The 72,089-nt window shown below is 43.4% G+C and overlaps 1 protein-coding gene across 2 annotated transcripts; it reads left to right on the forward strand.

The window, feature by feature from the left end:
- Positions 1-6,307: 6,307 nt before the first annotated feature.
- PDPN (podoplanin) lies at positions 6,308-40,751 on the forward strand. Of its 2 annotated transcripts, none has more exons than XM_055419244.2 (6): positions 6,308-6,655; positions 30,260-30,378; positions 31,992-32,124; positions 37,417-37,455; positions 38,001-38,112; positions 38,909-40,751. In XM_055419244.2, exons 1-6 carry the CDS (start codon positions 6,589-6,591, stop codon positions 38,913-38,915), a joined length of 477 nt encoding a protein of 158 aa, XP_055275219.2. In that variant the 5' UTR covers positions 6,308-6,588; the 3' UTR covers positions 38,916-40,751. The 2 variants fall into 2 exon arrangements, with proteins under 2 accessions (XP_055275219.2, XP_055275218.2); XM_055419243.2 differs by lacking the exon at positions 6,308-6,655 and adding an exon at positions 24,502-24,639.
- The last annotated feature ends 31,338 nt before the right edge of the window (positions 40,752-72,089 follow it).

Genomic DNA, 72,089 nt, shown 5'->3' on the forward strand with positions numbered 1-72,089 from the left:
CTATGAGATAAGTACCCTGTCATCTTCAAGAAGCACCAGGAAAGACAAAAAGAGGCTGAATCAGAGTTCTGAGATCTGAAGACGAGTGCAATATGAGGTTCTGTATTAGATCCTGAAAAAAAAAAATCCATAAAGGACATTATTGGTACAATTGTCAGCATTTGAATATGGACTGTGGATTAGACCTTAGTGCTATTTCAATATTAAATTTTATGATTTTGCTAATCCTATTGTGTTTACAAAAAAGAATGTCTTTGTCCTTAGGAAATTCACTCCCAAACATTTAGGGCTACAGGACTTGATAATGAAGCCAATATGCAAATATTTGTAAATACAGAGATAACTGATGGTGTAAATGGAGTAAAAGACAAATTCATGAATCTAGGTCAAGTGTATATGGGAGTTCTTGAACTGTTCCTGCTTTACTGTAAATTTGAAATTATGTCAAAAGTAAAAGTTGCAAACAAACATACAAGGAAATCTGAGCATATGATGATTTTTCTATATTCCTGTTTTCCATATTTCTTTTATGAATGTATGTTATCATAATACAAATAAATACATCACACCATTTAAAAAATTTGTGAGTGATGCTGACACTTTGAAGTGTAACTGAACAATTTTCCAGGTCTTGTATCAAAAAACATCAAGATGTATGGTTAAAAATTCATAGGTAAAATTTTTATTTAATTTTTTCACGATCAGTGCGCTTATTCATTATGTCATCAAATCGCAACATGATTTTTTTTCCAATTACAGTCAGACTTCATCTTATTTCTCTTTATGATGTATTTGTTATGTTCTACTGAAATAGTTTGGGTGTCATTAGGGGGTCTCCAAGGAGTTCTGATAAATAGTCCTTCATGTTTCAGTACAGAGCAGAACTCAGCGAGAGACAAAAGTGATAGATAAGAAGTGATTTGTTAGAATAGGACACTTATTAGATTTACCTGTGGGTGGGTGAGGGTTGCCACACCCCAAGAACTTATTGAACTACAGTTCTATAATCAATGGAAAAGTTGGGAGGGGGGGAAGAACTTCTTTGTCTTCCTTGAGTAGATATCATGCTTCCGTATTAGGTCCTCCTCCAGGTTGAGCAGGGGCGTCTTTTTGTCCCTACGTGGTCAAGTTAGGCCCACAAATTATTGTTTTTTATGTGTGCAGAGAGCATGTCCTAGGGATAATTAACTTGATGACACCAATGGGAAGATTGTAAGCCTTATTCTCTACTATTGTTTTATTGTTTGGGGGGTGGGTATAGTGCAAAGAACATGTCTTATGAGCCAAACAGCATGCTTGGGGTTCACTAACTCACTGAGCTCACTAGGCAGGATGTAGGTCTCAGGCCACCATTGTTTTATTGTTTGGGGGCATGTCTCGTGCTTCTGTTGCATGGTAATTTAGTTGCTAAGCAAGGTAGCTTGATTCTACTGTTAAGCAAGCCAATTTGGCTGTGATGCAAGTGATTTGTTCTGCTTTATGAGGCAAGCAACGGCTTCCCAGGTGAACTTGCTTGCCAGTGCAGAGATGTAAGAGACACGGATTAGATCCCTGGGTCTGGAAGATTCCCTGGAGGAAGGCTTAGCAACCTACTTCCAGTATTCTTGACTGGAGAATCCCATGGAAGAGGAGCCTGGCGGGCTACAGTCCACAGGGTCGCAAAGAGTTGGACTGACGTGACCGAGCACACACGCATGCACAAGTCAAGCAAGCCCACTTTGTTTCAGAATGTTCCCATTACTTTCTTGAGTGATCATTAATCTTATTGTAGTCTCCCAAAGCCTCTAAAATTCCATCTCTATCTACAATTCCCTCATGGGGTTTCTAAGCTAACTATCTCAGTCATGTCCAACTCTTTGTGACCCCATGGACTGTAGCCTGCCTGGCTCCTCTGTTAATGGGATTTCCCAGGCAAGAATACTGGAGTGGGTTGCAATTTCCTACTCCAGGGCATCTTCCTTACCCAGGGATTGAACTTGTGTCTCCTGAATCTCTGAACTGGCAGGAGGATTCTTTACTACTGAGCCACCTAGGTAGCCCTACTTCCCATTAAAAATATACTTATTTAACTCTATGACGAAAAAAGAGTTGGTACCTGGTTTTTCAAAAAAGTTTTAGGGAGTCAAGCAAAATTGTGTTTTGCCCATTGAAACAGGGCATGTGACAATTTGACTCTGACAGTAGGAGGGGCACTCAGCATTGAGGCGACTCCTGGAGAGAAACGGGGTACTCTGGCAAACAGAGGTAACCCAGTTGGTCAGAAAGTCAAACCAGTTCCGCAGTAGTGGATGGCAGGAACCAGCCACCTGTTGGGGTCTCGATGTGGAACACTGGTTCCTGAGTAGAACTGGGAGATAATCAGGTTTTCTAGAAGGGACCCTGGGCTCAGGGAGCCAGAAAAGGATCCAAGAGACTCAGGAAGCAGACTCAAAGTGAGGATTGGACTAGCAGGGGATGAGTTCATGCTGATTTCCTGTTCATCTAGGTTTCCTTAGGCCAAAAGGAACCAGTTCCATAGAGTCTATGTCAACGGACATCCCTGGGGACTTCCCCAGTATTACAGCGGTTGGAACTTCACCTTCCAATGCGGGGGGTACAAGGTCTATTTCTGGATGGGGAGCTAGGATCACATGTGCCTCATAGCCAAAAAGCCAAAACATGGAACAGAAGCAATGTTGTGGCACATTCAGTAAAGACTTTGAAAATGGTGCACATATAAAAAAAGAACCTCTGCCCTGGAGGCTAGGCCTGGCTGAGGGTTCAGGGGCATAGGTGGTCACTGGAAGACATGAGGGGCTGAGAACCAGGTTAGGCCTGGCAGAAAGACCAACAACAACCAACTGCAACCACAGCAATCAACCGCAACAGGAGCAGTTCTACTCTGAACTGTGCATAGAACCCTCCGAAGTGGGAATAGCACACTATTTCAAAGAAGCAGAAACTGAGGCTTAGGTTGACTGAGGCCACCGTGGAGCTGAATTGTGATTCCTAAACACTGAGGCTCTTTCTAGCAAAGTGGGTTCCTTCAGCCCCAGCACAACTCCCCACCCCCCACCCCACCCCCACCATCCCTACTCTCAGCTTCATCCCACACTCCTGCTAGATACATTTTGAACCCAACTCACTCACCTAAGCCCAGCATTTATCCCTGAGTCACAGAGGTGCCTTTAATATCATTTATATCTCACCTCTGGAGCCATATGTGTTGAGAAGCAAGAGAAGAGGCTGAGAAGTCTTCCCAAGGAAGCTATGCCTGCTGCCCTGAGACTGTGCAGAGGCCTCAGGGAACACAGGGCACAGCAGTGATCCTAACACTCATTCTCCAGCAACCCTCAGGGAGGAGGGTCCCAGGCTGAGGGCTCTGACTCTGCTCCTTCTGCATCTTGGGTCCCCACCTGAGGCTGCGGGAGAGGCTCCCACTCCTTAGAAGTGACTTACAGACCTCTCTTTCCAGATCCTTAAGCAAGAGAGCACACTACCCAACAGGTTCAGGTCCTGCAACAGAAGGATGGTGGCTCCACCAGTCATTCCAGGAGACCGGGACAATCTGTGTGGTCTCTAAATCAGTGGATCTCCAAGTGGGGCCTGAGAACTTATTAGAAAGGCAAATTCTCAGGGAGAACCCCAAACTGTGTGTCAGAAACTCTTAGAGCGGGGGTCTGGCTCTCAGGGTCTTAATTTTTTTCCCCCCAGCATCTTAATCTTAACCAGGCAAATCTGATGCACACTGGCTTTGGAAGCCCCTTGGGAAACCATACTACTTTGAAAATCTGTTTCCTTGGATGTAAAATGGGTATTATCAGTGTTCTTAGTGCAAAGGATATCTTGAGGTTAAAAGAGATAATTCCTAAGGTCCCAGAGTTTCTGGTTAAAAGTCACTGTTATCTCGCCAGTTACCACTCTAAGAGCTCAATTTGTTTCACAAGAATGTAGGAATCTGGGGCTTTCCTGGTGGCTCAGTGGTAAAGAATCTGCCTGCCAACGCAGGAGACACGGATTTGATCCCTGATCCAGGAAGATCCAGGCAGGCTGGTTAAAAATTGATTCAAAAAGAACGTCAAGGCTGTATATTGTCACTCTGCTTATTTAGCTTCTATGCAGAGTACATCATGTGAAATGCCAGGCTGGATGAAGCACAAGCTGGAATCAAGATTGCTGGGAGAACTATTAGTAACCTCAGATATGCAGATGACACCACACTATGGCAGAAAGCAAAGAAGAACTAAAGAGCCTCTTGATTAAAGTGAAAGAAGAGAGTGAAAAAGCTGGCTTAAAACAACATTCAAAAAACTAAGATCATGGCATACAGTCCCATCATTTGATGGCAAATAAATGGGGAAACAATGGAAACAGTGACAGATTTTATTTTGGGGGGGCTCCAAAAATCACTGCAGATGGTGACTACAGCCATGAAATTAAAAACGCTTGCTCCTTGGAAGAAAAGCTATGACTAACCTAGACAGCATATTAAAAAGCAGAGATATTACTTTGCCGACAAAGGTTCATCCAGTAAAAGCTATGGTTTTTACAGTAGTCATGTATGGATGTGAGTTGGCCTATAAACAAAGCTGAGCCCTGAAGAATTGATGCTTTTGCACTGTGGTGTTGGAGAAGACGCTTGAGTCCCTTAGACTGTAAGGAGATCAAATCAGTCAATCCTAAAGGAAATCAGTCCTGAATATGAATATTCATTGGAAGGACTGATGCTGAAGCTGAAACTCCAATACTTTGGCCACCTGATTCAAAGAGCCAACTCACTGGAAAAAACCCTGATGCTGGGAAAGAGTGAAGGCAGAAGGGGAGGACAGAGGATGAGATGGTTGGATGGCATCACCCACTCGACGGCCATGCGTTTGAGCAAGCTCCAAGAGGGGGTGATGGACAGAGAAGCCTGGAGTGCTGCAGTCCATGGGGTCACAGGGTTGGACAGGACTGAGTGACTGAACTGAAATGAATGCAATCACACCAATAAAAGGCACGAACATGATGGGGAAGTTAGTTCAGATTACCCTATCTACAGTTTTCTCTTTGTTTCCAACCCCTGCACTCTCCAGGGTCTCTTCCTCTCCTTATTTCAGGTGTCAGCGCCTATCTGAGAGCCCCAGGATAAGACTTCACCTGGGAGATTGTTAGAAATCCAGAATTTCCCCAGGAAGCTTTACAACATTCTAACAGTGATTGACTGGGTCACAGGTGTTTGAGGAGGGCTGCCTGGGGCTCCTTTTACTAAACATTCTTGGGGTTTCTGCCTCAGGAATTCCCTACGGGTCTGATTACAATCTCCCAGTATGATTCTTATGACAAAGTAAATTTGGAATCAAGGGGTTCCCCTTCTCCTAAGGATCTGAAAAAAAACAATTTTCACCCCAGGATGGAGCTTTGGGGCATTCATCTTCTGGCTCTTTTCGTTGAATGGAATTTATGGCATCTGGGAGTGGACCACCTTTCCAACGCCTCCCCTTAAGAGAAAAATAAAGATTTAATTCCAAGAGTTCGAAAGGAAATAAAACAAATTCTCTTCTTCTTGTTAACATCCAGTACCTGAGATCAGAACCAGTAAAATGAGGATTAGGGGATCAAGGTCCGGGATTAAAAGGGACGAGATCCAGCTGGAAGTGTCCACAGGTTGGTGACCTGATGGGTCCCTTTGACACCCTTGGGCTGTGGCGCTCCACCGACTGACTGCGCGGGTCTGTCCTGGGCCTCAGCCCCGCAGCGCTGTAACCAAAGTAGGGAGAGGTTGGATCGCGAGCTCTGCATTTTCCCCACAACTGCCGAATCCCACGAGCCTGCCAAGCTCCCAGCCAGCTCTCTAGGTATGCACCCCCTACGCCAGCCAGAGCCCGCCCGCTCCCAGCCCCCAGACAAGGGCGCAATTTACTAGTGGGAACCGCCTCTGGCCCACCCACAGGAGGACGGCCGCTTTTTTTTTTTTTTTAATGCCATCAAATTCAATATTTACAAGAACAATCCCATTCTTGGTGCTAAAATGACTGGCCACACAAGAAACAGTTTACTTCTTATAAGAAGAAAAACCCAAGCTCGTGCCTTACTCTTAAAAAGAGAGAGATAGAATAATAAATACAGTTTAAAAATTACCCCCCCCCCAAAATCGCTTATTGCATGCTCCCCCTTTCCCTCTTGTTGGGGAACAAATAGAAGCCAACTTTGCGGGGACCCATCGGCGGGTCCTAGCAGCCCCCGCAGCTGTGGCCTTGTAACTTTAAACCTGGCCTGAGGTCATCGTTTTCGCGCTGGCCAAACCCAGGCAGGGGGCGGTCCTAGCGAACCCGAGACTGGGACCACCTTAGCGCGCGGGCTCTCCCCGCCCTCGCCCTCGTCGGGAGAGATAAATGCTGACTCCGATCCGAAAGTTCCCAACTGCAAAGTTTGCTCCTCCGGCAGCTTTTGCGAGCGAAGGAACTTGGGGACCCCTCCCGCGCCGGGACTTCTGCTCCCCGTTTTCCAGGCCCTACTCTCGCGCTCCATCAAGGGAAGGCCCCTGGCTACGGAGCTTTTTCATCTTTCCCCCAGTCCAGAAACTAGCTGCTCGGCCCCCCACCCCAAAGAACAAGTCAGCTAAGAAAAATGTGGAAGGTGCCAGTTCTGTTCTTCATTTTGGGAAGCGCATCGTTCTGGGTCCTGGCAGAAGGAGGTAAGGCCAGCGGGCGGAGCTCCTCGAGCAGCTAGCTGGTGGGGACGAGCGAGCCGGGACTTGCGGGTTGCCGGGGCCTGGAATGTGAGGTTGCCAGGGGGAGCAGTGTGCGCGCAGGAGTCTGGAGGCCCCGGGAGAAGGAGAGACGGAGGCTTAGCCGGTGCCAGGTACCAGGCAAAGAGCTGAGCGGGGTGCCAGGGAAAGACCCCGAATCCACAGGTAGCAGGTGGGGAGCAGGGTCCCTCGGGGGCGACCCACCTTCTGCCAACGCTTGCTGGCTCCCGAGAGACAGATAGAAGGCTAGCAGCCGGGCGCCTTCCACTGGCGGCGCTGGGATTTTCTGCAGGGCTGTGTATTGGAGGCATGCTCATGGCCTCAGAAGTACTGGCCCCACAGAATTGTGAGGGTCGGGGATGAGGGTGGGATATCCCTGTGCAGCGACGGCCTCCCTCTGGGGACTGCCAGTCTGTAAGACAGCACGTTGGACACACTCAGGACCCCATCAGTGGGGATTCGTTATCCTCTGTGAAGAGGATAGTGTGTGGGGGTAAGGACTGAACCGGAGGGTCCCGAGTGCATGAGGGAGTGGCCCATTATTAACACTGATGTTTAAGTTCCTTTGGGGCCACGTGTGGAACTTGGCCACAGTGTCAGTGACCACGTGTTGGTGACTCCTTAGACCTTCACTTCTCTAGATCTGAGAATGCGGACACTGCTTGCCCATCGCTCGCATAATCTCCTCCTCCTTCTTCCCTCTTCTACCTCTCCTCCTTTTGCCCCTTGCTGCTGTGTTGGTAGCCTCCAGTCACATTGGTCAGTGTTGTCTTTTTCCTGGGTCTTTATTTTGATGTTTCCACAGCAGAATATAAGCTCCTGTGGACACAGCTGTGTCTTCACCTTGATCCCCAGGGCCAAACAATATCCGGCCCTTAGTAGTTGCTCACTGAATATTGGTTGAAGGCATTGCAAGCTAAGTAGGGAGTTGAAGGTGGAGGAAATGAAACTCTTTTACATTTTCCAAATTGAGGGTGGAGGTAGGCCTGGAGCCAGAGGAATCCTGCTTGAAGGGAGGGGCATGAAGGAGGCCTCCACACAAAGACAATAATACCCAGCTCCAGGCCAGTGAAGTGATTGACGGTGTGTTTCCCTGTGCCGCGCAGTCTGCTTCGTGGAGATTGAGGTTCTCTCTGTGCTGTGCGTGCGTGTGTGCTCAGTTGTATCCAACTGTTTTGTCAGCCCATGGACTGTAGCCCAGCAGGCTCCTCTGTCCATGGGATTTCCCAGGCAAGAATATTGGAGCAGGTTGCCATTTCCTCCTCAGGGATCTTCCGGACTCAGGGATTGAACTCGCATCTCCTGTATCTCCTGCATTGGCAGGCAGATTCTTTACCCCTGTGCCATCTAGGTGGGAAGCCCTCTTTTTGCTGGGTGGTAAGCTATTCATGGTGGTCCTGTCTTTGGAGCTTCTCTCTCCAGAGCGACATGCATGGCTCTGCATTTCAGTTACATATCCTTTTTGGCCAGACTGTGCAAATGACACCATTTTGTGTTCAGCAGGGCAAGATGTGGGAGGGCCCCCCAAATTGAGCCTCATCCCAGCTCTGCTCAGGAAAGAGGGCCACTGGGTGGCATCCTCTCCCCTCCCCCAGCCTCCCCCCCTCCCCTGCAACCCCCTTGCCCGGGGGAAGAGTTTAGCTGTAATTATCTTTAAGCCAATTCTGAATATCAAAGGTACTCTAAAAATAAGTAATAATAAAAAGAAATAGTCGTGGCTGAAAAACCAGCCACTTCTAGTAATAGCAACTCGATTGGGAAAGACTGAAGCACCCTGGCCCCGTCCCCAGGGGCTGTGTGTCAATGCAGAGTTACTGGGTTGCTGGCAGAGTTGAGGCCCAGGAGGGGTTTTGTCTGAGGATAATGAGTGAGGCAACTTGAATATGGATGAATAACTTCTTTGAGCTGTAGCCATTGTGGGCTCTTGTTGGGGAGCTGAGCTAGGGGTAATTATGGTGATGAATTTTATTATCCTTCTCTTAGGAGTCTACTCCCTCCTGGGCTTTCCTCTTCTAAAGTTAAAATCTGGTTCAGTTGTACAATCTGGTCCTCTGGGTTGAGATGTCCTCTGGGTCTCTTGAGATGTTAGTGGATTTAAAGGAGCTCAGTGGTCCACACATCTGGTATTTTCCTCCACTGACAGGCCCCATCTTCACTCTGAACTTTCATCCAAGACATGTACACAGACCACTCCATGAGATCGTTTATTTCGTGAAATTCTGCAGGCTGCTCCTTGCTGAAAACCCACATGTGCTTTTTCCCAGACCAGTCCACCCAGGATTAATCATGCGATGAACAAATTTCCCTGTGCTTTCCCCAAAACTCTTGCCAGTTTCGGAGGCTTGGAAATCTTCACGAGTTGCTAAGAGTTTTGTTGCACTTAAGGTATCTCAGGTCTGTTAGAGCCTTCTCGAGGGAGGCTCTGATGATACTAGCATGTGAGATCCAAAATAGCATTTAATATGGAAAAGCACATTTCTCAAAAGTATCCTAATGTGAGAAGGCTAAACTGGGACATGGCAAGAGGGAGGAACCCAGGCTGATCAGAGGTACGCGGCGGCCTGCTCCCCCTTCCTCTGGCCTCTGAAGTGAGTAACCAGTGAGTAAGTCTATACCGAGAATTACAAGGACCCCAAACCTTGGCATGAAGGTGGATGGTGTACCGAGTGGGAGGAATACCACCTCTCTCCCATGCCCATACCCCACCAACATGCCAGGAATGTCATGGTTCCCTCATTAAATCATCATGCATCCTTAAATTATACATTATTATCTTCAGAATATGCCAGAAGTGGAATTCCAAAAACAAGCCTAACTCCAAACCTCAAGCTTTTTTTTTTTTTTCACTTTCATTACACATTGGGGGAAAAAAAAGGTTGAACTTAAAAAAAAAAAAAAAGGTTAAAATTAAAGGTTAACCTTGCTTTAAACTCCTTAAACATGAAAAAAAAATTTTTTTAAGGTATATAAAGTTCTTTACATTTAATACTTATCATAATATTCCTTTTAGAATGAAGATGTCACAGTACATTAAAACAGGATTTGTTCATGCATTCCCCAAATAGAAACTCAGTATCTCCTGATATGCTGGATACGAAATTCTAAGCACTTTTGAGGAAGGCACACCTAACATAAAGCATTGCACTTCAGTCCTTACCAGCAAAACGATGAACGTGTGCTTTAAATTCCATTGGCTTATCTGAATATTTGTCATATTTCTGGCTTCCAAGAACAGGCGTGCCAGGTTACAGCTTGTGGAAATATTATGGGGGAGGATGTTAAGAGAGGAGAGACTCATATAGCTGGCAGTACCCTTGTGAGACTTGAAGAAGTTAAATCAACTCCTGTAAGGCTCTCCATGGACACTCCCACTCCTTGGGTATTCCAAAGAAATACTCAGAGTGTTTTCTTGGAAAAGAATCACATGAGTGGGGTCATCGGGTGGGCTACAGAGATAAATCTTGGGATTCCCACAGGGGTGAGCAAGAGAGATAAAACACCTTTTAAAAAAATTAAATATTTATTTTTTGGCTGCACTGGGTCCGTTGCTGGACCCTAATTGCTGGACTAGGCTTTTCTCTAGTTGAGGCGAGCCGAGGACTGCTCTCTAGCTACGGTGCACAGGCTTCTCATGGCAGAGGCTTCTCTTGTTGCGGAGCACGGGCTGTAGGTGAGCAGGCTTCAGTAGTTGAACACGTGGGCTCAGTAGTTGCCCCTGTGCTCAAATGTTGTGGTGCACGGGCTTAGTTGCTCTGCGGCATGTGGGACCGTCCCAGATCAGGGATCGAACCTATGTCTCTTGCTTTAGCAAGCTGATTTATTACCACTGAGCCACCAGGAAAGCCCTAAAAGCACCTTTTGATTGGAGTTCGGAATCCTTTCCCTACTGATTTCTTAAAACCTTGGGGGAAAGGGAAGTGATGGGGCATTTTATCTGAGGGTTATGAGATGGAGCCAGGTTAGGGAGCAACTGGAATTCTGCCACCTTCATCCAAGGCAGGAAACCGAGGTGACTGTTTTCCTTCCCTCGAGACTCACCCCAGCACCCACCAGTCCGCCTGCTCCTCGCGACCAGTCCAGGGCAAGAGTTCCCTGGAGCTTTGATGGGTGGGGATGGATGGGTTTACTCGATTTTTCACCTGGCTCAAGTGCCTTTGCCTCAGGAACTGCTCGGAGGAGATGGGTTTAACTCTGAGGGAAATTTGTAGATCTGGCCACCTCATATACCTGCTTGTCTGAAGAGCTACACACTGAAATTGTCAGGGCAACACTATATTTTATATGGGGGTGGGGAAGCCCACAAAACACAGAAACAACAAATTTAGCAATAGGATAATCACCTTTCTGGAGGGTTACCTCTGTTCAGAGGGTCAGGGTTCCAGGCAGTAAAGAGAAAATGTGGCTGAGCCCCGGGGGAATGGGGATAATTGTCACTGTTACATTTGCAGCAGATAGGGAAGGGCCTCTAGAAGATGTGTCAACATTACTGATGAGAGCATTTCCGTAATTCATCACACTGTCTTCATCTGGGTGTTGAAACATGACTTACTTAAGCAAAATTGTGATCCAATGAATGGTATCCTGCCTGGAGGAGTTTTTCTGCCCAGAATCTAGACAGGGAGGGGAAAGGAGTAAGGACTAGATGATGTGAAACTTGTCCTGCCTGAGGAATGCATTTGGTTAAATATTTACTGAGTCACTTCTTTGTGAGTCAGGCAAGGTAACCGGTATCCTTGCTAATGGCTACTGTAAGTTGTCCTGTCTGGTGGCTGAAGGGCTTCTGGTCTCAGTCCAAGTGCCCCGAGACTGTTCTGTCACAGTCTGGAAATGTATTCCCTCCACGTGCCCCTAATCTTTGTTCTGTGTGTACCGGACAGCATTTCAGGTATTTCACTCTTGAGAAGGGCATGCCTGGGATAACAAATGTGGATAGAGACCACTGAAGAACTATTTCCCTTTCTAGATAAGCTGCTTGAATTCCTGGACTCTTAAGAGCATGGCTAGGGAGAAAGGGTTTCATCTGATCTAGATCACCCTATAATAAGATTAGATTTCTGAATCTGTATAACTAAAGGAACTAGATTCTGGACGTGTGGTGTTCACAGCATTAACAATATATTAGCGTTGAAATGTGAAAGTGTTAGTTGCTCAGTAATGTCTGGCTCTTTGTGACCCCATGGACTGGAGCCCACTATGCTCCTCTGTCCATGGGATTTCCCAGGCAAAAATACTGGAATGGGTAGCCATTCCCTTCTCCTGGGGAATCTTTCCAACCCAGAGATCAAACTCAGAGATCAAATCCTGCTTTGCAGGCCGTTTCTTTACCATCTGAGCCATCAGGGAAGCCCAGTAACTGGATGTTATTATTGTTCAGTTGCCCAGTTGTGTCTGACTCTTTGTGACCCCACGGACTGTGGCACACCAGGCCTCCCTGTCCCTCAACATCTCCGGAGTTTGCCCAAGTCCATATTCATTGCATTGATGATACCATCCAGCCATCTCATCCTCTGATACCCTTTTCTCCTTCTGCCCTCGATCTTTCCCAGCATCAGGGACTTTTCCAGTGAGTCAGCTGTTTACACCAAATGACCAAAGTACTGAAGCTTCAGCTTCAGCATCAGTCCTTCCAGTGAGTATTCAGGGCTGATCTCCCTCAAGATTGACTGGTTTGATGTCCTTGCTGTCCAAGGGATTATCAGGAGTCTTCTCCAGCACACAGTTCAAAGACACCAGTTCTTTGGTCTGCCTTCTTTACCAACCAGTTCTCACAACCCTATGTGACCACTGGGAAGACTATAGCCTGACTGTACGGATCTCTGTTGGCAGAGTAGCGTCTCTGCTTTTCAACACACCATCTAGGTTTGTCATCGCTTTCCTGCCCAAAAGTAACCGTCTTCTGATTTCACGGCTGCAGTCACCATCTGCGGTGATTTTGGAGCCCAAGAAAAGGAAATCTGTCACTACTTCCACCTTTTCCCCACTTCTATTTGGTATGCAATAATGGGGCCAGATGCCATGATCTGGGGTTTTGTTTTGTTTTTAATATATTTAGTCTTAAACCTGCTTTTCATTCTCCTCCTTCACCCTCATCAAGAAACTCTTTAGTTCCTCCTCACTTTGTGCCATTTGGAGAAGGAAATGGCAACCCACTCCAGTGTTCTTGCCTGGAGAATCCCAGGGACGGGGGAGCCTGGTGGGCTTCCGTCTATGGGGTCACACAGAGTCGGACACGACTGACACGACTTAGCAGCAGCAGCACTTTGTGCCATTAGAGCGGTATTATCTGCATATCTGAGGTTGTTGATGTTTCTCCCTCCTCTCTTAATTCCAGCTTGTAACGCATCCAGCCTGGCATTTCTCATGATGTGTTCAACGTATAGGTTAAACAAACAGGGTGACAACAGACAGCCCTGTAGTACTTCTTTCTCAATCTTGAACCAATCAGTTGTTCCATATAGGGTTCTAACTATATGGAACTATATAGTAACAGTTTGTGTGTGTGTGTGTGTGTGTCCTGTGCTCAGTTGTGTCCCACTCTTTGGGACCCCGTGGACTGCCAGGCTCCTCTGTTCATGGAATTCTCCAGGCAAGAATATTGATGTAGGTTGCCATTTCCTCTTCTAGGGGTTCTTATGACCCAGGGATCAAACCCACTTCTCTTGGGTCTCACACTTGGCAGGCAGATTCTTTATCACTGCCTCACCTAGGAAGTGAGTGCTTAGTGTCAAGCACTTTGCAAGCCCTGCTTCATTTAATCCATCCAACGTAACTTGAAGATAGGAACTATTTGTATTTTATAGATAGGTAAAGAGGCTCCCTTGGACTGCAAGGAGATCCAACCAGTCCATCCTAAAGGAGATCAGTCCTGGGTGTTCACTGGAAGGACTGATGCTGAAGCTGAAACTCCAATACTTTGGCCACCTCATGTGAAGAATTGACTCATTGGAAAAGACCCTGATGCTGGGAGTGATTGGGGGCAGGAGGAGAAGGGGACGACAGACGATGAGATGGCTGGATGGCATCACCGGCTCGATGGACAGGAGTTTGGGTAAACTCCGGGAGCTGGTCATGGACAGGGAGGCCTGGTGTGCTGTGATTCATGGGGTCACAAAGAGTCGGACAGACTGAGCGACTGAACTGAACTGAAAGAGGCTCAGAGAGGTTCAGTAACTTATACACAGACACAGAGCTAATAAATAACAGTGGTGAGATTTGACTCCAGGTAGCCCAACCCCAGAACCCACATCACTAAACATTCAGCACAACAGCCAGCAGGCTGCCAAGGACTCTCGGAGTTGTCAGCCAGTTGAATTTCTTCAAGCAACTTTTACAGCAATAACATCACAGTTATTTGTTAGATACGTAATTCAGATTGAAGAACTAGACTGATATTGGGGTACCTAGTGAAAGGACATAATCCCTGTCCCCTTATTAAGATAGAGCGCATATCTTAATAAGAACTTTAAGAGTTATAAAGGAGTCATACATGGGATTGCAGTTCACACAGAGAGACAAGGCAGATGTATGTGGCGTATACAGATAAGAACAGAAAAGGTGGTGTAAAATGGCATGTCCTGTGTGACACACAGCTTTACCAGATGCGGGTTTGGAGATGAGATTCTTCTGGGCCTTGGGAACTGGAAAAACCCTTTGGGGGAGGATGGGACTTGATATTGGCTGTGAAAAGTGGTGGGGTTGATTGGACAGGGTGGTAGGGAAGGACATTCTAGGCAGGAAGGAGTGCTCAAGCAAATGCACAGAAATTAGAACAATCTGGAGTTTGTGTGGGAAAAGGTATGGGCATCCAGGGCTGGGAAAAGGTATGGGCATCCAGGGCTGGGAAAAGCCATGGAGGCTGGCTGGAGTCAAGGGTGTGGAGTTGGGGAGTTGCAGGAAATCTGTTGAGAGAAGGCTGAATCCAAGGTGAGTGTGAGCTAAACCTTTTTCTGCAGGTAATAGTCAAACAGGAGCAGAGTGGGCCATGAATAGTGGCTGTCGAGGGAAAATGTAATGATAAGGGCACCACATGGGATTGAATCTAGTTTATGGGGGACTAGTCGGGGGGAAAGGGAGAATCAGGAGGTAAAGAGACGAAGTGTAATGACAACACACAGGAGAATGAGTTCAGATTTGGGGGAATAAGAGCCAGCAAGACTTAAAGCACATTATTTCCAGGTTTCCTTTTTTTTTTGGCTGTGCTGGGTCTCCCTTGCTGCATGGAGGCTTTCTCTAATTGTGTTGATCGGGGGCAACTCTTCATTGCAGTGCGCGGGCTTCTCATTGTGTTGACTACTCTTGTTGCAGAGCATGGACTAAACACAGGCTTAGTTGCTCCACAACATGTGGGATCTTCCTGGACCAGGGATCAAACCCATATCTCCCACACTGGTAGGGGATTCTTATTCTCTGCCACCAAGGATCCTCCAGGTTTCTTATTATTCTTTCCTCATTTCCTGATTTCTTACTCACACCTTACAATATTCATCACTGTATTAAAATTTTTATTGATGTGTAATTCTCACATTGTAAAATTAACCCCTTTAGAATAGACAGTCCAATAGGTTTTAGTATATTCAGAGTTGTACAGCCATCACCACTGTCAGTTTTAGAATATTTTTATGACCCTTTCCTCCAAAACCCCAACCCATTAGCAGTTGTTCCCATGTCCCCCCCATCTCCCCCAGCAACCACTAATCTGCTTTCTGTCTTTATGAGTTTGCTTATTTTAGATATTTCATATAAATGTCATCATATAGTATGTGGTGCTTTGTGTCTGGTTTCTTTTACTTAGCATGGTGTTTTCAAGGTTCATGCATTTGTAGCATAAGTCTGAATTTAATTCCTTTTTATAGCTGAATAATACTCCACAGTGTGGCTAATACTGCATTTTGCTTATCCATTCATCCACAGATAGACATTTGGGTTGTTTCCACTTTGGGGTTATTAGGAATAATGCTGCTATAAACATTCATGTGCAAGTCTTTGTATGGATATATGTTTTCATTTTTCTCAAGGATAAACCTAGGAATAGAATTGCTGGGTCATATGGTAGCTCAGGGACTTCCCTGGTAGTTCAGATGGCTGGTAGCTCAACTGGTAAAGAATCCACCTGCAATGCAGGAGACCCCGGTTTGATTCCTGGGTCAGAAAGATTCCCTGGAGAACAGATAGGCTACCCACTCCAGTATTCTTGGCTGGAGAATTCCATGGACAGAGGAGCCTGACTGGCTACAGTCCATGGGGACACAAAGAGTAGGACATGACTGAGCAACTTTCACTTTTACATGGTAACTCTGGACTTTCCAGGTGGCTCAGTGGTAAAAGAATCCTGCAATTCAGGAAACATGGGTTCGATCCCTGGATCTGGAAGATCCCCTGGAGGAGGATAGGCTACCCACTCCAGTATTCTTGCCTGGAAAATCCCATGGTCAGAGGAACCTGACAGGCTATAGTCCAAAGGGTTGCAAAGAGCCAGACATGACTGAGTGACTGCACACACACACACACACACACACACACACACACACTCTGTAGCTCTTTGTTTAACTTTTTGTTGTTTAGTTGATCAGTCACGTCCGACTCTTTGCAACCCCATGGACTGCAGCATCCCAGGCTCCTCTGTCCTTGACCATCTCCTAGAGTTTGCTCGAACTCGTGTCCATTGAGTCAGTGATGCCATCCAACCATCTCATCCTCTGTTGTCCTCTTCTGCCTTCAATTTTTCCCAGCATCAGGGTCTTTTCTAATGAGTCGGTTCTTCACATCAGGTGGCCAAAATATTGGAGCTTCAGTTTCAGTCCTTCTAATGAATATTCAGGCCTGATTTCCTTTAGGATTGACTGGTTTGATCTCCTTGCTGGCCAAGGGACTCCCAAGAGTCTTCTTCAGCACCACAATTCTAAGGCATCAATTCTTCAGTTATCACTGAGTTGGCTTTTCAATCTCTTGATAGCATCCACTGAAGCACAAATTTTAAAAACTGATGAAGTCCAATTTATCTATTTTTTCTTTTGTTGCCTCTACTGTTGGTGTTTTATCTAGGAAGCCATTGCCTAATCCAAGGTCACAAAGATTTACTCTTATATATTCTTCCAACAGTTGTATAGTTTTAGCTCTTACATTGAGGTCTTTGATTCATTTGAAATTAATTTTAATGAATTAATCGTGGTGTGAAATACAGGTCCAACTCCATTCTTTTGCATGAAGAAGGCCAGTTGTCCCAATACCATTTGGTTGAAAAGATGATTCCACTGAATTATCTTGACATCTTTGTCAGCATGATTGCCCATAACACATGTACCCCGATGTTCATTGCAGAATGATTTACAATAGCCAGGACATGGAAGCAACCTAGATGTCCATCGACAGATGAATGGATAAAGAAGTTGTAGTATATAGATATGATGGAATATTACTCAGCCAAAAAAGGAATGAATTTGAGTCAGTTCTAGTGAGGTGGATGAATCTAGATCGTATTATTCAGAGTGAAATAAGTCAGAGAAAAACAAATATCATGTATTAATGCATATGTATGAAATCTAGAAAAGTGGTACTGATGAACCTAATTGCTGGGCAGGAATGGAGACGCAGACAGAGAGAACAGACTTGTAGGCCCGATGGGAGAAAGAGAGGATGGGACAAATTGAGCGAGTAGCAGTGAATCATGTAAATGCCGCATGTAAAATAGATAGCTGGTGGGAAGTAGCATGGGGGGCTTAACCCAGTGCTCTTTGACAACCCAGAGGGTTGGGATGGGGGTTGCTGGGAGGGAGGATCAAGAAGGTCAGGACATATCTGTACTTAGGACTGATTCACATTGTCCTACGGCAGAAGCCAACACAACATTGTAAAGCAGTTATCCTCCAATTAAAAATAAATTTAAAAAATCGCTTTCCCAGAAACGTGTGGGTTTATTTCTGGACTCTCAGTTCTAGTCTGTTGGCTGCGACATCTGTCTTTATGCCAGTTCCACAAGGTGCCGACTACAGTAGCAGGACTCACTCTTTGTAGTAAGTTTTGAAATTAAGAAGTGTTAGTCTTCCTCTTTATATTCTTTTCCAAATTGCTCTGGCTGTTCTTATCACTGTACTTTAATTGTACTATATCTCTCTCGCTCCTTAGAGAAGAGAGGAGGACCCATCTTATTCAGCACTTAAAAGAACACATGGTTGGTAAAAACATTTGGCAGGAGGAAGAGGGAAGAAACCCAGCCTTTTGGCAGGAATGACAAGAAGGCAGGTGATTAGAGGGATGAAAGATAAGAAACCAATTGGATGAGAAAGAACAGTTAAGTTAAGCACTCTCTTATAGACACAGTGAGTTTGAGGTAATAGTAAGACATCTAGTCTGATGTAACTGATGGGTTCCTGGGGAGAAACTCAGCTAAAACAGCACAGAAATAATAAGCCCCACTTTGCTGCCTGAATTCCCCATTCATTGGAACAAGGGGAGAAAGATGGCAAAGAGGGTCAGAAGAGATCCCCTCTAACTAAGAATATTATTTTTAAAAAATTTTACTGACGCACACTTCAAACTCCCAAACCAGGCTTCAGACCAAGGCCAAGGGCAGTCAGTGGAAACACAGCTACATCCTGTACGTTCCTGGAGGGCCTCATCCTCCTGGGCTCACAGCTGAGCTGTCTGCAAGCTGTATGGGTGGATGGTGAGGTCAGAGCCAAAGGGGCTTCTCTTTTCACTCTTGCGAAATCAGGGCCTGCTCAGCTGACGGCCCTGCATGAATCAGAAGCTCGGTTTCCGAGCAGATGGTGAGGGTTTCCCAACACAGTTGAGATGCTGTGTTCCAGGCCAGCACTTCTAAAGCCGGCCTTAGTCATTTGATTATTCAAGTATTAATAACTAAGCAGTTCTCCCTAAGAGGTGGCCTCCTGGCCAGGTTCCAGAAAAGTTATACAAGAGTGTTGATTCCAGTCTGCAGCACTATGGACTCATTTCCTCTTTTACTGAGAGCATTCTGCTTTTGGTCAAGAGAGAGACCTCCCCTCAGGTTGAGTAATCTTAATTGAGGTTGTAACCAGCAACCTCGAGTTTTAACATTTGAAGGGAGGTCCTGAGCCCTGTTTGCAGTTGGAGTGAGTGAGTAAGTTGATTCATTCTCCTCAGTCCTAAAAAGTGTAAATACTCTTTCATTCATTCAGCTATCAGAGAATGCTAGCAGGGAGAAAGTCTTGAATGCAGAGTTATCAAGACCCTGGTGCTAAGAAAGATTGAAGGCAAAAGGAGAAGAGGGCAGCAGAGGAGGAGATGGTTGGACAGCATCACCAACTCAATGGACGTGTTTGAGCAAACTCCGGGAGATGGTGAAGGACAAAGGAGTCTGGCGTGCTGTAGACTGTGGATAAAATAAAAATAGCTAGTGGGAAGTTGCTGTATAACACAGGGAGCTCATGAGTTGAGTTTACATGAATTAAGCTTGCAAAGAGTTAGACATGATTTAACGACTGAACAACAATAGCAACACCAGTTTAGAGGAGGGTACTTTCTCCTGACACCTTCGCGGGGGGTGGAGGGGGAGTGGTCTCTGAGGAAAGAGATGTCTCCCTGGGCCATGAAGAGTAGGTAGGGTCTGGATGGGCAGTGATGGAGTTGAGTGGGGGAGGAAAATGAGTGGGAGCTGTGGAAAAGTGACCAATACACATGAGGGCTGTGTTACACAGTGGTTAGAGCCGGGGATTTCTCTGGAGTCTGACAGATCCTGATGTGTAACCCCTGCATCACCCCTTGCTGACTATGTGGGTGGTTTACTCTGAGCCCCACCGTCATCATTTACAAAATAGGGATGATGTTAGTTTTCAAGGCATTTGTGAAGATCAAGAGAGAGTGCTTGGCACAAATGTTTGGTCACCATTATTAAAATATCTGGGGCTTCCCTGGTGGCTCAGTGGTAAAGGATCCACCTGCCAAGGCAGGACACGTGAGTTCGATCCCTAGTTAGGGAAGATACCCCGGTGAATGGAATGGCAACCCACTCCAGTATTCTTGGCTGGGAAATCCCATGGACAGAGGATTCTGGTGGTCTACAAAGAGTCAGACACAACTGAGCGACTAAACAACAAAAATTAAACTAATTTCCTCGTGAATGGCCATGGGGATTAACTAGGAAAATTGGTAAAGTTTACACAGTAGCTCTCAATTCCTTTCCCTCCATCGAAGGGGAAAGAATGGATGTGGTTGGAGACCTATCTTACGGGCTGTGAGTCCTGCACCTTCCACCTGCCAATGATTTGGCATGAATCCTTCCTTCTGAAATGAAACAGGAGTCCCCAGCCATTGCCAACCCCTCCCCTTTCTCCATTGCTGTGCTCAGCTGCAGAGGCTTTCAGAACACTGCCTTCAACTTTGGGAGGTGACCCAGAGGGGCCACCCCACCCAGAGCCCAAAGAAAACTGCTCCCCGCCCCAAAAGACATCCTTGGGGCACTGAGCATAACAGCCCCTTCTCTGAAGTCAGGGGATGGTCACTGCTCCAAATCTTAATGTATAACATTTCTTCTGATTTCTCTAGAGGAATTAGTGACACTTGTCTGATCGCTGCAGTCTTGACATGTTTCTCTTGATTTTTATGGGAGAGGCACATGTTGCCGATGCCAACAGTGAGCAGTCTCAGCCCTGTGTTGGAGGGGCTGACAGGACCAGACACAGTTAGTGGGCAGGCTGCTGCTCATTAAAAATCAAACAGCAGAGCAGCAGAGTTCATCCTTATGGGAGAAGTATCCTATTTTCAGCCCTGCTGTCTGTTTCATCAGGAGAAGGTGTTTGACAACTCATGGTTGAAACACAGTGGACAGTGGCAGGAATGTTATAAGGGATAACTGAAAGGAAATCTCCTGTTTGGTTAGAAGTGTACTCGTCCAATCACTCAACAAACACCTACAAAATACTTCCTATGGTGCCAACACGGAGAATATGGGATGGTATGCGCTGTGAGTAGTACTGTACTACCTGGAGGAAAATTAAGAGTGCGTTCATCCCTGTGGGATGCTGAGTGGTGGGGCCAAACCTTCTTGGAGTTGCCTAGATTTTCCGTGGCCAAACTTTGATCCGCTAAGCAATTTACCAGGATCCTTGGAAGGGGTGGAGGTGGGTGGGAAACCCATTGACCACATCAGTGATTGTACTGACCACAACCCTGGGTCTGCCAGGAGTTGACGGTCAGATGCAGGGCTCTGGATTAGCAAATGGCTTTCAATATTCCCAAGAAAGGCCATACAGGGTCTGGATGTGGGTCAGCCTGTGAGACCAGAGGGGTCACTCAAAAGATGTGGTAAATAAAAGCGAAGTCCAAACACCTTTTTCTCTTGTTGCAGAAACCCACTTCATGGTAACTTAAGGGAGTGCTATCAAACAGCTCAATTTGGGACGTTTTGAATGAAGATGAAAGATAGCATAAAGATCTGAGTTATCTTGGAGATCATGGTGGGTGGTCTGCAGAATGTTGGAAAACGTTGGAGATTGGCACCTCCCTGCAGTTTGGAGTGTGTTTATTTTGAGGCTTCTGAGCACAGTTTTGAAACGTGATAGAAAAATAATATGTAAAAGCCTTGCCTGGGCAAAGGATCAGAAGCAGACCTTTTGGGTTTTGTTTCCTACATAGATGTTTTGACCTCCCTCTAAAAACATTACATTCTCCCAAATTTCATTGGAATTATTTGTAAGTTATCTTACAGTTTTTCCTACAGGGAAAATCCAGAACTTCCTAGGACATTGCAAGAAAAGAAAAAGAGCATTCTACTTCTCGATGGCCACAAAAGTCATTCCAAGTCATCCATCTTCAAACGGTTGTTCGTGCATTTAGATGCTGGAGCAGCTCAAGATGCTAGAAATTCCAGACAGCATGAAAGATGTCTTAATCTACCAGTTTTCTTTGAAAGCCTGAGGGTAACTCAGCTTGACTTCTTTTAAAGTCAACTTTCCCACTTTAATCTCCAGCCGTTCAATTCTGAAGCTTTAGGTCAATAGAAAGAGGACCACAGGGAACTTCTCCCTCACGTGGAGATGGAAAGTGGGCAGAGGCTCTTTGCCAAAACTCATGAAGGAGGCTTCGGAGGCTGTCCTCATAAGACACAGTGAAATCCCAGACTTAGAGAATGAACTTGTGGTTGCCAGAGGGAAAGATGGCAGGAAGGGATAGTTAGGGAATTTGGGGTGGACATGTACACACTGCTTTATTTAAAATGGATAATCAACAAGGACCTACTGTGTAGCACAGGGAAATTTGCTCAAAGTTATGTGGCAGCCTGGATAGGAGGGAAGTTTGGAGGAGAGTGAAGAGACGTTTATGTATAGCTGAATTGCTTTGGTGTTCACCCAAAACTGTCACAACATTGTTAATTGGTTACTGTTGTTCAGTTGCTAAGTCATGTCCGACTCTTTGAGACCCCATGGACTGCAGCATGCTAGGCTTCCTTGTCCTTTGCCATCTCCCAGAGTTTGCTCGAATTCCTAACCATTGAGTTGATGATACTATCCAACCATCTTATCCTCTGTTGTCCCCTTCTCACCCTGCCTTCAATCTTTCCCGGCATCAGGGTCTTTTTCAGTGAGTCAGCTCATTGCATCGTGGCCAAAGTGTTGTAGTTTCAGCTTCAGCATTAGTCCTGATGAATACTTAGGGTTGATTTCCTTTAGGATTGAGTGCTTACCACCCTCTAAAAAAGCACGAGGTAACATCTAGTAAAGGACTCAGCACTGTTTGGGAACATCCTGCTTTACTCAGTTCATCCATTCATACTCTAAATGTTGTTATCCACAGAATGGCAACAGGCGGTAAAAGTCTCGTCTCTGAGGTTTCATGCTTACTTCTGATTGTTGGGATAGTGACTTTAGATGCTTTCCAGTTATTACCTGTCCAGTTCTTTCCCTTCCTGCTGCTCTGCCCTGGTGTAAGCACTGCTCACTTCTGCCTGGACAACAGTCTAAGTGATGCTCAGCTTCAGTCTGACCCTGGCACCTTCCCCAACACCTACATCTCTTCTGTGGCTCCTGGGCTGGAGTTAGGTCCCTCCCACACTCAGAGCATCTTCTAGTTATAAAGTTAAGTTCAAATCAAACCCCCCTTCATACAGAATTCCACCAGTCTGGCCCTCTACCCCTCCCCAGTCTTGTTTCTCACTGTCCAGCCACATTGATCAGCCTGTTTCTCAAGTGTGTGGTGCTGCAGTCTGGGCTTCAGGGGTAGTGAGACCAGCTTTTCACTTACCTGGAGATCACTCAGTCATTCGACAAATACCCACTGAGTGCCTACTCTGTGCCAGTATCATAGACAATGGGGACATCAAGATGAAACAGCCTTTACTGAGCTTATGTTCTAGAGGGATAGTCAGTTAGTGAATATGCTAATTCACTAATTAGTATGTTATGATTTCAGTGGGTGGTCAAGAAGCCCCCTGAGAAAATACCCTTTAAGCAGAGATCTGAAGTGGGTGCAGAGCACCAGCTTGAGATTGTCCTTCTCTGCCTGTTGAGAGCCCCTCCGCCTATCCCACCCCAACAGTACCCAAATCCATGAGGATGGAGACCTCACCTGGTTCACTTTTCTGTTTCCAGTGCTGAGAATGGGGCCCAAAATGCAGGGATCATTGTTTAGTCACTCGGTCAAGTCTGACTCTTTTTGCAACGCTGTGGACTGTAGCCCACCAGGCTCCTCCATCCATGGGATTTCTCAGAAAAGAATACTGGGGTGGGTTGTCATTTCCTCCTCCAGATTCCAGGGGATCTTTCTGATCCAGTGATTGAACTCGCCTCTCCTACACTGGCAGGCAGATTCTTTACCACTGAGCGATCAGGGAAGCCCCCAGCGTGTAGCAGGTGTGCAGTAAATATTCTCGGAAATAGAGGTGAACTCAGAAAGGCTCCAATCTCCATCCCATCATTGCTGCTGCCTTTTTTTGTGGAGCCAAGAATACCTCTGCTCTGAGAAGTACTGCCTTTGTAAGGCAGACCACGCCTGTCTTCTAACCTGCCACTTCTGGAACCTCAGTCCTAGCAAGGAAACTCATTTGAGGAAACAGAGATTGTGGTCACTACATAATTAGACTGAGGGATTCTAACAGATGGTGTCTCGTAAGAGGAGGCGCGATGCTCAAGGAAGCAACTGCTTTCTATAACCAGGATTGTAATTTAAGGGAGAGTGAGGATGGGGGTGAAAAGGAAGGATGTCAGAACCCAGGGAAGGGCATTTTCCAGGCAACAGCTACCCGTGAGGCACAAAAAAGGATTTGAGGGGCCAACGAGCAGTACAAAACACTTGGCTTTGCATCTGCTCACTGACCAGGCCAACTCAGAAAATCGTTAAACTTCTGACCTTGTTAAAGAAGGTTATTCTGGTACTTGTTCAAACAGTTGGACTATTGCCTCAGGGAAGAGAGATGGGGTTCAACTCTGAGTACAACGGGGACAGCTGAGGATTCATAGCCAAGAAGCAGAGAGAGGGGCAGTGGATGGAAAATTGTGAAGACGAGACCTCAAAGGCTAGGGGATTCTTGCTAAACTAGTCGGACACAACTGAGCAACTTCACTTTCACTTTTCACTTTCATGCATTGGAGAAGGAAATGGCAACCCACTCCAGTGTTCTTGCCTGGAGAATCCCAGGGACAGCGGAGCCTGGTGGGCTGCCGTCTATGGGGTCTCACAGAGTCGACATGACAAGCGACTTAGCAGCAGCAGCCGCCTAACAGGATGCTTGCTAACGGCAGGCCAGGGATTTAGAAATCAAAGGTGGGAGATGGAGAACTTGATTAGAGAAAATCAAGTGATTCTCTATAAACTGACTTAGCAGGGTTCTTGCTGAAACTAGACTCTGTAATGATGAACACTGAAGCCTGAGGACATGGCCTCACTGAGAAGAGGGCTCAGAGGAGTTTCAACAAAGGTTGGTCAAGGAACGTCTTTGTCAGCCTCACTTTGCTCATCTGGTAAGTGGAGACAAACACACCAGCTTAATTTTTGGATGAAAATCAAATTTATATTCTCATTTTACATCATGCTTCAAGATAAACACAGGACAAATAGAAAGATTCAGTGTAAAAACAAAAACTTACAGAAAATGTAGATGAATATTTACATAAACTTGAGAGAGTTTGTAAGTATGATATTCAGAGACAAAGCTTAATAAGTTTGACTAATGGCAGACCTTGCCACTTATAAGGTATATGCAAATGCCAATTAATTAAAATTATTGCAGCATCTATTCCAAAGAATATATATATATATATTTTCAGTTTTATCACTTTATTCTATTACAGAAAACTTAAAGAAATATGCTTTATTTCCTGATTTTGTTAAATAAAATGCTGCTTGAACTTATGTTGCATTTGCTTCATTTCCTTTTTCCTATTGATATTTCAGTTCTCTGGATTAATTAATTGGTTTTTGTTTATTTTGGCCTGCACTGAGTCTTCACTGGTGTGTGGAGGCTTTCTCTAGTTGTGTTAAGTAGGGTCTCCTCTACTCTTCCCTTGCAGTGTGTGTTCCTTTTATTGTGGTAGCTTCTCTTGTTTTGGAGCACAGGCTCCGCAGTTGTGGCACACAGGCTTAGGTGCTCTGTGGCGTGTGGAGTCTTCCCAGACCAGGTATCAGAAGTCCTCTGCGTTGGCAGATAGATTCTTAACCACTAGACTACCAGGAAAGTCCCCTCTGGATTAATTTAATGGTGCCAGACCAGTGCTAGGAAACCCAATAGCCTTGTAATATATTGATTGGATGCCAGAAAAGGTTATATATATACAGAGTGAAATAAATCAGAAAGAGAAAATGAATATGTATTAACACATATATGTGAAATCTAGAAAATGGTACAGATGAACCTATTTGCAAAGCAGAAATAGAGACACAGATGTACAGAACAAATGTATGGGACACCAGGTGGAAAAGGGAATGCATTGGAAGATTGGGATTGACATATATACACTGCTGCTGCTGCTGCTGCTAAGTCATTTCAGTCGTGTCCGACTCTGTGCGACCCCATAGATGGCAGCCCACCAGGCTTCCCTGTCCCTGGGATTCTCTAGGCAAGAACACTGGAGTGGGTTGCCATTCCCTTCTCCAATGCATGAAAGTGAAAAGTGAAAGTGAAGTCGCTCAGTCGTGTCCGACTCCTAGCGACCCCATGGACTGCAGCCTACCAGTCTCCTCCGTCCATGGGATTTTTCCAGGCAAGAGTACTAGAGTGGCTTGCCATTTCCTTCTCCTAATATATACACTACTATGTATAAAATAGATAACTAATGAAAACCTAAACTGTAGCACAGGGAACCTGTGGTGTCCTAATGGGAAGGAAATCCAAGAATATATTCTTAAGGCATAAAGAAGACTTAAAAATTATTTAAAGATGAATACCATAAAAGAAAAATAGTCACAAGAGAAAACACTCCCATCAACCAGCAAACATAAGGAGCAACTCATCACCACAAATCAGAGAAATGTAAATAAAACCAAAAGATTGAAAACACTCAGAGGTTTAATCAAGAATTTGGGACTGTTGTAAGACAATCACAGTGACAGTGTAATTAATGTTCCATCAAATTTTAAATATTGTAAATGAAATGCCATCCCATAAATATATGGAAACTAGAATGATTTCTTTGGGCTATTAGATTTTGATGCAAAGATAAAAATGATTCACTTGTGTTAATATTTAGTTATATCGAGCAACTTCAGCTGCATGCAGCAAATTCTGATAAATTCTCATTTCATTTTTATTCTGTTACAAATATTCTCTAATTTTCCTTGTTATGGCTTCTTAGATATACCCATCATTTAAAAGTGGACATTTCATTTCCAAATACATGAAGTTTTTAAAGTATCTTTGATATTAATTTCTCAGTTTGATAGTTATCATTTAATGGTTCCTTCTCTGTAATCACCCTGTGTGTTTTCAGTGTTTTAACTTTATTGAGGCTTTCAACGGCTAAATCAAAGATCTCTCTTGGTAAATGACATGGCATTTGAAAATATCTGGGCTATTTTAAAATATCTTTTGATACTGATTTCTAACATAATTCCACAGTGATAAGAGAACAGACTCTGTATGATTCCAATACCTTTAGGCCATGAAATTTTTGCATCTTGTTTTATGTACCTGGATGTGTTCCAGTGTCTCCTTGTTTATAGTCTATGGGAACTTGAAAAGAATTTGTATCCTGCTGTTGTGTGAAAATTGCATAAATCTTAATTATGTTGAATTGGTTCATAGTGGTTTTCAGGTCTACTATATCCTTTTGCTTGTCTGTCTATTCATTCTATTAAGTTTTGAGAGTTTGATATTGAAGCTCCAACTAAAAATCTTAATTTATCTACTTAAAAAATAATCGTAATATGTAATTTTAATATACATGAAAATGCAGAACAATGTAACTTTGTTTTGTATTTTCCATATCTCCTGTAAATGTGTTGTCATACTTTCATAATTTAAAAAAATGATTAATACTAGCACTTTCATCCTGATAAACATCTCTTCAGTGTTTATTGGTTCTCAAGCTTAAACACTTTAAGGTCAAATCGATTTATCACATCATCTTCTTAGAAGTAGTAGTTTTGAAAAGAATAACACATACACACCAATTCCAAAGCAAGTGGATGGCTTACAGACAGAGTTGAAAATTTCCACTGGTTCTGACCCACAGGCTGGGAGAGGCTGGAAGCAGCAGAAAGGTGTTCATGTGAGCATAAGGGGACATCGCTCCAGAACAGACTCTGTTATTGCAGGTTTGTCACTGCATTTACATAAACAGTTGTGTGTGTTGACTGTGCACACACGTGTCTTAGGAAGAGGAAAATGATTGGAGAGCAAAGACAGCAACACATGATTTGAATTTCACCATTCAAGAGAAAAGGATGTCAAATGCTGGCTGGACACTCAGCAATTCATCCGCAAAGCCTTCAGCCGAAATAATGAGAGGGACAAGTGAACATCTCTTGTTAAAGATCAACTTTCCCAGGAGCAAAAAGAATGCCAGGGCAGTGAGACAAAAGACTTGCCTCTTCATCATGAGTGTCATTCATAAAATGCCCTTTTGTCTATTCAGAGCGATTTTAGTCCTTGGATCTGTGGGCAAAGTGTAGAAAAGAGCAAGAAGGAATTTTTATCGTTAGGTTTTCAGTGAACTGAACTTTCTACGAAAGAATTCAACTTTAACTTAATCCTGTACTTGTTTATTTTTTTTTAAGCAAGGCTGGTTTTGTTTTGCTTTTTAAAGCTAGAGGATGCCATATGGTAAGTGATTTTGCTGAACACACCAGAAAATGTTTTTAAATGGATGGTTTGTTAAGTGTATTTGAACCAGGAGTGGAAGAAAAGAAAATAGGATACTAAGTTTTTAAATAAAGACTGCTTGCCTAGCAAAGGGATATTTCCCCTTGAAGTTGACAAATACAGTCAACATTTGCTGAGATCATAATCTTAAATCCTTAATGAGAGCTGATCACTACCCCTACTCCCACCCCAGCAACCAGCCAGAAAGGGAGCAATCTATTTGCTGGCAGTGAGGTATCAGTTAGTTGCTAACTAAAGAAAGCCTTTCCCCACCCCAGATGAGAAAAAAATGCATATGCTTGGAAAGCACTGATTGGCAGCACCAGATCAGTAGTACTCAATGCAAAGAGAAGGCTCATGGAACAAGAGAATTTACTCTAGAGGCTTCCTTCCTCTGCATCAGCAAAGAAGCTGTGATCAAATATTTATTAGCTATGCCTTTGGCTGAGCCATCTAAGCACAAGAGAAAGAAGGAATTTTAAGGCAACGGCCAGATATCTCACTTATGTGCTGCCTAGATACAAACATCTGCTCTTGAATTAAGCACATAAGTTTCCAACCACCCCCTCCCTTTTTCTCCTGAGCTGTGTGTACTTGCTTATTTTGCAACTGTATTTAGTCACGAAATTTCTTCCAGAGCCACTCTGTGTCTGGGGAGGGAACCCATGACCAATGAGTCAGATTTGTTTTAACCTGTGAAAAGGGTTATTGATGAATTGAGACGGCATTCCTACTTGGTCAGGATAAACTCCAATCATTGTGGTAGAGGGTGAAGAAAAGGCCACTTCTTGTCCTCCCTGCATCCTGGAATTCAACTTCCAGTCCCACCCCACCTATTCCCTGCTCCTCTGGAAACCTTTCTCATTGACACAACAGGGTCATTTGTCCAGTGTTGGAAGGACTGATGCTAAAGCGGAAACTCCAATACTTTGGCCACCTCATGCGATGAGTTGACTCAATGGAAAAGAGTCTGATGCTGGGAGGGATTGGGGGTGGGAGGAGACGGGGGCGACAGAGAATGAGATGGCTGGATGGCATCACCGACTCGATGGACATGAGTTTGAGTGAACTCCGGGAGTTGGTGATAGACAGGGAGGCCTGGCGTGCTGTGATTCATGGGGTCGCAAAGAGTCGGACATGACTGAGTGACTGAACTGAACTGAACTGAAGCTTTTTTTTTTTTTTTATGTATTTATTTTTAATTGGAGGATAATTGCTTTACAATGTTGTGTTGGTTTCTGCCATACATCAAAATCAATCAGCCATAGGTATACATATGTCCCATTGCTCTTGAACCTTCCTTTGAACTCCCACCCCATCCTACCCCTCTGGGTTGTCACAGAGCACTGGGTTGAGCTCCCTGAGGTATACAGCAAATTTCCACTGGGTATCTATTTTATTAATACATATGGTAATGGATGGGCTTCCCAGGTGATTCAGACGGTAAAGAATATGCCTGCAATGCAGGAGACCTGGGTTTGACCCCTGGGTCGGAAAGATTCCCCTGGAGAAGGAAATGGCAACCCACTCCAGTATTGCTTGGAGAATTCCAAGGACAGAGGAGCCTGACAGGCTAGTTGATGGCGTGTCAGAGAGTTGGACACTGAGCGACTAACACTTTGACACTTTCATGGTAACGTATCTGTGTTAATGCTACTCTCTCAATTCGCCCCATCCTCTCCTTCCCTCACCGGGTCCACAAGTTTGTTCTCTCTGTCTGTGTCTCTACTGTTGCCCTACAAATAGGTTCATTAGTACCGTTTTTCTGGATTCCATATATATGCGTTAATATATGATATTTGTTTTCCTCTTTCCAACTTACTTCACTCTTTATAACAGAGAGCCTTCTAATCGATATATTCAGAAATCTTTCCAGACTTCTCTAATTGAGAATTTTTCTGGATCTATATGAAATTCTATTAACCTAAATGCATTAATTCTTTATATGAAATGACACCAGAAAGAATCAGGTTCATTATTGGAAGAAAAATTAAGGTGTAAACACACACACACACACCCCACTGTCCAGCATGCCTCAGTGGGAACCAGTGAGCGTCTGGCTGCTTCACCTTTTTGGAGTCCCATCTTCCTTTCTTTTACAATGGAGATGACCAGGCTGTTCTATATATATAGAATGGTTTGTGTTAAGCCAGAATGAAAACTCCCAAAAACGGAAGAAATACCCAAAAGAAATGAAAAAAAAAAAAATCTGATTGTAGCTGACCAGTTAGGTCCGCCCATATGATTTCACCTTGAGGTCTGACTCAGTCTCCCCTTTTCAGCCAGCACGGTCCGGCCAGAAGATGATGTGACTACAGGTGTGAAAAATGAGAAGACGACCCTGGGTGTGGAAGATTACATAACAACCCCAACTTCCAGTACAGAATCCTTGGCAACTCCGGTGAGTGTCTCAAGAAGAGAGGAAGTTGCTTCATAGGCATGTGATCACATGCTAAGATATTTTGAGATTGGCTTATTTCAGTATGCTTGAGCATAATGCCCCCAGTGTTCATCCATGTTGTAGCATGTTTAAGAATATTTTCCCTTTGGAGGCTGAATAATATTCCACTGTCTGTAAGTATATACTACATTTTCTCCATGCATTTGGATTGCTTCCAACTCTTGGCTATTGTGAATAATGCTGCTATGAACATGGACGTGCAAGTAGCTTCCAAACCCTGCTTTTACTTCTTTTGGGTTTATGCTCAGAAGTAGCATTGCTGGATCATATGCTCGTTCTATTTTCAATTTTTCTGAGGACCTCCATTCTGCTTTCCCTAGCATTGCAACCATTCTATGACCCCATCAACAGTGCTCAATGGTTCCAATTTATTTTCTGTTCTTTTGATAGTAGCCATCCTAACTGGTGTGAGGTGATAATCTCATTGTGCTTCTGATTTGTTTTTCTCTGATAATTAGTGCAATTGAGTATCTTTTGTATGTTTGTTGGCCGTTGTGTACCATATTTGGGAGACTGATTTACTTAAGTCCTTTTTCCCATTTTTTTAAAATCAAGTTATTAGATTTTTTGTTATTCAGTTATAGGAGTTCGATATACTTTTATCAGATAATATGATTTGTGAGTATTTTCTCCCATTCCATAGGTCGCCTTTTCATTCTGTTGATTGTGTCCTTTGATGCACAAAGTTTTTAAGCTTGATCTAATTCCACTGATCTATGTTTGTATTTTTGCCTGTACTCATTAGCTTGTTGAATGCTATATTGACATGAACTTTGGAGTTAACAGAACCATTTCCAAGTCTTGTTCTGTTGGTTGTTGGCTATGTGAGCTCAGGCATATTATCTGATCTCTCTAAGCCTTGTTCATATTATAGGGCTAATAATAGAATTTACTTATTGAAACTTTTCTAGTGGTCCAATGGTTAAGAATCTGCTTTCCAATGCAGGGCATGTGGGTTCAATCCCTGGCTGGGGAACTAAGATCCCACATGCTATGGGGCAACTAAGCCCGTGTGCCACAACTCCTGAGCCTGCACACTCTGGAGCCCTCGAGTCACAACTAGAGAAGCCCACACCCAGCAAGGAAGACCCAAAGCAGCCAAAAATAACACACACACAAAAAAAATAGAACTTACTTCTTAGGGTTTTTTTGTGTTAATGAGGAGGTATGTAGAGGTCCTGGCAAATGGTAAGCTTTGGGGGAGGAAAGGCATTAAAAATAATACAACGTAATATGTGCTGAATAAACGTTACAGGAAAAAAAGTACCATTCAAGTTCAAGGGAGGAAAAGAATTAATGCCTAGTGACCCAGCATTTTCTAAAAAGTTACACCTCAGGGAGTCAGCATGCTCAACATTTGGGATTTATTTCTGGAGTAGATATGATTTTATTCCTGTCTCCACTCTTACGTGTGTTATCTTGTTCCCACTTCAAATTATGTCATCATATAGCTTATATATTTATGCTACTTTAAGTCCATTTCTGACATAAGATAGAGTATGTATTTTACAGTATTAAGTTTTATTTTTGTTTGCCTTTTCCATCTCCAATAGATGCCAACAAGAACAGAGAATGTAACTCACGGTCACAGAGAAGATCTGCCAACCGCCGAAAGCACAACAGCCAAGAGCACACCTGCCAAGAGCACAGTCCACACCCATGCACCAGCGACCAGTCGCTCCCAGGGTAGGAAAAAATTACCCCAGTAGGGATTGATCTTCTTTTGCACCATCAGTGCATTCCCCAAAATCCAGGGACAAATATAGCCATCAATATGGCACATGTTGGAATGTAAGCACTAATGTTGAACCAAGCTTTGTCTGTTAGGTTCAGAGTTCATATGTATTGGGTTGTTGAACTCTGCTCTAATGACAGCTAGTGATAATGCCCCCACAAAAGTAAATGAGATAGCTACTAGTGTCATATTGCTGACCCTAAGCTGATATAATGCTACACAAAAAATGTTGTGTTGTGTTGTGTTGTGTTAACCCAAGAGGGTAAAAGTTAGCCAACCTATGTATATCTTAGTAGATTCTGTCCTAACATTGAAACTCAACATTCAAAAGACTAGGATCATGGTATCCAGTCCATCAGTTCCTGGCAAACAGAAGCTGGGAAAATGGAAGCAATAACAGATTTTATTTTCTTAGGCTCCAAAATCACTATGGATGGTGACTGCAGTGAAATTAAAAGACACTTGCTCCTTGGAAAGAAAGTTATGTCAAACCTAGATAGCATATTAAATAAAAGTCTGTATAGTCAAAGCTATGGTTTTTCCAGTAGTCATGTACAGATATGAGAGTTAGACCATAAAGAAGGCTGAATGCCAAAGAACTGATGCTTTTGAATTGTGGTCCTGGAGAAGACTCTTGAGAGTCCCTTGGACTGCAAGAAGATCATACCAGTCAACACTAAATAAATCCTGAGTATTCATTGGAAAGACTGATGCTGAAGCTGAAGCTCCCAATACCTGATGCAGGGAGCTAACTCATTGGAAGAGACCCTGATGCTGGGAAAGATTGAAGGCAAAAGGAAAAGGGAGCAGGAGAGGATGATATGGTTCGATAGGATCACCAACTCAATGGACATGAATTTGAGCAAACTCCAGGAGATATTGGAGGACCAAGGAAATGTGTTTTCATCTTTAAATGAAAGTAAACATAATGACCTCCCCTGAACCCATGGTTCCTAAAACCAGTTGCACAGCTGAACACCTAGAAAGTTATTCCTTATTGTTTGATATACAATTCCCAATCACTAATCTGGTTTTTAAAACTCTAAAGCACTTCTGCAGATTTTTTAAATGCTTTGTATTTGTACACCTATGGTCACAGCAACATTATACACCATAGCTGAAACATGGAAGCAACCCAGCTGTCCATGAATAGATGATTGGGTAAACAAAATGTGTCATATACATGCAGTGGAATATTATTCAGCCTTTAATAGGAAGAAAATTCTCACATATGCTATAACATGGATGAACCTTGAGGACGAAATGGAATAAACCAGTCACCAAAAGACAAATACTCTGTGATTCCACTTAGATGAGGTACATAGAGTAGTCAAAATCATAGAAAGCAGAATGGTGGTTGCCAGGGGTTGCGGGGGGAGGGAGTGGAGATGGGTAGAGAGTGTCAGTTTTGCAAGATGAAAAAGAGTTGTGGAGATGGATGGGGCTGATGGTTGCACACCAGGTGAATGTACATAAAACCATCAAACAGTACACTTAAAAATGGTGAAGATAGAAATGTTTATATTACACGTATTTTACTGCAAAGATAGAAAAGTTTCATATTATGCTTAGAAAATAATGCCTAAGGGTTACTCTAAGATGCTAAAGAAATGTTTGACATTAAACACCAGAGCGAACTAAATAGGGTTAAACAAGGAAAGAATCAATATAATTAATCATTGGAAACATTTCAAAATTTTGGAGAAGCATTGATCATTTGTAACAAGAGTTGACAGCTTATTCATGCAAGCCAAAAATGGAACATTCCAAGTTGAGTATTTTTTTATATTGTACCAGAATATTTCTCCTATTCCTTAAAAAGAAAATGTCTCAATTTCCTGGAAAATACTCATGATTACTTTTTTGTCTGTCCTCTTCCCTACCCTTTCACAAAAACTGTGACTTATGGCACATTCCTACTTTATGCATCAGTGTTCCAAGAAATTTTCACATGTGAGTTAAAATGTAATTATAAACACTTAACTTTTTAAGAGGTAATTTTATTAGGGCTGCAAATGCCTTTACCATCAAATGCCCAAGTTTGATGACGTTCATGTGCATGATACATTCGAGTGATCACAGTCAGTGTAATTGGGAAGAGGCTTAGGGAGTATAAGGCTAGTAAACAAATTTAGTGATGAATCACCCACAAACTTAATTTTGGTAATATGTTTTCTGGAAAATGGTGTCACTGATGGTGATAATGTTGTGTTATGAGCCCAGTATGTTGTGTCATGAGCCACTATGTTAAGACATGAAAAGCAAATGTTTGACCTGTCTCTACTGGTAGTTGTCAGCCAGGTATAGCATTTAGGGAGTTGATAGGATGACACCTCTGTTCTGGGCAGGCCTCAAACCCAGAAGTCTCCCAACTTCTTTTTCATGTAAGTTGGCATGATCAGCTTGAGCTCTATGTAAATGTTCTAGAGCCATGGGTTCCGCTCATGCAGGAAGAGATGGGTTCAAGGACCTGTACTCTGGGGCCATGAAGTTAAAAGACACTTGCTACTTGGAAGGAAAGCTATAATAAACCTAGACAGTACATTAAAAAGCAGAGACATCACTTGGCCAAAAAACTTCTGTGTAGTCAGAGTTATGGTCTTTCCAGTAGTCATGTACGGATGTGAGAGTTGGACCACAAAGAGGGCTGAGAACTGAAGAACTGATGCTTTCAAACTGTGGTGTTGGAGAAGACTTTGAGAGTCTCTTGGATTGCACAGAGATCAAACTAGTCAATCCTAAAGGAGATCAACCCTGAATATTCATTGGAAGGACTATTGCTGAAGCTCCAGTACTTTGACCACCTGATGCAAACAGCTGACTCTTTGATAAAGACCCTGATGTTGGGAAAGATTGAGGGCAGGAGGAGAAGGGGACGACAGAGGATGAGATGGTTGGGTGGCATCACTTGACTCAATGGACATTAGTTTGAGCAACTTCCTGGAGATAGTGGAGGACAGAGGAGACTGGCATGCTGCAGTCCATGGGGTCTTAAAGAATGAGACACAACTCAGCTATTGAACAATGACAACTCTGGGGCCATCTTGAAAGGATGTCTTTTTTTTTTTGAAGATGGACCTGATACAGAGTGGATAACTTTTCCTTCCAAATCAACCGTTAGAAAAAGTAAACATCTTATAGTTGATGGTTGGCTGGTTTCACTTTTGATTAGGAGAGTATTGGATATCTGATGTTTTGCAAATCATGAGCTGAGATTCTAGGGCTGAGCCTGATTAAATCACATCTCTCTGTTGTCTCATTAAATTAAGGCCTCTTGACTTTTTCTTCATAAGCAACTACCACTCAGAGGACTGAAGGGCTCAGTGTACCAAGAATGTGATGGGAGAAACAAAAGGCCTTTATTGTTTAATAGAATTGTGTAAAAATTATCTGAAGAAAACAATGCTATTTCTTACTTCCAGAGAGATATTCATGGTTAAGCAACTTATATCCACATGCTAGGTAAATAAGAATATTCACATTTAAACCACTAGATTAGAGTTAGCTGCAGATAGAAATCCTACAATAATAGTGCCATAAATGCAAAGGGAATTCCAGAAAAACATCTACTTCTGCTTTATTGACTACTCCAAAGCCTTTGACTGTGTGGATTACAGCAAACTGTGGAAAACTCTTAAAGAGATGGAAATACCAGACCACCTCACCTGCCTCCTGAGAAATCTGTATGCAGGTTAAGAAGCAACAGTTAGAACTGGACATGAAACAACAGACTGGTTCCAAATAGGGAAAGGAGTACATCAAGGTTGTATATTGTCACCCTGCTTATTAAACTTATATGCAAAGTACATCATGAGAAATGCAAGGCTGGGTGAAGCACAAGCTGGAATCAAGATTGCCAGGAGAAATATCAATAACCTCAGATATGCACCTGGTGTCAGGTGATACCACCCTTATGGCAGAAAGTGACAGAGAACTAAACAGCCTCTTGATGAAAGTGAAAGAAGAGGGTGAAAAAGTTGGCTTAAAACTCAACATTCAGAACACTAAGATCATGACATCTGGTCCCATCACTTCATGTGAAATAGATGGAAAAACAGTGGAAACAGTGTCAGACTTTATTTTTTTGAGCTCCAAAATCATTGCGGATGCTGATTGCAGCCATGAAATTAAAAGACTCTTACTCCTTGGAAGGAAAGTTATGACCAACCTAAACAGCATATTAAAAAGCAGAGACATTACTTTGCCAACCAAGGTCCGTCTAGTCAAGGCAATGGTTTTTCCCGTGGTCATGTATGGATGTGAGAGTTGGACTGTGAAGAAAGCTGATCGCCAAAGAATTGATGCGTTTGAGCTGTGGTGTTGGAGAAGACTCTTGAGAGTCCCTTGGACTGAAAAGAGATCAAACCTGTCAATCCTAAAGGAAATCAGTCCTGAATATTTATTGGAAGGACTGATGCTGAAGCTGAAAGTCCAATACTTTGACCACCTGATGCGAAGACCTGACTCATTGGAAAAGACCCTGATGCTGGGAAAGATTGAAGGCGGGAGGAGAAGGGGATGACAGAGGATGAGATGGTTGGAAGGCATCACTGACTCAATGGACATGAGTTTGCTCAAGCTCTGGGAGTTGGTGATGGACAGGGAAGCCTGGTGTGCTACTGTCCATGGGGTCACAAAGAGTAGGACATGACTGAGCAACTGAACTGAATGAACTGAAAATACAAAGCTTAATACTCATTAAGCTTAAGTGCCCAAGATCTGGATTTTCCATGAAAGAAAAGGAAATTGATATCACAAGATGGGTGATATCACAGTCTTGACCACAGCTTCCAAAACATTTTGCTCTCAAAATGATGTTTCTTCAAAATAAACCTCCCAATGGGTGAGTTTTTCATGATCTTGACTTTGGACCAAAAATCAACAGCCTTGGATTCTTTTGTTACCCTAACTTCTGAAATCTTTGACCATTTATTTAAGATCTCTCTGGGCGAATTACCTTGACTCTGTTCTCTACGGTGGGTGGGGAAAAAAGTAACATTTACCAAAAAACTATGGATTCACAGGTGTGAAGAAGCATTCATAAATTCAATAAATAATAGTTTTAAAGACAGGATCACATCAGAGCCTGCTTAAAAGTCTCCTGATCCAATTTACTTAAGAAATTATCCTCTTTGCTTATGTTTTGCTACCTTCCACTTAGAGTAAATCCATCTTCTGCCAATTGTTAAATTATAGTTATTCACTCCTAATATTTCTATATCATTGCAACTCTCTCTTTACAGGGAAAACAGATGGAGAAAAACCAAAAAGCACTCAGAAAGGTGGGTTGGATTTTGTTATCAAAACATTCTTATGGGAGTTTTTAAAAAGGTTTCTTTGAACTTTAATCTTTGTGATGAATTAACATTCTTTCCTGGATTGTAATCAACGGGAGCAGAAAACCTTTTGAAAATGTTTCAAATCTCTTAAGAGAGAAAAGGGAATTGCCTGTATTTGAAAATAAGCAAACCACAAGTGAGCCTTCACAACAGCTGTGGAAAATGGTGTCATATCAGAATTTGTGGTCCCTAAAAATGGAAATAGGGGCTAATTTAATAGCTGTGTGTACACAAAAGCTACCCAGTAATTAACAGTGAAGCCACCTAGTCAAAGAGTGGTATGCTTCTTGATAAATCTTGAGATCCAGAAATCTTCCCGTGATTAGAATCACCCCAGCTTTTCTCCCCTTCCAAGTCACCTCCTGCTAGATAGATAGAGAACAAACAACGTAGAGCAGCGTTTGTTATCCACAGTGGGCCTGTGGCTTTGCTGATTGCTGCTGCATTGTTCATCTGGGGACTCTGCTTGTTTTTTCTGTCTCATTCAGGTGGCTTGTCAGTGGGGACCCTGGTTGGAATCATTGTTGCGGTCTTACTAGGCATCGCAGTCATTGGTGTAACCATCTCTGTGATTGTTCGGAAAATGTCAGGAAGATACTCGTAAGTATAAACCTTAGGCTCTTGTGATAGGTAAATGAAGGGGGTGGCTTCCGATCTTTGAACTAATAGACACTCTAAATAAAGATCATGTGCAGAAGCCACCAACCTCCCTAACCACTGCATCTGAAGTGTCCCCTTGTTAGTTTCCCACCTGGCTTTTCAGTTGATTTCCATTGCACTCTGACCCAATTTGACCTTTTAATTTTCCGACTCAGTGAACTTGAAGGAAAACCCAAACCAAGTTTTAATGATACCCAGTCACCCTACTACCAATCTTCAGAGGTAGGTGGTTCTCAGAAGAACCTTTGTGGCAGAGCGAGGACCCTATTCCAATGAGGAATTCCACTGGTACTGGGGCTCCTCCCTCCACTCCTGACCTGCATGCACCCACACACCCAGGGAAAGGAATTATTTCTCCATTAAAATTTCCTAGTAATTCAGAACATTTCAAATTCATAGCCAAAGGAAAATATTTTCCTCTTTCTGTTGGGGAGATAATATATAATTGAATGGGGAGAGGATAAATGTTGTTATACAACTGGGGGGGTCAAGGGACACAAGCAGCAATGAAGTTGCAGATTTGTGTGTCTGGAAATGCCTGGGAACCTGACCCTAAGTCAGGCCTGAATTTGATCCTGAGAATCAGGCCTGGAGGAGGGATGAGCAGGGAGAGAAGAGCCCCAGGACCCAAAACTGGAAGATGTTGACAAAGGACCATCAGAACAATGACTCACCAGGTTAGTAGTCACAATGCCAGTAAAAGAAGTGACAGCCACCTTTCTCTTTGTCTTCACAGGCCCTAAAGCACTAAAGAATTGTGCTGTCCTGCCAATACATTTTAAAAAAGAGAGTTTCCGACATCCCCCCCTGCCCCGTCCCTGAGCACATGGAGAAGATGACCCGTGGAACTGCTTCACCACCACACTCAAAATCCACGGTGATCCCTCCACTTGCTAAAACTAACCGAAGGAAAGAGTATTCATAAGACGCGCTCCGCTAAGCCTTTGTCTTTTGAAAAAAAAAATACTGTTTTAATATAAATTTTGTGTGTGATTTAAAAGGCAAAATGCGTAGAAAATGGAGCAAAGCTGTGTTAAACCTGATTTGTAACTAAATAGACAATAGATTGGGTTGGCCAAAAAGTTCGTTAAGGTTTTTACCGTAAGATCTTACAGAAAAATCTGAACAAACTTAATGGCCAACACAATCATTCAGTGGATGTCAGAAGCTGTAATTGTCTTTGTTTTTGTCTTTGTAATTAGCCTTTGTTTTGACTCTCCTCTGTTATTGTTAAAATGCAAAGGAATCTGAAAATATTTATACCAATGGCATCCTTGGGTATAGAGCTATGTCAGTTAGTGGCATAACTGCTCTGCAGTTTCCGATCTGTTAAAACATACACATTCCAGTCCAGTGGGGTCCGTTTTTAGAGCCTGATTTGATTTGGATAATGAAGTAGAAAATTTATTCTTGTGTAATATGTAATTAGTAAGTGGCTTTCACTGGTCTAGGTAAAGCATTCCAAAGACATCTATTTTAGATCGTAAATAGAAGTCTTAACTTTGGGGAAGGCGTTTTGTTTCTCACACCAAGGGTCTCGGTGTACTCTGCTGCCTTCTCCATTGATGACTTGATGAATCAAAGGTTTGTTTGGACACAAGTATAAATTTTTTACTTTCATTTTCCTCAGATGATAGAGATCCAGACCTGACGGGGTGGCCTTCTCGCTTCCCCATCACCCAAGTCCTCCATATTGGCTTTTTTGTTCTGGAATATGAGGACCTCAGCCCTGGATTCAAAAAAGGCTGTGGAGGCCCAGTGATGCCAGAGGCTCAGGTGTTCCAGGAACTGAGAGCCGCAGTGGTCCCCAAACCCTGTGTGTGCTTGTGACAAACAAAACCCGTCAGCTTCCTAGCATTTACTTTGTGCTTCAGAGGAAAGAAATGGGAATACTAATTTTTAAAAAGCAACTGGATTTAGAGACTTTATCTTAAAAATGGAGGCTGTTTCTGGTTTTCACAAGATCCCACATATTTCAGTGGGGTCATGATTGACAGTTCTGTATTGGCACCATCCAGCTCAGGACTTTTCTCCCCGTAGGCCAACTGAATTCTTTCCCCTACACAAAAAGGTTTTATGCTGAGCAGATGCTGTGTCACAGTTGTGGTTATACATTTCTGATAGCCTCCGAATTCATCAGGTTCATAAAACAGGAAAAAGTAGACTTTCAGTCAGAAAGCCTGGCCTGTTCTTCCCCTACCTTTTGCAGTAATGGGTGGATGTAATTTTAAACAGTATACCCTGTGTCACTCAAGTCCAGCTAGTCCAATATCCCAGATTCAATATTTGAACATCAACTGATGGAGAAAACGGGCTTTGGAAATGCTCTATGAATCTCTTAAATACCCTTCCGTTTCATCACTCAGATTTCTGAACAGGAGTTGGGAATAATGTTAATTTCCTCTTTCTTATTCTCTTTTTTTTTTTTTTTTTCTTACTGTGAAAAATAATAGTCAATCCCAAGTCATACACTGGACCCATCACCTGCTGGGACAGGGCTATGGGTTTCCTGGTCACATCTGTGTTGTGCTCAATGCAGTGTAGACATGTTTTAAAATAAAACAGATGATTGAGTATAACAGTGAGTCAGATCTATGATTGGGAATCTCCATCAAGGTTGGATCACCCCTGAGTACATCTCCAGATGAGATTACACATTATATAAACATCTGCTTCTTGACTTGATTGGGAGTGAATTATAAATGGTCATAGGAGGTACATCCATGGGGAAGTAATAAAATAGGACCTTTCACCCAAGACTCTCTGCCAAAGTAGGGAAGTTAAGGTCAAGTGGAGGAATGGGAGGGAAAGTGGCACTTTGGGATTAGTTTTGCTCACTCTGGTCACAAAAGGTTAACAAGGTTTTGCCTGGCTCCTGATTGCTCTGCCCTGGAGACTGGAGCCAGGGAAGGGGAGCAGTTATACTTTGCTCCGCCAGCCTACCTGGGAACCTGACCTCAGGTGGGTAGGGCTTGACCACATAAGAAAAGGTGGTAATCGCCCTTGTGAAGGTTTTCTAACTGCCTATGGCCTGGGATGCACATCACTGCAGAATTCCTGTTCCTGGGACATCTCACTGCTCCTTGACCCTCAGCGCAAGCACTTTTCAGAGTCTAGAGACTGGAGCGGCCAGGCCCTCTGTCCCTCTGACCTATCTACTCCACACTCCCACACACACCGCCCCATATGGGATTCTAATGCCATACCCTGTGTCTCTCTCCTCCAACCCTATCTCTATTCATAAAGGTTGGATTTAGCATCATACCTTCCTCATAATACCCAGTTTTTGTTAAGGCAGGGTTGTTGAATTTACCAGATGTCTGGAATTCTGAGTGCCTGTTTCTAAGTGGTGAAACTAACAGGAGAGGATTTGAAACGATTATCCTTTTTCTAGCAGAAAACTAACCGCATCCACCTAGTCCCACAGATGCCCAGGCCATCCGCTATGTCAAGAGTCAATTTATACACGCCACCCGCAGGAGACTATTGGGACCAAACAGACTGCCAAGAACACTGGGACTTTAAGGAAGCAACTCCATCCTCGAGATGCCTGGGGACCCAGCAGTGCTAAAGTTAACTGTTTGTGAGGTAGCAAAGCATCGTTTGGGCTTCCCTGGTGGCTCAGACAGTAAAAAATTTGCCTGCAATGCAGGATACCTGGGTTCAATCCCTGGGTCAGGAAGATCCCCTGGAGAAGAGAATGGCTACCCGCTCCAGTATTCTTGCCTGGAGAATTCCACAGAAGAGCCTGGCAGGCTATAGTCTATGGGGTTGCAAAGAGTTGGACACAACTTAGCAACTAACACACACACAAAGCATTGTCTTTACCCCTTTTTTTTATCTTTCAACCTGGAAGAACCAGGTTGAAACCAAAAAACAAGACTTAGTTCTGCTTTAATGAACAAAGAATGATTAACTTAACCTCTTACTCTTTCCATCTTTAATTTATATTGATTTAGTATCCAGGGTTTCCCCATGACAAATGCTTTGATGGGGCATAATGCATATTCTGACATAAAAACTTTGTTTGCTGATCTGAAGTCCAGTGGAAGTAGAATTTCTCTCAAATAGAGCTGGATCTTAGCACATACAGTTGGAGCACATAGTTATCTACCTGTGAGCATCAGAGAACTTGGCATTCCCCGAAAGCAAGCATTTCTCTTTGCTTTTCCCCAAAGCTTGACGCTAGGTTAGATGTAAATATACTTTGTGACATGATTACCACAATCGAGCTAATTAACATGTCTATCACCTCACATGTTACTTTTTCGTGTGCTTGGCAAGAATATTCACTGTCATAGTAAATTCAGGTATACAATGCAGTATTATTAACTATGGGCTTCCCAGGTGGCACAGTGATAAAGAATCCACCTGCCAATGCAGGAGACCCAAGAGACATGGATTCCATCCCTGGGTTAGGAAGATCCTCTGAAGTAGGAAATGGCAACCCACTCCAGTATTGCCTGGAGAATTTCATAGACAGGAGCCTGGCAAGCTACAGTCCATAACATTAACTATAGTCACCAGAGTGCACATTTGATCTTAAGAATTTATTCATCTTGCATAAGTGAAACTTTGTACCCTTTGACCAGCATCTTGTATCAAAACATGTTGTACACCTTAAATTTATACAATTTTTACTTCTCAATTATACTTCAATAACATTGAGGGGAAAAGCCAGGTTAGGATGTATAGTAGATCCATGGGCTTTTAATTTAATAAACACACAGGATGTAACCACAGTTCATGGGCAATATGCAGGATAAATGTAAAATCTCTTGGAGGAGAAGAATAAGGCTGGTGTAAGGAATGTGAGATTTTGGCCCATTGGCCCAGCACACGTGATTCAGGCAAAATGCCAGCCTGGATTCACCAACCATTAATCCTCAGTACTTTTCACCCTGGGGGGTCACATTATCAGACACAGGCACAAAGCACCCAATGTTTTTTCTGCACCCAAAGGCTGTAGGCCACCACACAGAGTCCCATGCATCTTCTTGAAACTTTGTTCCTCCCATGTTCTTTCCTACCCCTTTCCCTCCTACCAGCTTTAATTTTCCACAGATGGTAGGGGATTGAGAAAACAATCCCCTGCCAGTCACAAAGGGAATGTTCTAAAGGGATGGTGACCCTCCGGATGCTACCTGAGAGGTTGTCTCAAGTAAGTGCTTGAATACAACCTAAACCACAACAGTGCCCTGTGGGTAAACTCGGGAAGCAAAAGATGTTCCGAGTGAAGGGAAAGCTTGAACCTTCCTTTTCCTTCCCTTCCCAGCCTTCCACAGAGCATCTGGGCATGAGACTGAGGCTGTGGATGGTACAGGGCTGGTTAGGCAGGGGTTGTGGGGTGTGGATGTTTGCCCAGCAAGACCCAGGGACAAAGGACACTGAGGCTAACAGGGTGTTTGGGACAGCTGAAGAGATATACCCTCTTGGGACAGAAACAATCTGCTCATTCCTTCATTCAATAAACATATATTGTCAAACCCTGCTCTTGGTCCTGGGGATACATAGCGGGTAAAATCAACAAAAATCCCAACCTGCTGGAACTTTCACTCTAGCATGGGAGACAGACAGTGCCCAAAATAAACAGATAAATCATAGTGTGTATAGGAAATTAGGGGGTGGAAGAGGCAATGGAGAAAAGCAGCAGGGGAAGGGAAGAGGAAGAGCAGGGCAGAGGGACCACAGCGTTGCTTTGGTTAGGCAAGGAAGACCCCACTGGGATTTGAGCAAAGCCCTAGGAGAGGCAAGAGAGGGATGCCAAGTGGGCATCCAAAGGAAAACATTCCAGGCAAAAAGGAAACATCAAAGGCCCAAGGTAGGAGCATGTTTGGGGTGTGGTGGGGAAGCAGAGAAGCTCAGAATGATGGAGCAGAGTGAGCAGGGAGGAGAATGGTAGGAGATGAGGCCGGAGAGGTAGTGGGGCCCATCTAAACAGAAGCCATTGGAAGGTCCCGAGCAGAGGAGTGGCATAATCTGAATTATATTTCAAGACACTCACTCTTACTTCTGGTTGGGAACTGGCCAGATAAAAAGCCAGTGTGATCATCCAAGCAAGAGCTGATACTGTCTTACCGGCTTCCCTGGTGGTCCACTGGTTAAGAATCTGCCTTGCAGTGTAGGGGACATGGGTTCGATCCTTGGTCGGGGAACTAAGATCCTACATGCCGCAGAGAAACTAAGCCTGCATGCCTTAACTAGAGAGCCCCTGCACCACAATGAAAGATCCCGCACGACCCAATGAAGTTCCCACATGTCACAACTAAGACTCGATGCAACCAAATAATTTTTTTTTTTTAATGATGGTGGCTCAGACCCAGATGATGGCAGTGGAGGTGTCTTGAGATGGTCTGGCCTGGTTATATTTTGAAGAAAGTCCGCAGGAGTATCTGATGCACCAGACATGGGATATGAGAAAAACAGAGAACTCAAGACAACTCCAATGATTTTGACCTGAGCAATTGGAAAATGGAGCTGCCATCACTCACCAGGGAAGGCTGTAGATACAGAAGGTTTGGGAGGGACAAGCAGTTCTGTGTTGAACATGCAGAATTTGAGATGTATGTTAGAGATACAAGTGAGGGTATCTCAAGCAGCTACCTGGCTATAAGAGTCTGGAGCTTAAGCCAGAGATCTGGCTGGAGACATAATTTGGGAGTCTTTAATATGTGATGTCAGTGATACTGATAGATCACCAAGAGCATCAATGGAAAAAGACAAGTCCAAGATTAGAGCATTCGTGGACTCCAAGATTTAGAGGTCAGGGGTAGGCAGACGGGTTACCAGAGGAGACTTCCATCATTGCCTGGATGACATATACCTCACGCATGCCTATGTGGGTTCTAAGTCACTTCAGTTGTGTCTGACTCTTTTTGACCCTGTGGACTGTAGCCCACCAGGCTCCTCTGTCCATGGGATTCTCCAGGCAAGAATACTGGAGTGGGTTGTCATGCCCTCCTCCAGGGGGATCTTCCCGACCCAGGGATCAAACCGTTATCTCTTACATCTCCTTGCACTGGCAAGCAGGTTCTTTACCACTACTGCCACCTGGGAAGCCCTAACATACACCTCAGGATTAGCTATTTCCCTTTGTTCTCATTTATACCACTGAACAACCTCTGATGAGTAATTCAGTTTTTCAAGCAGCTTAATGCTGGGATGGGGTGCCCTCAATAATGGACACAAATACACCCAAAACTGAAAAAGAATCTCACTCACTCACTGAAAACTACCAACCTGGCATGTGGGGTTTTAAATCAGTTTTTATGAATCTAATTGGCATGACTTAAGCCCTAGGATCAGCTCCATTCTTATGCAATTAAGATTTCGGGATCATAAATCTGAGGACCAGATCCTTTGAGAATGATATCCACATCAAGTTACCAGTGCTATGGAGGCATCTAATTCTCTTTTTTAATTAATTTTTATTGGTGTAGAGTTGCTTTACTCTGCTGTACAGAGAAGTGAATCAGCTATACCTATACATCTATCTCCTCTATTTTGGATTTCTTTCCCATTTAGGTCACACAGAGCATTGACTAGAGTTCCCTGAGCTAATACAGTAAGTTTTCATTGTCATCTGTTTTAAATATGCGTGTGTGCTCAGTCATGTCGGACTTTTTGCAACTCCATGGACTGTAAGCCCAGCAGGCTCCTCTGTCCATGAAATTTCCCAGGCAAGAATGCTGGAGTGGGTTGCCATTTCCTACTCCAGGGGATATTCCCAACCCAGGGATCAAACTCGTGTCTCCTGCGTCGACAGGCAGATTCTTGTATACATCCCAATCCCAATCTCCCAATTCATTCCTCCCATGCTTCCAATTCTCCTGTTTACACAGCACTTCTGTTGTAAGTCTTAACTGTAATGGTGCCTCCATGACCTCCCATAATCTAGCTTCCACCCACCTCATTGACTTGCTCTGACCCAGCTTCCCCCATTTGTCAACGTCTCTACTTGGTCTTGTCCTAAGCAACAAGCCCCAGCAGTCAGCCCCGTGGACCTCCTTCTTGCTCTTCTTGGTTTGACCACCATGTTACCAAGCTAGTTGCCCCTCTGGCCCTCTGCTTGTTGCTCCACTGGTCCTTTTCTTGTCTTGTTTTCATCCTCTTCCTCACAGGCATATCTAAGCCTCACTATTCGCTTCTCCCTTGGAAAGCTTGTCTACTCTCACAGCTTCAGTGACCAGAAGCTCCAAGAGGGCAGGAGTCTGTTACATTCTCTGCTACATCTTTGGCCCCTGGAGCAGTGCCTCGCACATAGCAAGTGAACAATTCTGTCATCCTTTATGTACACACTGCCACCCTTCTCAAGATCCTTGAGCAGAACCTTATCATTACCGCAAAGTTAAACATCTGCTTTCCATCTCTCCCTGCTCTTACCTGATCTGTATTCCATGAATGGGACCTTCCCAAGGCATCTTTTTGCACATTTAACCACCACATTCTAAGATCTGTCCCAGTGGCTTCACAACAAAATAACTTGATATTCAGAGCTTCTACATGTTTTTAGGGGGCTGCTAACACATTTGTACAGCCACTTTTGTGGAGTGGAAAGAGCTTGAATTTAGACCCAGATTCTGGTGGCTTTGGTTCCAGGCTCTCCCATTTCCACCATGGAGGAAATGCATTAACACTTCTATGTTTCTAGGCTCTTTTGATTGCAAGGACCAGAGACTCACCCAGGTGTCTTCATGCATTGCTTCATATTCTATGGCTGCTTGTGAAAACAAGGGTGAAAAGCCCTGTGGGAACCCCCAAGCAGTAGCATAGCACAACCACAGGGAAGTGAGAGTGTTCTCAACGGTGCTGGGTTCTGAATCGTCTTGACACTTCCATCACTGCACTGGACAGTCGTCATTTGTCGCTCTGAGTCTATTCTCCTTCTTTCCTCCCCTGGCTCTGTGACCAAGCAGGCCGATCTGAATGGACCAGTTCTCTTGCTTTCCAGGTTCTGGTTGGGTGTGGCTAGTGGGAGGCACCGAGAGGTGATTTGGGAAGCAAATCACCCAATAAAAAGACAGGGGTTGGGGTATTTATTCCTCCAGCTCCTTCCTCATCAGGTCAACATGTTACTGGTAGTTGTGTTTCTTTACCAAAAGCCACAGCTCCTGGGACTTGTCTGGTGGTCCACTGGTTAAGACTCCATGTTCTCCGATGCAGGGGACACAGGTTCAATCCCTGGTTGGAGAACCAAGATCCCATATGCCACATGGCATAAATTAAATAAATAATTAAATAAATAAATAGATTTTAAAGTCACAGCTCCTATTGAATAAAGCTATAGGTCTGGCCAGTTTCCAGTAACAAATCCCTCCTCTTGCCTAGTTAGGACTGTGGGACTCCCAAGGTTGTTAATCCCAAGAGCTTCATTGTTCTTTGTTGGTTTCCTTAACTTTACGTCACCGTTGGTAAATTGTCCCTTTATCCAACTCTTCTCCATCCTTCTTTTGAGGGCACCATATGTTTCCAGCTGGGACCTTGACTGGTACAATCACATGAGTGTTTGTTCATGCACAAATACGAGGGTGATTTAACCCTGCATTTTCCCTGTCACTACCAACCAACAAACCAATTCTGTCTTCTGGGCATCTATTCTATGCTTCCTGGCTTCTGCTTATTCACAACTTGCACTGACTCACAACTCACGTGACACATGGTCCAGTGGTGTCCCCATAAACACACCTGCCTCCCCCAACTTTGGCATCCTGTCTCTGTGTGTTCTCTCAGCTTTGACTCCTGCCACTAATGGTCTAATTCACTCTCTATTTCCAAGACCTGTAATGTCCAAAGAAATCTGCACAGCCTGGTTATTCACCATTATCTTGGTTCAGAATTTCCTGTGCCAGGTCACAGGTGGGTCACAGACCACTGTAGGTCCTCCATTTCCTAGTCATTGCCTCTTCCTTGTTAGCAGAAGTTGGTTCTGGAAGAAAGAGCATGGGAAAATCGTACGGTTCAGAGCTTTACTGATTTTTATGTAAAAATTATACTTATATCCTAGAGTTGTTGTCAGCCTTAAAGGAAATAATAAATGTTTAGGGCCTGACTGAAAACACAGCTACTGCTCAATCATGAGCAGCAGTTATTCCAAAGATCACTTCTTACTTCTATTACCATAGCCTCATTTACTCTCACAACATCCCTGTGAAGTAGGCAACACAGAGATTATCCCCATTTTACAGATGACAAAACTGAGGTTCAAACAGTTGCCTAAAATTATAGAGTTACAAAATGCCTGAAGCATCAGCAGTGAGCATGTGTCTCTGGCCCTCCATTGTTTAAAGTAAAAGTGAAAGTTGCTCCATCATGTCTAACTCTTTGCAACCCCATGGACTATATAGTCCATGGAATTCTCCAGGCCAAAATACTGGAGTGGGTAGCCTTTCTCTTCTCCAGATCTTCCCAAACCAGGAATCAAACTGGGGTCTTCTGCACTGCAGGCAGATTCTTTACCAACTGAGCAATCAGGGACCACCTTTTAAAATTAATGCCTCTCTAACAGCTCAATAGTAGTATATTTTGAAAACACAGTTTTTTCAGCCAGTGGAAAATACAGAACTTATTTCTTTTTAATTTGGAAATATTTTAAACATACAGAGATATACACATTTCCCAATGAAATGCACCCGATTCAGGAGAATGGTCCCTCTGGGAAGAGAAGAGGAAGAAACTGATATCAGGAGGGTACTTGATAAATGTTTATTTCTCAAAAAAAATTATATAATAAATATGAGAAAATGCTAGGGTTTGATGAAGCTGAGTGGTAGGTATATGGGACTTTGTTATTACTCTCTGTATTTTTAGCAAACCCTAGCATTTTCTCAATGAATTAATTTGGGGGATATTTAAATATGCAGACTTGACTAAGAATTACTTGGCATCTTTCTTATAAGTGTGATACTCATAGAAAGAAGGTCTGAATTAATTGGATTTAGTGGCCAATAACTTTACAATAATTCTTTGTCTCTACCCATCCATTTTCCTTCAAATGACCGTCTGATTTTTTTTCTATATGAAAATATTGGAAGGAAATACATTTGTTATTTTCAAAATGATAGAAATATTTCACCTGCGTTTCATGAAAACATTTTTGGAGCTAGTTAATTACTTCTAATAAAAATACAACAGTGAGATTCAGAGTCAGCATTTTTTCTAAGTACAAAGTGATATATCAGATGTTGGAAGAGATTTTCTAACTTGCAGAAGAAAAAGAACTTAAAAATATGAAGTTGGCTCCTGAGAAAAATCCTTCTGGTGATCCACAGTCCAAAATATTTATGAAGCAAATGTCAAAAATGAAAAGATTCCATAATAGACATTTTCTCTGAAATGAAAAAGAACTGCTATGCACACAAGAATTAAATTCAACATTTCCCTCTTTTAAACAAAAAGTAAGGAGTTCTTGATGTTGGTTGAGAATTTCTCCAAGTATCATTTTACTAGTACCAATTTCAGATAGTTGAGGCTTTCTTGGCTGTCCAATGGTTAAGACTTTGCCTTCCAGTGCAGGGGATGCAGGTTTAGTCACTGGTTGGGGACATAAGGTCACACATACCTCAGGGCCAGAAAATCAAAACATGAACAGAAGCAATATTGTAACAAATTCAATAAAAACTTTAAAAATGGTCCACATTAAAAAAAAATCTTAAAGAAAACAAAACCTAACGCTCCAACCTCACCTGTAGTGGGTTCAACTGTGGCCCCCAAAAGACATGCCCAAGCCCTGGACCTCAGTCCCTGTGCAGGTGACCTTACTTGGAAAAAGAGTCTTTGCAGACAAAGTTAAGTTAAAGCTCTATCTCAAGATGAGATCTTCCTAATTAACTGGATGGGCCTTATATCCAGTAACAAGTGTTCTTAGAAGAAGAGGAAAACACAGAGAAGTAGTAAAGCATAAGGGAGGCCATAGGAAGATGGAGGAGGAGGTCAGAATGATGCACCCACCAGCGGACCCATAGAAGCGGGAGGAGGCTGGAAATCTCCCCTTGAGCCTCCAGAGTGAGATTCACCTGCAGACTCCTTCATTTGAGACTCGTGGCCTCTGAAACTGTGAGAAAAAATTTCTGTTGTTTTAAGCCACCCAGTTTGTGGCCATTTGTTACAGCTGCCCTAGAAAATATAAAACATCCCCCCACCATCCCCGCTGAGTAACCTATCTGCAAGGGCAGCTCCCCTCTGCCCATCCAGCCCATCCCAGATGGAAAGTGACACACACCTCTTTCACTCTGACCTTGAGCCATTCCCTTAATTCCTCCAAACAATGGTTTGGCAGCCACCACGCTTCCTCTGGGACAGACAGATGTTACTAAACCTCCCCATAGTGTCATTCCAATTTTGCACTCACATTGGAAGAATCCATGGTGAAAGAAATGTGACCTAAAACAATAGGCAAAGTCAACCCTTGCAGGATGAGTGGAACACAAAGGCAAGTCCAGCTGTACTCACCTTACCACCCTTTGCGGTGACTAACCCAGAAAGGCTTCAGTGAAAATAAAACCCCAAAGTCTATTGAGTGAACATTCAACAGATATTCACCCAGCACTTCTTATGAGTCAGGCACTGCCATCGATGCTAACAAGGAGATGGAATTATTCTAATGACTCATCAGATGTGACAATAATAATATTCCTTTGGGTCTGGTAGCTAAAGGAGAAACTGTTTGGGGTCTGAGAGGCTCTTTTCAGTCATAGACCTCCAACTTACAATGGCAATGGTTTTCTCAGGTTGTTGTCAGACAGTGGTCATACGGCTACACAATACCAGAGATGGTTGTGACAAAATTAAGAACTTCTCTATGCCACTTACCTCCCTCCCCTTCATCTACTCCTCCCCCCACCCCAGGCTCCTAGTCTTGCCTCCATTTCCATAGGCCTGTCCTCAGTAGACTACTAACAGATCCACCTAGAAGGAAGAAAACTAGAGTAGAAAGAACCATCTTCAAGGTCAAGGATGGGAAAATCTGGGACTTCCCTGGCTGTCCAATGGTTAAGACTTTGCCTTCCAATGCATGGGATTCAGGTTTGATCCCTGGTCAGGGAGCTGAGATCCCACATCCCTAGTTGCCAAAAAACCAAAAAACATAAAACAGAAACAATATTGTAACAAATTCATAAAGACTTTAGAGGTGGTCCACATCAAAAAAAAAAAAATCTTAAAAAAAAGAAAGGATGCAAAAACCAGACTTGTGGTTTATTCTGTAAAAATTAAAATAACACAGTCCACCCCGGCTCACAACACTGCATCTGAGGAAAATAGTATGTGTGGAAGTGTTTTATAAATTATAAAGCGATATAAAACAGTCAACGGTGTTGTTATTTATTAGGCAACCATCACATCCAAGCATATGCTAGATTCTCCTATATGAATGCATCTAGTCCTTCCAATAACCATGAAATGTATCACTGTTGCCCTTTCTTAAGGCTTCTCTGGTGGCTCAGACAGTAAAGAATCGGCCTGCAACGCAGAAGACCTGGCTTTGATCCCTGGGTCAGAAAGATCCCCTGGAGAAGGGAATGGCTACCTACTCCAGTATTCTTGCCTGGAGAATTCCATAGACAGAGGAGCCTCAGGGCTTCAGTCCATGATGCTGCAGAGTTGGACACAATTGAGAAACTAACACTTTTTTTTAGGTGGGGAAGCCGAAAGTTGGAATGATTGAAATTACCCAAGGCCACGCCATAGCGGGTGAAGGAAGGAACTACAGCCCCACACCCATGGCTTTTTCACTATAGGGCTCCAGTATAAGGTATTATATCTATAGAAGCTCACTCAGATGAATTTTTGTCTCATCTAGAGAAATAAATTGTTTTCAAAATCTAGGACTATCAAAGGAGTAACACTGAAATTCAGGCACTGGGACAGGGAGTAAGATGTGGAGCCCTATACCAAGGTCATAGGTGTGGAGCCTTGTACCAAGGTCACAGGATAAAAATTTCTGAAATTATCACAGCCCCATAGCAACTGTTGCCATGAGCCTCCTGATCTAAACTGGCCAGTTCCCTGACCCCATGTTAGGTAAAATACCCACCCTATTCACTACCCTATAGCATCCTAACCAATCACCTAATGCCACTCTTTCGGTAGGAATTTTCTCTCTCATGAGGCTATAAATTGGCTACTAGCCTGTGAAAGGGGCCTACTCTCCTTGTGCCAGCCCACTCTTCTAACAGAGTCTTATGTGCTAATAAACTCTATTCTCTTCTCATTCCACTTCATGTCTGGAAATGTTTTTCTAACTCACGCAGGGACCATGACATGAGAGATCTTTTGAATGGAGACCCTGCGAGGGTGCCTGAAAATGCCATGGAAGCCACCACCTGCTTCCTGCACACACCTCCATGTTTATGTCACAGACCTGGGATCTGGCTTCATAAAATCTTACTCTTTGATGTAACCCATCTCATGGGGCACCTTTCCTGCTGAGGAAGGCCAAATCATTACTACTGTGAGTTCTGCAGCCATGAAGCCATGGCAGGGGCACACAGACTGATGGCCCTGCTCTCCACTCACACCCCACCCAGAGGGCCACCCAGAACTCAGGTGTGAGGCAAGTGGAGCGCTGGAGGCCTTTGACATGATCCCATCCTCCAGGTAGTTCAGGTGGTGAAGAATCCACCTGCAGTGCCGGAGACCTGGGCTCGATCCCTGTGTCAGGAAGATCCCCAGCAGAAGGGAATGCCAACCCACTCCAGTATTCTTACCTGAAGAATTCCATAGACAGAGGAGCCTGGCTGGCTATACTCCATGGGGCCGCAGAGAGTCAGACACCACTGAGAGACTAACAACCTCCTCCAGGGAAGGACCTGACAGAGAAGGTGGGGGATAGGAGTGGGAGAGGGGAAAGGCAGAGAAGGAGGTTCTGGGAAGGAAATCTCACATTCCTAGCTTTGGGCTCCTAGCTTTCCACACTGCAAAGCCCCATGTCCCAGATTACAATTCTCACACTTCCCACCCCAAGAGGCATGCCTGGAGCAAAATGCCAGCTAATCAATCCTCTTCGTTGCCCCTGGCTGTACTAACATGGGGTCAAGGTTAGGTGTTCCGAAGAGACTGGAGCCATTAAAAGCTTGCTGTCCCAACTCCAGGGCTTAAGATCTGATTTGGAGAAGCAATTACAGGGTAAAGCAGTACTGGTTTGATAGTGTGGTCAAAACCTTTTGATCCGTAGCAGTAAAAAATGTCAGTGCTCACTCCCAGTGTAGTATTAGATTCATTCACATGAAACTGTCATTTTTGTACGATAAAAAAAAAAAAGTTCAATACCTTTGTGTAACCCAATATATGTTTATAAATTGCATACATTGGGTTGGCCACAAAGTTCATTCTGGTTTTTTGTAAGATGTTAAAAAACCTGAATAAAACCTTTTGGCCAACCATGGACCTCCACCAGATTTCATAATGAATATTAGAAAGGATTCATTTCTTTCTGTTTTGAAGAGACGGACTGAATAAAAAGAAGAGTTCTCAAACCTTACTTTTGTATCCCAAACGATCTTGGTATGCCCCTCACCCTCCACACCCAACTCTGTAGATCACTGCTGCAGACAAAGAGGTCTCACCCCAATCCTCAGAGGGACCTCCAAATGTGATCATTTTAGCGTGACATGAAAACGTTTAACCATCCTGCTGTCCCTCTTCCCTAGGTCCCCGTGTGCAAAGCACTACTGTCTATAAGGAGAAAGTTCTGGACCCTCAGGTCAGACCACCCTCAGTGACCTCAGAGGCCTGAAAACAGCTCCCAGCTAATCCCAGCCTAGCCTGGGTCACCATTCCGGGGGGTGGTGGGGGGAGGGAGTTGGGAGGTGGGTATGAAAGGCAGCCATGGTGAGCAACTAGGTGGAGGACACGAAACCCAGGGGGTCGCCAGAAGAGCAACACAGGTCTGAGTCACAGCCTGTTCAGCCCTCCAGCCATGGTCTGAGTCCACTCAGTAAACAAGCCAGCATCTTACCAGCTATGGGCCTCTTTGTCTGCATCTGTAGATTTAGGCATCAGACCAAACCCACAGACTCCTCCCAGTAACAAACAGTTGGGTGAACATACAAATATCTCCATTCAACTCCTTGCTTGTTAATTTCTCTGAGTTGAGGAGCAAAACACTTAAAACCCCTGTGCAAATCAATTCTGAGCCCATTTTAACAGGCTAGGCCCTTTGTATTTTCATATAGTTTCGGGTGTAATATCCAGCATCCAGGGGGTTCATACCCAGCACTTCTGATCTGGAGGATCTCGGACCTGGTAACTGAATGTCCTAGACAAGGAATAGGAGTGAGCATGGGGGAGAGGAGCTGGTGATTGTTATTTAATTGGGGAGGGGTGTGGTCCGCGGCATTCAGTGAGGAGGTAACACATTTAGAATCAACCCCTGTGATTCTTGAATCCAGAGTATCTCATCCTCTTCAATGGGTCCATCAGACACCTAGAGAAAGGCCATGGAAACCAAAGATCTTCTGGAAAGAAGGCCCCGGCATCCTTTGAGACTTCCAGGATCTCTTTAAAGTAATCAGAGGGAAGCCCTGCCAGCTACTGCACAGGCCTGGGCTTCAAATTAGAAATAACATCTGAATATCACTCCAGGCAGAAGTCACCATACAAACAACTGGTTTCATATTCATGATGAATCCTAAAAGGAGAGGCTTCCCTGGTGGCTCAGACAGTAAAAACAAAAAGATACACACAGTCCAGTGTTGACTTATATATAGAAGAAATTCAGTAAAAGCCAATGACTACAGGAAAGAATAGACTCTTTGATGGCTTCAAGAAAGACTCAAAATTATGTTTAAAACATTACACACATATGGCAGAATCTGTTTTAAATAGAAATGGGAAAAAACACAAATTTGCATCCAAATACCATAGTCCAGGGAAGCATCTCAAAATCTCTTTTGATGGCACCTTAAAGCTGATCACCGAAGAACTGATGCTTTTGAACTGTGGTGCTGGAGAAGACTCTTGAGAGTCCCTTGGACTGCAAGGAGACCCAACCAGTCCATTCTAAAGGAGATCAATCCTGGATGTTCATTGGAAGGACTGATGCTAAAGCTGAAACTCCAATACTTTGGCCACCTCATGCGACGAGTTGACTCACTGGAAAAGACTCTGATGCTGGGAAGGATTGGGGGCGGGAGGAGAAGGGGACGACAGAGAATGAGATGGCTGGATGGCATCACCGACTCGATGGACATGAGTTTGAGTGAACTCTGGGAGTTGGTGATGGACAGGAAGGCCTGGCGTGCTGTGATTCATGGGGTCACAAAGAGTCGGACACGACTGAGTGACTGAACTGAACTGAACATATTCTGACACATCACTGAAGCTTAAACTTTGTTCTCTGGGGTCTCTGGCTAATACTTTTACATCAGAGTTATAGTGCTTCCTTATTTAAGAAGAAGACCAAAGTCTTGACTTGAACCTTGAAAGATCCCTCCAGAGGATGCAATTTTGTGTGAAGAGACAAGTTCAGGGTACTTATTTTATTTAAAATAAAACAAATGATGCTCAATTTTCAGTATTTACATTCAATCCATCATCAATCGCCATTTATTCTGAAAAGCCACAGTTGCACTTAAGTAATTTTTCAATGGAAGAAATGGAATCTGAATTTTATAAGCACTTGGATCATAGCTGACAAACTAACTTTGAAATGCCCTTCATTTTGAGACGCTGGAGACGCCCGGCTCCGGCGGCGCAGACGTGGGAGACGCCCGGCTCCGGCGCAACCAACCACGTGCAGAATCGTGGCTGAGATGAGCTACCCCGCGCCCAGGGTTAGGGCGGTGGCCGAGAGGAGCTGTACCACGTTCAGGAGGCAGTGGCTGCTTGGGCACCGGAGGGCCGAGAGGAGCTGATCTACATTCAAAGCAGGAGGCGCGACTTTGAGGAGATACCCCTCGTCCAAGGTAAGGTACAGCGGCTGCGCCTTGCTGGAGCAGCTGGGAAGAGATACTCCACGACCAAGTGGAATATAAGAATCCAGTGTTCTGGGGAGGAAGGAACAAGATGGCGGAGGGATGAGATGGCAAGACCACTTTCTCCCCCACAATTTCATCAAAAGAACATTTGAATGTGGAGTAAAGTCCACAAAACAACTTCTGAATACTGGCAGAGAACATCAGGCTCCCAGAAAAGCAGCCCATTGTCTTCTAAAGGAGAGAGAAGAAATCCAGCTCCACCCACCAGTACGCCGACACATGCTTCCCTAACCAGGGAACCTTGACAAGTCACCCGTCCAACCCCACATACAGCAAAGAAACTACGTAATAAAGAGAACTCCACAAACTGCAAGAAGAGGGAAAGGCCACCCCAAGCAAAGCAATATAAGCAAGATGAAGAGGCAGAGAAATACCCAGCAAGTAAAGGAACAAGATAATTGCCCACCAACACAAACAAAAGAAGATATAGGGAATTTACCTGATAAAGAATTTCAAATTTTGATGGTGAAAATGATTCAAAATCTTGAAAGCAAAATGGAGTTACAGATAAATAACCTGGAGAAAAGGATTGAGAAGATGGAAGAAAGATTTAATAAGGACTTAGAAGAAATAAAAAAGAATCAATATACAATGAATAATGCAATAGATGAGATCAGAAACACTCTGGAGGGAACAAACAGTAGAATAACAGAGGCAGAAGACAGGATAAGCGAACTAGAAGATAAAATTGTAGAAATAAATGAAACAGAGAGGAAAAAAGAAAAACGAATTAAAAGAAATGAGGACAATATTAGAGACCTCTGGGACAATGTTAAACGCTCCAACATTCGAATCATAGGAGTCCCAGAAGAAGAAGACAAAAAGAAAGACCATGAGAGAATACTTGAGGAGATAATAGTTGAAAACTTCCCTAAAATGGGGAAAGAAATAATCACCCAAGTCCAAGAAACCCAGAGAGTCCCCAACAGGATAAACCCAAGGCGAAATACTCCAAGACACATATTAATCAAATTAACAAAGATCAAACACAAAGAACAAATATTAAAAGCAGCAAGGGAAAAGCAGCAAATAACACATAAGGGGATTCCCATAAAGATAACAGCTGATCTTTCAACAGAAACTCTTCAGGCCAGAAGGGAGTGGCAAGACATACTTAAAGTGATGAAAGAAAATACGCTACAGCCCAGATTACTATACCCAGCAAGGATCTCATTCAGATATGAAGGAGAAATCAAAAGCTTTACAGACAAGCAAAAGCTGAGGGAATTCAGCATCACCAAACCAGCTCTCCAACAAATGCTAAAGGATCTTCTATAGACAGGATACACAGAAAGAGTGTATAAACTTGAACCCAAAGCAATAAAGAAAATGGCTACGGGATCGTACTTATCAATAATTACCTTAAACGTAAATGGGTTGAAATTTTCAAAAAGGCTAGGAAACAATTCTCATAGCCATCAATAGTTCAGTGTTGAGTTCATGAATAGTTTTTAAGTTTGGGACAAACTGTAGTATTTGCTATTTGAAGTACTATTTGTAATTGGCATATTACGATGTAACATTGGTCTTCATTTCCATCTTAAAACGCCTAAAAATGCCTAACAGGTTTTTAAATTTGTGAATTTTAGTTGAAATGTATTTTACGATGTTACTAAACCTGCAGAAATATTGAAATATTTCAGAGAACTTATTCACTGTACATTTAATTTATTTTATTTATAAAAGTTATGAACTGTAGAAAGTTTTACTTGTTGGGTCAAATGCTTGTTGCTTCAAATGCTTGTTGCATTTGAAGTGCTAGTTACAAGAAAATCAAATATCTTCAATGTATAAATGCTATTAAGTTTTTAAAGGACTCTGGAGTATAAGTAAGTTTGTTTAAAGAATTTTAGTCTGTTCAACTTGAAAAAGATAAATAAATAAAATTGGAAAAAAAAAAAAAAGAAGAAATGCCCTTTATTTTAAGAAAAGGGAACTGTCCTACACTGTTGGTAAGAAGGTAAAAGGGTATAGCCACTGTGGAAAATAGTATGGAAGTTCCTCAAAAAACTAAAAATAGAGTCTCCATATAATCCAGCAATCCCACTCCTAGGTGTGTATCTGGACAAAACTCTAATTCAAAAAGATACATGCACCCTGTGTTCACAGAAGCACTATTCACAATAGTCAAAACGTGGATACAACCTGAACGTTCGTCAACAGATGAATGGATAAAGAAGATGCAGTATATATACACAGTGAAATGTTAGCCATAAAAAATCATGAAATAATGCCATTTGTAGCAACATGGATGGACCGAGAGATTATCAATCTAAGTGAAGTAATTCAGAGAAAGGCAAATACCATATGAAATCACTTGCATATGGAATCTAAGTCACAAACCCACCTATCTATGAAGCAGAAACAAACTCACAGATATAGAGAACAGACTTGCGGTTGCCAAGGGGTAGGGTGAGTGGTGGAGGAATGGAGTGGGAGTCTGGGGCTATCAGATGCAAATTATTAATACAGAATGAATGGACAACAAGGTCCTACTGTATAGCACAGGGAAATGTATCCTTACTTTGTGATAAACCGGAATGGAAAAGAATATAAAAAAGAATGTATGTATGTATATAACTGAATCATTGTGTTGTATAGCAGAAATTAACACAACATTGTAAATAAACTATACTTCAAATACATAAATAAAACATCCTCTATTTTAAAGTTGTCTGACTGTAGACAACTGGTTTGTAGCACATGTCATACTTGGTTCGCCATACAGGTTCAACAGCACGCAAACTGGTCTGCAGTAGAGGCTTTCTACTCCAACAAGATCAGTCCTCAATCATGACCTTGGATGTCACAGCAATATCAAATTGCCATAAAATTTCTTAGTATTTACTTTCAATTTCCGCACTTTTTGTCATGAACCAGTAACAGTTTTTAGACTACCAATTAGTCCACCAATGAATCAAGTACCACCCCCAACCCTCTTTTTTTTTTAAACACATGATTTCATCCAATCATTCACTTACTCAGCAAATAGCAGCTGAGCATCACACATGTACCAGACACCAGAGCTAGAGGAGTGAATACTTCAGAGAACGTCCCTCCCCAGACAAACACAAACACGCCATATAAATTCTGATTGTGACAACTGGTACTCAGAAACACAAAGCAGAGAAAGGGATGGAGAGAGGAGGATGGTAAGGATGCTATTCTGAGATACAGTGGTCTTGGAAGACCTCTGAGTTGGTGGAAATGGTGAACATCTGAGTCAAGAAATGAAACATGGGAGGGGGCTGTATATGGTCCTGGGAGAATTTTGGTGTTTGGAGGAAAAGAGAAAAAGGCCAGTGTGCCTGGTGGAGTGAGTGAAAGAGAGAGGATTTGGGAAATGAGGATGCGTGGGACTTCCCTGGTGGTCCAGGGGTTAAGACTTTGCCTTCTAATGCAAAGCATGAGGGGTGAGCTCCTGGTTAGGGGACTGAGGTCCCACATGCCTTGAGGCCAAAAAATCAGAACATACACAACAGAAGCTATACTGTAACAGAGCCAATAAAGACTCTAAAAATGGTCCACATTTTTAAAAAATCATAGAAAAAAAGAAAATTAGAACGCAGAAATGAGGGGTGGCTAGATCATATAAGGCTAAGGTAAGAAGTCTGGTTAAGACTTTAGATTTTATTCTGTGTAATGAGGAGCTGTTAGAAGGTTTAGGGCAAGAGAGTAAGTTTGATGTGCAAAAAAAAAAGTTTGGATCCAGTTAAAGTGAATAAATCTATAGGAATGACATCCAAGGATTCTCATCTTATGACATTCACACCCTGTGTAGACTTCTCCAACATAAAATAGGCCTGACCTTTGCAACTAATAGAATATTGTAGAAATGGAAGAGTGCAACTTCAGAGGTCAGTTCATAACAGGCCATGCAACTTCCTTCTTGCTTTTACTCTTGGGAAAAGAGTGAAAGTCAGCTGCCATGTTGTAGAGGTGCTCAGATGACCCTCTGGAGAAATCCAGGCCCAGGGACTGAACCCTCATCTCCTGCATTGGTTGGTAGATTTTTTACCACCAAGTCATGGGGGAAGCCCCTGGAAAAGCCCACGTGATGGATAGCTGAGTCCTCCTAACAACCAGCACTGACCAGTCAGTCATGTGAGTGAGCCATCTTAGAAAAATGGATGGTTCAGCACCAGCCACCACTGCCGCTGACCACAGCCTAGCCGACATCCTGACTGTAACCTCTTGAGAGATTCTGAGCCAGAACCTCCCCACTAAGCAGCTCCCAAGTCTCCAGGCCATGGAAACTATGAGATAACACGAGGTCTTTTAAGATGCTGACCTTTGAAGTAACTTGTTATCCAGCAACAGATAACTGGTACAGGGAGTCTTTTGGAATCTTGGAGACTATTTTATCAATGCAACATAGAGGGTAAGGGAATTCTGAAAGAAAAGCTTACTGGTACACCAAGGTGAATAGCACTTTGAAAGGGTGCTAGCCCCAATCTATATCAGTGAGAGTTCTAGAAAGCAAGATGAAAGTTGCATTGGGGAGATGGAAGAGGATGCAGAGGTTGGCTGTCACATGGAATACTTGGGAAAGCTCAGGGAAGATCCATTTTCCACTTACAGCAATCTCTGAAAAGAGAATAACCAATCCTGGTTGTAGAAAGGCTGGAGAACCGTGAGTAGACCACTATTCATTCAAACAATATTTGCTGAGAACCAACTATGTTCCAAGAGTGTGGACAATATCATATACTAACAAATACATGTGGAATCTAGAAAAATGGTATGGTGAACCTATTTTCAGGGCATGAATATAGACACGGATGTAGAGAGCGGACCTGTGGTCACAGCGGAGGAAGGAGAGGGTGGGACGAACAGACAGTAGCAATGACATATATATGCTACCATGTATAAAATGGACAGCTAGTGGGATGCGGCTGTACAGCACAGGGAGCTCAGCTTGGTGCTCTGTGATGACCTAGAGGCGTGGGAAGAGGGTGGGAGGGAGGCTCAAGTGGGAGGGGGCATATGTGTACATATAGCTGATCCATGTTGTTGTACAGAAGAAACCAAAACAACATTGCAAAGCAATTATCCTCCAATTAAAAAGTTTAAAAAATGTTTATGGAACAATAAAAAATTTTTTTTCTTTATGCTCAAAAAACAAAAAAACAAGAACATGGTAAGTGTCAGAAATGGAACAGGACACATCCCATTTGGATGGATGTTCCTGTCATGGGGGTTGGAGACACCAACAGTGATCAAATAATCCCACCAGCAACTAGGAGGGGCAGGTGGGCAAGTACATTGAAGGAGAAAAGGATATAAAAATATATGGCAGGGACATGAAAACTAGCTTGAGGAAGTTTTCCTGAAACTGAAATGTTTGAGTTGGATCTAAAGGAGACCTTCCTGAAAGGCTTCCTGAAAAAGTAATATTTGAGCTAGATCTGAAAGACTAGTAGGATTAAGGGGCATTGACAGGGGAGAGGAACATTCCAGTGGAGGGAGCAGCATGGAGGGAAGCCCAGAGGCAGAAAAGACAAAAAGGCCTTTGAGGAACCAAAGGCCAGTATGGTTGGATGCAGAGAGCAAGGGGAGTGAAACCAGAGAAGGCCAGGCAGTGGTAGGGCCAGGCCAGGCCCAGTCTCACAGCATGTTAAGGATTCAGGTTCTTTCTTTTTAATATTTGAGATTTTTGTTAATGTATTTATTTTTTAATTGAAGGATAATTGCTTTGCAGAATTTTTGTTGTTTTCTATCAAACCTCAACATGAAGGATTCAATTTTTTACCCTAGTAGCAATAGGACACCAGACAGTCCTGGTTCTGCCATTGGTTCCCAGAAGATCAATTGATGTTATATTGACTCTCCAATTCATTTTTGTGTTTTCTTCCCATCGTATCTATTTGGGATATCAACCAGTTCCCCAGATGAGATGATTGTTGGTTGACAGTGGTGCTACCCAAAGGAGGCTCAAATTGATGCTTTTGAATGTGGTGTTGAAGAAGACTCTTGACAGTCCCTTGGACTGCAAGCAGATCAAACCTGTCAATTCTAAAGGAAATCAGTCCTGAATATTCATTGGAAGGACTGATGCTGAAGCTGAAACTCCAGTACTTTGGCCACCTGATGCAAAGAACTGACTCACTGGAAAAGACCCTGATGCTGGGAAAGATTGAAGGCAGGAGGAGAAGGGGATGACAAAGGATGAGATGGTTGGATGGCATCACCAACTTAACAAACATGAGTTTGAGCAAGCTCTAGGAGTTGGTGATAGACAGGGAAGCCTGGTGTGCTGCAGTCAATGGGGTCGCAAAGAGTTGGACACGACTGAGAGACTTAACTGGAAAGTAGGTTCATCTGCGTTTGCGCTTACAGGTCAGTGCGAGCTCTGAGTTACCAGCCCCACAGCTCCTCCAGAAGTAACACTGGGGAGTGGGGAGAGGCAACTGTGGCCTGGCAGGACTGCTGCAAAGAGAGCAAACCAGTCAATCCTAAAGGAAATTAACCTTGAATATTCATTGGGAGGACTGATGCTGAAGCTCCAATACTTTGGCCTCCTGATGCAAAGAACTGACTCCTTGGAAAAGACCCAAGATGCTGGAAAAGATTGAAGACAGAAGGAGAAGCGGGTGACAGAGGATGAGATGGTTAGATAGAATCACTGACTCAATGAACATTATTTTGAGCAAACTCTGGGAGATAATGAAGAACAGAGGAGCCTGGCGTGCTGCAGTCCAAGGGGTTACAAACAGTGGGACACAACTGAGCAACTGAACAACAACAGCATTGCTCTGGGTTGGAACTTTGGATGAAATTCAGCCCATCTATCATTATTCCACAGAGTCTCCCTCAGGATGAAGACTGTGTCTCCAGCCTTGCATTGAGCCTGAGAACTCAAACAAATATTTTCATGCATTAACTTTCCTAAACTTGTCAGATGACGTTCAGCATTACCTACGATGGATGTTACTTTTTCTTCAAAGCAAGCACAGTTTTCTTGCCTCTGAATGTGCATTCAGGAAATGGAAACGAACATTTCTTCAAGTGAACGTTTCACGCTGCTATGGGGACAGTCCACAACTATAGATTTGCATGCCGAGGCAATGTCATTGGGAAATCAATTGCGTGCTCAGTTGCTCAGTCATTTCTGACTCTTTACAGCCCCATGAACTAGCCCATCAGGCTCCTCTGTCTATGGGATTCTCCAGGCAAGAATACTGGAGTGGGTTGCCATTTCTTTCTTTAGGAGATCTTCCCAACCCAGGGATTAAACCCCTGTCTTCTGCGTCTACAACATTACAGGCAAATTCTTTACCACTAAGCCACCTGAGGAGCTGGGAAATCATGGGGTTGTTTTGAAAGGACTTTGACATTGTCAGCAATCATTAAAGCAACAAGTCTGGTTGTCAGAGGGGGCAGAGGGCCACAGAAGCTGCACCATGTGGTGCCAAGTCTCCCTGGTTCCCAGCTCATTGGTGATCATTTCCAAACTCTGAGAGCAGATATCATGGGATGAATGCTGCTGTAGCCAGTGAGGACAGTTTGATCCATAATGAGATACTGCACCTTCCTCTGGTCATTGTCACTGCACAGACTTGTCATCTGTAAAGAGAATGGGTCATCTGTGACTGATTCCCCAACATCCATTATCCCTGAACAGTCATTCTAGGTCAATCACGGAGCTCAGTCTCCTGTTCAGTGACTGATTTAGAACAGCTGTGCTGGACTTTCTCTCATCGTGTCCAACTTTTTGTGACCCTATTGACTGTAGCCACCAGGCTCTTCTGTGTATGGGATTGTTCAGGCAAGAATAGGTTGCCATTTCCTTCTCCAAGTGACCTTCCCAACCCAGGGATAGAACCCAAGTCTCCTGCGTTTCCTGCATTGGCAGGCAGATTCTTTACCACTGAGTCACCTGGGAAGTCCCTGATATAGAACAGGTGGAAAAATTCCAGACTCCAGAGAAGACAGAGGAGGTCTTCTGGGGCTGGGGCCCTCAGGATAAGGAGCTTTATTTCTGAGACTCCATTTCTTCATCTGCATCTTCTTTTAAGAGCTATTTTCGGGGATTAGTTTCCTGCTTATTAAGTAATAGGGGTCGTTTCCCTAGAACAGTGACTTTTAAACTTTTGATCTCAGGACCACTTTGTATTAAAATATTATTTAAAACCAAACACCTTTTGTTTAGGCTTCCCAGGTGGCACTAGTGCTAAAGAACCTGCCTCCTGATGCAGAAGATATAAGAGACGGGGGTTCGACCCCTGGGTGGTGAAGATCCCCTGGAGTAGCTATCCACTCCAGTATTCTTGTCTGGAGAATCCCATGGACAGAGGAGCCTTGTGGGCTACAGTCTGTAGGGTTGCGAAGAGTCAGACATGACTGAAATGACAACACACACATTCATTTAAAAATACAGTTAAAAAAAATGATATAGTAACATAGTTTAATGAAAAATAACTATATATTCCAAGACAAAAACAATTTTGTGAGGGGTGACATTGTTTTTCATTTTTGCAAATCTCCTAATGTCTGATATAACAGAAGACAGCTGGACTTTCATATTTGCTTCCAAATTCAAGCTGTAGGTTCGGGGTTGAAGTACATGAAGAAAATCACACAGATAAGTGAGAAAACAGAGCCCCTACCTCTTAAGAGGCTTCCAGAATCCCTCAGGAATTCTTAGACCATATCCTTGTATGCTCAGAATCACTACTCTAAAAAACCAAATATCCACCAGTTGATCCAGAGACAAGGTACTGTGTTTGCTAGAAGAGAAATCTTCCAGATAGGAGTTGAAACCGAGGGTAGTCATCAGTTAGATCTATTAAACTGGAACTTGCTTAATAAATAATGAACTATAACCTGCCTTCACTGATTGGGTTCACTTGAATTGTTTTACAAATACTTGAGTGTCCTCCAAGCCTCATGTAGCCAAAACAATAAGATGTTTGCTGGAGATGTTTTTCAGGAACTTGGAGTCAGCTGTGTCCAGTTTGATCTTGAGCCTGTTGAGTCTGTTTAGGACTACTGACCCTCCAACGGGTCTTGCCCAACAATCCACCCTCCGAACATGCTAACACCCCATTTTCTGAACATCCATCACATGAAGAAGCCTTTAGCTCAGTTGCACCTGTGCAGAAAGACAATAACCTCACCATTCTCTTATTTCCAATCACCTTTCCCCTGAATCTGTATCCCACTAGTGTTCTGAGCCCCAAGCCCTGAAGGAGACAGATTTGAGATTTATTCTCTCAGTTCTTCCCTTGGCTGCCTTACAAGTTAAACCCTTTCTCTGCCGCAAATCTGTGTCTCAGCATTTGGCTTGCTGTACATCACGCAAACAAACCTGATTGGTTAACCACGTAAGATGGTTGTCCAGTTACAGAACAGGAGTCTGGGGCTTTTTAAAATCCATCTGTCAACAGACGTCCATGCTGTCACTTAGTTTAGAACGTACACTGACATTCTCATGGACAGTGCCTGTGGCACACTGACAACTGATTCAAGGAATCACAGGGTCTCAGAGTCTAAAGGACTCTAGAATTCTCTGCCAGTTCTGTGTCCTATCTCGTAGTTCAGCTTCTGTTCAAGCACCTCCCGTAAGAGGACATTTGCTGCTCGTGGGACAGTTCCAAGAAGCATTGGCAATCACCTGAACAAAGTCGTAACCTACCATTAAGGAACTTTCCAAGATCACGCAGTTTATTGTTGACACAGCCCAGTGTTTCCTTACTTTGTATGTTAACTGTTTTTGAGCCCAGTTTATAAAATCATCTGTCCCTGTATGTGTCTACACTGAAGAAATATTTCCTTCTGAAAATAAACCAACCACTTAGTCTTGCATGGTATAATTTAAGCAGCCATAGCAAGTCTAGGCGGAGAAGGCAATGGCAAGCCACTCCAGTACTCTTGCCTGGAAAATCCCATGGATGGAGGAGCCTGGTAGGCTGTAGTCCGTGGGGTCGCTAAGGGTCGGACACGACTGAGCGACTTCACTTTCACTTTTCACTTTCACACATTGGAGAAGGAAATGGCAACCCACTCCAGTGTTCTTGCCTGGAGAATCCCAGGGATGGGGGAGCCTGGTGGGCTTCTGTCTATGGGGTCACACAGAGTCGGACACGACTAAAGTGACTTAGCAGCAGCAGCAAGTCTAGGAGCTGTGGGACACTTCTACTAAAAGAACTGTTTGAATCAGCCTGTTAAGTTGAAGACAAGGATGGCTTCCAAATCAAACATTTCTTTAGGGTGTGTTGAAGTCACTGCAGCTCACATGGCCAGTTGGAGCACTCCCTCCTGTCTTTGAATGGCCCTTCCCTTAACCCCTTGCAAAAGTCACTGTCGGGAGCAGTGGGCAGGAAACTTCCTGTCCAGAAGGTCCATCCAGTGGTGAGATATTGATCTTCGAAAATCTTTTTGGCAAAAGATTTTTTGTTTTATTTTTTACATTTTTATTATAAAAGTTTTCATAACAAAAGCACAGTGAATAGGGTAAACCCCCATAGACCCTTTCCTCCAATTTAGTAATTAGCACTTTCGTTTCATCGCACTTGCTTTATCAAATCATTCTTTATCCCTCCCTTCTTCCTTTCCTTTTTTCCTTCCTCTCTTTCTTCCCCGCTTTGGTATTTAAATCTTGTCCTCAATACTCTGTCATTTTGCCTTGAAAATTTTCTGTAGATATTTCTAAAATATAAGGCCATTTTCCCACAATTTCATCGTGTCATTTCTCAAATATAAGGCCATTTTCCCACAATTTCATCGTGTCATTTAACTTACACATTCCTTAGATATATGAGTCTATTTATACTCTAATTTCTCCGCTCATTGTCTCTGATGTTCTATGGCTCTTAAGTTCTTTTTTAATCTGGAACAACCGCTACCTCATCCCTCTGTTCTTCTTATGCCCTTGACTTGTTTTAGAAACTGGACCAGTTTTTCTATAGGATGCCCCACATTTTACATTTGTTTCATTTTTTTATTCTGAAGTCCTTTAACATATTGGTGTGTCCCCTGTTTCTCCGGTAAACTAAAAGTGAGGCCTAAAGTCTTGATTAGCTTCTTTGGCAAGAATATCTATCTCACAGCGGTACTTTCTATTGTATTCTATTTATGGATGTACTTTCTATTTTATCTCATTCCATCCAATCTGGCTGTGCTACATGTAGTGATGCAGTCTGACCCCTCCATTGTAAACTTCCCTGTCAATCATTCTCCATTAGGTTTCGCATCAATTCAATTTTTGGACCAATTATACAATTAGAAGTTGAAAATAGTGATTTTTTTTTCTACCACTTAAATTTAATTATTCCTTCTAAGTACATTAGCTGGACTTCTGCAAAAAAGGAATTTTCCTCATCATCTAGAGCTATTTAGGAACCTGAAAATACAGTTCCTGTACACCAAGCAGGATAAATGCTTATTTCTTTTCCTTTAATGATCAATTCTCAGAGTAAGGAGTTTGCTCTGATCTATAACAAATACCAGACTGGGTTAACTAGCTATAACAAATACCACAGACTGGGCTAACTAGCAGACACATCTTTTTTACAGTTCTGGAAGCTGCAAAGTCCAAGATCAAGGAGCCATCAGATTCAGTATCTGGCGAGGACCCTGTTCCTGGCTTGTAGACGGCCACCTTCTTGCTGTGTCCTCACATGATGGAGTGAAACAGAGGGAACTCTGGTCCCTTCCTATTTCTGTGCTGTGCTGTGCTCAGTCACCCAGTCATGTCTGACTCTCCAGTCCATGGGATTCTCCAGGCAAGAATACTGGAGTGGGTAGTCTATCCCTTCTTCAGGGGAAATGCCATGCCTTTCTCTGGGGGATCTTCCCAACCCAGATATTGAACCCAAGTCTCCCACATTGCAGGCATATTCTTTACTGTCTGAGCCACCAGGGAAGCCCAAGAATACTGGAGTGGGTAGCCTACCCCTTCTTCAGGGGATCATCCCAACCCAGGGATTGGGTCTCCTGTTCTTATAAGGCCACTAATCCCACCATGGGGACTCCGCCTTCATGAACTCAACTAAACCTGAGTTCCTTTCAAAGTCTCCACCTCCAAAACCTTCACATTAGGGGTCAGGGTCTCAACAGATAAATTTGTGGAAATGCAAACATTTGGTGCATCACAGTGTTGATGCCTCTGCTACCAGTAGTGGCTTCGGTGAATTTTGTAGAGCTGCTGTTTCCGTTCTTCATTCTCGCTCTGATCATTATTGTGAACCCATTGAGATATATATATATATGTATATATAGTTTGTTTGTTTGTTTGTTTTTTAAGTTGCAGCATGAAGGATCTAGCTCCCTGATCAGGGATCAAACCTTAGCCCCTGCATTGGGAGCCCAGAGTCTTAGCCACTGAACTGTCAGGGAAGTCCCTCATTGTGGTTTTAATTTATGCTTCTCTACTGACATGATATTAAACATCTTTTTATATGCTTATTTGATACCTATATATCTTCTTTGGTGACTTGAATGTTTAAATCTTTTGCTCATTTTGAACTGGATTGTTTGTCCTATTATTGAGGTTTTTTTAAAGTGTTCTTTGTGCACTCTAGATACAAGTCTTTAAAATTTTTTTTTTAATTTTAGCTATGCTGGAGTGGGAAAGACTAGAGATCTCTTCAAGAAAATTAGAGATACCAAGGGAACATTTCATGCAAAGATGGACTCGATAAAGGACAGAAATGGTAGGGACCTAACAGAAGCAGAAGATATTAAGAAAAGGTGGCAAGAATACACAGAAGAACTGTACAAAATGTACAGGAGAACTGTACAAAAAAGATCTTCAAGACCAAGATAATCACGATGGTGTGATCACTCACCTAGAGCCAGACATCCTGGAATGTGAAGTCAAGTGGGCCTTAGGAAGCATCACTACGAACAAAGCTCGCAGAGGTGATGGAATTCCAGTTGAGCTATTTCAAATCCTGAAAGATGACGCTGTGAAAGTGCTGTACTCAATATGTCAGCAAATTTGGAAAACTCAGCAGTGGCCACAGGACTGGAAAAGGTCAGTTTTCATTCCAATCCCTAGGAAAGGCAATGCCAAAGAATGCTCAGACTACCGCACAATTGCCCTCATCTAGCATGGCAACCCACTCCAGTGTTGTTGCCTGGAGAATCCCAGGGATGGCGGAGCCTGGTCGGCGGAGCCTGGTTGGCTGCCGTCTATGGGGTCACACAGAGTTGGACACGACTGAAGCGACTTAGCAGCAGCAGCAAAGAAATGCTCAAAATTCTCCAAACCAGGCTTTAGAAATACGTGAACCGTGAACTTCCAGATGTTCAAGCTGGTTTTAGAAAAGGCAGAGGAACAAGAGACCAAATTGCCAACATCCACTGGATCATGGAAAAAGCAAGAGAGTTCCAGAAAAACATCTATTTCTGCTTTATTGACTATGCCAAAGCCTTTGATTGTGTGGATCACAATAAACGGGAAAATTTTGAAAGAAGTGGGAAAACCACATCACCTGACCTGCCTCTTGAGAAACCTATATGCAGGTCAGAAAGCAACAGTTAGAACTGGACATGGAACAACAGACTGGTTCCAAATAGGAAAAGGAGTACGTCAAGGCTGTATATTGTCACCCTGCTTATTTAACTTATATGCAGAGTACATCATGAGAAATGCTGAGCTGGATGAAGCACAAGCTGGAATCAAGATTGCTGGGAGAAATATCAATAACCTCAGATATGCAGATGACACTACCCTTATGGCAGAAAGTGAAGAGAAACTCAAAAGCCTCTTGATGAAAGTGAAAGAGGAGAGTGAAAAAGTTGGCTTAAAGCTCGACATTCAGAAAACTAAGATCATGGCATCCAGTCCCATTACTTCATGGCAGATAGATGGGTAACAGTGGAAACAGTGGCTGACTTTATTTTGAGGGGCTTCAAAATCACTGCAGATGGTGATTGCAGCCATGAAATTAAAAGACGCTTACTCCTTGGAAGGAAAGTTATGATCAACCTAGGCAGAGTATTAAAAAGCAGAGACATTCCTTTGTCAACAAAGGTCCATCTAGCTAAGGCTATGGTTTTTCCATTGGTCATGTATGGATGTGAGAGTTGGACTATAAAGAAAGCTGAGTGCCGAAGAACTGATGCTTTTGAACTGTGGTATTGGAGAAGACTTTGAGAGTCCCTTGGACTGCAAGGAGATTCAACCAGTCCATCCTAAAGGAGATCAGTCCTGAATATTCATTGGAAGGACTGATGTTGAAGCTGAAACTTGAATACTTTGGCCACCTGATGTGAAGAGCTGACTCACTTGAAAAGACGCTGATGCTGGGAAAGAGTGAGGGCAGGAGGAGATGGTTGGATGGCATCACTGACTCAATGGACATGGACATGGGTTTGGATGGACTCCAGGAGTTGGTGATGGACAGAGAGGCCTGGCGTGCTGCAGTTCATGGGGTTTCAAAGAGTTGGACATGAATGAGCGACTGAACTGAACTGATGCTGGGTCTTTGTTGCATCACTCAGTCTTTCTCTAGTTGTGGAGCACAGGCTGTAGAGCATGCCTGCCTAGTAGCTGCGACACGCAAGCTTAGTTGCCCTGCGGCATGTGGGATCTTAGTTCCCCAACTGGGGATCAAACTCAAGTCCTCTGCATTGGAAGGCAGGTTCTTAACCACTGGACCGCCAGGGAAGTTGCCTTATATATTTATTTTGTGTTAATCAGTTCCAGTCGTTATTCTTTCTGACACACAGATTGTCCCATTTCCGTTCCGTTCCGTCGCTCAGTCGTGTCCGACTCTATGCGACCCCGTGGACTGTAGCCTACCAGGCTTCTCCGTCCATGGGATTCTCCAGGCAAGAATACTGGAGTGGGTTACCGTTTCCTTCTCCAGGGGATCTTCCCGACCCAGGGATCGAACCCGGGTCTCCCGCATTGGAGGCAGAAGCTTTAACCTCTGAGCCACCAGGGAAGCCCCCTTGTCCCATTTCAGGCCACAGCAACCTCACAAACTGAGTTTTTGACATGGCCCCATTAGTCTTTAATGACGTCCTTTCTTCTGGCATGAGAAGCCCCAGGATCCACTCAAACATTTCCTGCTTCAAATTTGAACTCAGCCATTTCTCTACAAAGCCCTGTTTGTTTTATCAGGAAATGGTGTGTTCATTGTATCGAGCTGTTATGCTTCTGTTAATTTATTTAGGAAATACATATTTTTCAAAGAGAAAAAGCCTAAAATATTCACAGTGATTTTTCTGCTTCAAATTTAACATCATTTGGGTTTTTCTTAACTTCTTTGATTTTATATTTGTGTGTCTTTGCTGTTACACTATAAATCTTCATTCCTAAGAACAATTTTTATTGCTGCAATGACTCGTTAAAATATGATACACATATAATAATTTCAAAATTGCAGTGCCAATATTGCTATTAACAGGACTATTGAATGAAGGTTACATTTTCTTTGCAGTTTGATTTTTTGACCTTAGAATATGTCCCAATAATGATGTACAGTTCAAATGTTACATTCAAAAGTGACTTGAAGTAGCTCTAATATCTTTGTGATATGACATCAAGGTGACATGTAATTTTGTACTAGTTTTTATTTGTTTTCAATTTTTAGGGAATGCTTCTCCCCACTGCCCCTCTTTCCTTTTAATTTTCCTTTTTGAATTTGTAAAATAATTTCTGATTCCAACCTCAAAGCTTTCTAGCAAGATATATTCAGAGAAGCCTCATTCCCTTTCCTGTTTCTGCCTTTCAGTCCCGTTCTTCCCAATATTTCTCCCATTATTCGTCCTTCTTGCTTTGAAAAAGCAAGAAAATACGAGAAAGCGTGTGTATGCATGTGATTTATTTCCTCCCTGCTGCTGCTGCTAAGTCACTTCAATCGTGTCCGACTCTGTGTGACCCCATAGACGGAAGCCCACCAGGCTCCCCCGTCCCTGGGATTCTCCAGGCAAGAACACTGGAGTGGGTTGCCATTTCCTTCTCCAATGTGTGAAAGTGAAAAGTGAAAG

This window comes from Moschus berezovskii, chromosome 17, assembly GCF_049115385.1.
Source record: "Moschus berezovskii isolate FMDL1 chromosome 17, NW_MosBer_1.0, whole genome shotgun sequence".
Lineage (NCBI taxonomy): Eukaryota > Metazoa > Chordata > Mammalia > Artiodactyla > Moschidae > Moschus > Moschus berezovskii.

What these genes read in the sequence shown, in the direction of transcription:
- PDPN (XM_055419243.2), top strand. Translation starts at nt 24,555, where the DNA reads ATGGCCTCACTGAGAAGAGGGCTCAGAGGAGTTTCAACAAAGGTTGGT. An exon ending in AGCGACCAGTCGCTCCCAGG is followed by an intron (nt 32,125 to 37,416) that starts GTAGGAAAAAAT and finishes CTCTCTTTACAG; the next exon opens with GGAAAACAGATGGAGAAAAA. An exon ending in ACCAAAAAGCACTCAGAAAG is followed by an intron (nt 37,456 to 38,000) that starts GTGGGTTGGATT and finishes TGTCTCATTCAG; the next exon opens with GTGGCTTGTCAGTGGGGACC.